Raw genomic sequence first — 70,916 nt, 5'->3', positions numbered from 1 at the left:
CATAACTGTTGAATGAAATCTGTAGTTTAAACACTGTAAAGGAGGAAATTGTTAATCTAATAGCACGTTAATGGATTTTAAAAGCCATGTAAACTAAAACTGAACCAACAATTCCAATAGATTCACTGTTTCTTAATGTTTCAGAAAATTGCTAGCATTAGTGTTGATTTGATTTATTTACTGGAGTTTACTGGATTTTTATTTGTCCACTGTTATGGATCTGAGGTAGCTGACTTAAAGTGTTTTTCTGGTTCATTCATTGAATTAAGAAGTAACAATGGCAACATTTAAATAAGCAATGCTACAGATCTCAACAACAAATCAATAATTCAGATAAAAAATCTATGAAGCACTCAGCTTAGTATAGTGAGAGAGAAAAAAGTGCTTGGTTGATAAGAGCTGATCATAACCCACTGCAAATGAGAGTGCAGGAGAGAGTCTGAGAAAATTAAAGGGACAAAATAGACAAAGATATTTGTCATATGGGTCATGTGTTGTTTGTCAAGTCATGCTTTGTTCTTTGCCCGTCTGGCCTGTCAGCTAACCCCAGATGATCATGTGTTGACCTCTGCAACCTCCAATCAAATCATGTGATGGCTGCATTTGCTCCAGAACCACAGTCAGCTGGACACGCTCATCTTCCAACACAAGATAACTTTATATAAAACAGCTGTGCTCACATCAGAGCAAACCTCTGATAGGAGACACTTCAGGTCACAGTCTTATCAAGAGACAGTAACTAATTGAAAGAAAATGTAAATGATATCGGGTTTTACACTCAGCTCTATCATTTTTCGGCTACTTCAGAGCCACATAGATTTTTGCGAAGGCAAACACTGCCATGAGTATGCACTACAAAGTTTTGCCTTACGCTGTGATCCATATTAAGTTTCACACGCCCAATTTCCAAATGAGTCACGTTTGGTCTTAAGTCATCTTCCATCAATGTGACCTGAACAATGTCGATATTTATAGAAAGTTCCTTTAAGGCAACATTTACAGGCTCTGATATTTTGGACAGGAAGTATTTGCTGTCCATCAAAAGGGTAATACAGTTCAGATACAGTAAGATCTAAACATTTACATCAGCTTCACTTCCTGTTAGTTTTTTCTAGGGATGCACCCTACGTAAGAGGCAACATCAGGCTTGACTCAAACATTGCTTTCCTAACTTTGTAAAACAAAATGTAACAAATATATACATAGACAAAACATTACTGAATTGTTATTTATTATTAAAATGATAAATCGTGCACCAGCAACTAAATAATCTTACAATTCAAGTGTAAACCTTTCAAATGCAGGAACAAATTGAAACAGGAATTACAATTTCAGTATATAATATATGAACATAGAATTGAATTGAATAGATCAGCCCCATTGTCGCAGATACCCAATCCAGCTATTTGAGTTAATTTACAATGGGTCTGTATTTTCAACCTGAATCCCAGAACAGGAGGAATGTAGATTTGCCTAATTTTGAGGAATAAAAGGCTATTGTTGTTCGACGCTGCTGGGAACAGGACTGCAGCCAGGATCTTAGAAAGGCAGATGTTTCATATCTATGCCCCCCAAAATGAACATTGAAATAGAATAATAGTAAAAAATATATTGAGCCTGTTGTACATTTCATTTTTGTTGACCTACAAGTAGCTAAGTTTAAGTATGCAATTTAAAAATACTTGAATCAACAAAATACCCACTGTGTGTTTTTTTTGTAAAATGTCATGTACAGGACACTAAATCCCTCAAATTCCCAGTAGGAAAATAGAGGACATGACCTCAGTGTTCTTAATGGGAGCTACGAGCATTTCTGGTCACAGTAAGCGGCGCGCTAGTGTGGCTTTATTTTATGTTGAAAAAGCTAGGTAAAACTGCAACCCACCATTGAATCAAAATAAAACTTTCCTCTTATTTGTGAAATAATGTGACACGTTTCAACTCCACCCCTCAAAGAATCGGAATCGAGAATCGATAAGAACTGGAATCGAAAGGAAGAATTGCAATTGGAATCAGAATCGTTAAAATCCAAAAGATGCCCAACCCTAAGTATAAAGTCACTGCAGACCAGCATTTGTTAATAACAAGTGTGTTGTCTTCAGTTTCTTTAGATGCCTGTAAATTAATTTCCTAGCTGCCCTGCGGAACTGTGGGAGTTGCTTTATTTTTTTGTTATGATTCATATAGCATCAGACTTTTACTAAATACAATTCGGAATTACAAATTAGTATGGAAATGTAGCTTTTGTCTTACAGCTGCACTGAGCTACCATGACTTCTCAGGGTGGCTTGTTGGAGCAACAAACAATACTGAAATAGTGTATTCCTTTCCTCCAACATCACATTTGATCTAATCTCACATGAGGTTATGTGTGTCTGAGTGATTACAAGCCAACTGCTACTGATACAGCAAACACTGTACATGACAAAGTCTGCAGGGGGAATGGAGCGAATTACTTGCTGGAGGGAAATATATTTGATTTGTAGTAGAGAGGACCAACACAGGAAATCGCCAATAACAACATGTAATGACCAGAAAACACAAGACACAACAGTGCACTTCTGTGTCTGGATCCAGAGTCAACCTTTCTTGACTGACTTATCTAACATTTCAAAGCTCCTGTGAATATGGCAGAGAAAATGTAGCTTTCTTATAAATGGATTTGGAGGACACAATCAGTAAATCATTTGCGGCCCTCAGTATCCCATAATCCACAGTGTACCACTCAGTCGCTTCCCCTGGATGAAGAGTGGAATAAAACTGGGAAATATCTATCAACATGGACTACCAAATGTGCTTGAAAATAAGAGATGCAGACGGCTGATAGATATCTCCTACATACCAGAATGAGCCACCTTTCTCTAAAGCCAAGTAATGTGACTGCTTGTCCATTTTGTTGTTTTTCTTCACTTTACAAGCTATCTTGTTTTAGAGCATGATACATCACCTACCTGGATTGCCACAATAAAATCATTGTTATTCTGGAATAGCATCCTGATGGAGCAACTAAAATTGTCAGACCACCAGTCAGTTGTTTAATGGAGCGTCCAGGCGATCCCCATCAACTCATTAAGTTGGTAAATATGAAATGAGCAAGTCAAACAGCTCCGATGGGCATTGATCACTGGTATTAGTATCACATGAAATAATGAAAAAGCAACCTTTGGCTTTTGTTGGCAGCCTAAATATATTGTTTATCACAGGGCTTATCAGGGAAATATAAGTTATTTGCATATATTGTATTTAACCGACACACCATTCGCCCCTCATCCCTCATGTGTTCTGGTAAATATGGTATTGCTGAACTTGATCTATAGGTTACTTTAAGATCTCCAGGACTCAGGTGCTTTATGTGCTGTTTGAGATATAAAAAAAATTCTGTTCTTGAAATTAGAAAAAAAAAAACTAGTGCTTTTTCTGGTCCACTGAACAATATGAGCGCAGTGTGTGTGTGTGTGTGTGTGTGTGTGTGTGTGTGTGTGTGTGTGTGTGTGTGTGTGTGTGTGAGAGAGAGAGATGACGCACTGGCAGATTGCAACACAGAATTTGACCTATGTAATGCCCTTTTTAATCAGAGGTAATTGACACAGATAGACCTTCATCATAACTGCATATGCCCTTGCCAACCATGCCAGAGCCCTGCTCTGCCTCTAGGCTATGACTTCCTCGACTTACAGTAGTATGATTTTGGCAGAAGAAATATCACTCTCTCAGGAATAAACTGTCCAGGTTATGTTCTTTTAAACATGACAGTAATCCGACAGAACTGCTCAGTAAACTTCTGTAACTCATCTGTTATTTTCCTGCATGTAAAAATGTACTTTGTTAGCCTTGCACAGTTATGTGAGAACTTTGTGCCACTGGATGGTTCAATTAATATACAATAACCAGTTTCTCCTTTTACCCTCCATTCTCCTCCCGCCCCTGCTGAGGGGAAAAATGTGTCTCATTCCAATTTAATGCATGGCCAATTCCCACCTCGACAGAGCAGTAATTAAAATCCACACGCAAAGCCCCATTCATCAGCGGAGATGACAGAGAGAGAGAGAGAGAGAGAGAGAGAGAGAGAGAGAGAGAGAGAGAGAGAGAGAGAGAGGGGGGGGGGGGGGGACAAGGGGCTCTGCTGTACCCTTGGATTTAGGAATCCAAACTAGCTTGTGAAGAGTGAAAAACAGAGGAAGGAGAGTGGTGCATGTTGTTTTCAGTCAATCAGCTCTGTACCCAATCCTTAAACAATCACATGCCTAACATGTGTTTGCAAATGAATGTGTGCACACATTTAAACACATTATATATTATATTGCTTTGCGTATGCTTCCCTCTCTACTACCTGCAGTGTTGTCGTCTCATTAGGAAAGCACCCACCAGTCTAAGCTCCGCCGTCACATTAGTAATTTCCCCCCTCCCTTATTACAGATCCCCCACCTTTTGCACCCCATGGCAGATTTTCTGTTTTGACAGCAGTCCTGCTGTGCTCTCTTGGCTTCACTCACACACACACACACACACACACACACACACACACACACACACACACACACACACACACACACACACACACACACACACACACACACACATTGCATAACCATGACCATCAGAGAGCCCTGTGCATATCCACAAAGTCCTTCGGGGGCGTAGGGACACCAGAGGGGCTCTGGGAGGTTGACGGGTGTGTGTCATTGTTTGCAGTCTGTGATTGCGCGTGTTGCCACCCGGCAGCTGTTTGCATGTTTTATCCTGCTGTCCAGCTACACATGGATGGGGCCGTGTCTGGCGCCTTGGTGACATCACATCACTCTTGAGCTAACTTACATCTTTTAAAATAATGCCCCCCAAAAATATCCAGCTCATGATGCATGCTGTGCCTTTTTTAATAAAGAAGGAGGGCAATTAAATCATACAGTAGGCATGCAGTGTTTTAAGAGGTTTAAGGGGATTTTATCTGTGCACATTGTCTTTCTAATCTTCACCATTTTTGTTTTATTCTTAACTTCATACGTCATAACGTTTTAAAAGAAAGAAAAATAAATCATTTTAATATATAACAGCAGAGTGATGTCTTTCTCCATGCCGCCTCTCCAGTCCCAGTGGTGGTGGCATATGTCCAAGGCATCTCCCCCCCCAGTGGACTGCACTTGAGCTTGAATGGCCAGAGCAGGACAGGCAGCTGCCTGGGCCCTGTGCTCCAGAGCAGGAGAGGAGGGGAGAGGGGGGTGCACAGATTTTAATGAGATGCACAGTGTCAATGGCCACTCTCTCTGAAGAGGGCAAGAAGAAAAGGGTGCTCTCTCTTTCTCTCCCCTCCCCTCTCCTCTGTGCCCCTTCCTCCAGCTCCCTCTCTCTCTTTCCCCTGCCCTCCTCCCCAGCTGGCGAGGGGCTTTGTTAGGCGCCAGATGATACCCCAGATGCCCCGGCCCAGCCGCCCCTTTCAGCTACATTCACCAGCCTCCCCTCAGGTCAGAGGTCACCACCGGGCATCTGAATGGGTCTCCGTGGCAACAGTGGCCATGGCGGTTGAGAGTGGCAGAGGCTTTTTGTTGTTGCCTTGTTGCCATGGACAGTGCCCAATGAATCTGATTCAGCACAACGGGGAAAAGTGAAGTATGATTTAGGAAGAAAAACATACTTTTTTCAGCTTAATGTGGCCATAATGCAAAAACAAATCTTTAGTTGTAATTTACTGGGGAATTAGTCTAGATCATAGCTTTTAAAAGGACTGAGAAAGAAGGTAGGACTCGTAGCATGCAAGAAGTATTGCATATTTCATAAAGAGCTCTTCTATCCTGTTTGGGAGTTATTGTTTCTGTGCTGATGTTCCTGCAGCTTCAGCCCTCTGCTGGGCAAACACACAACTGCATGGTTTCACATCATCAGTCTGGCACCAGCCAATAAAACTGTGGGAAAACTTCAAAGCCTTGTTTTAACGTTTGGAGAAATGTTGTGTGATGCTGATTAATAGTTCTGCTCTCAGTTCATAGTTTCTTGTTGACAGATCTGATGAAAATATTAAATGTGCATTTCACACTGAAAGGTTCCAGCAAAATGGAGAAAAAGAGGGATAATGTATCATCAAGAAAACATAAATGTGTACATAACTATAATAAAGTGAATAATAAAATGCTTATCAAAGCACCAAATAAACGAATAAGCAACCAGATGACAAAAAATAGCATATGACATATAGCTGGGAAGTGTTTTCCATTTCAATTCAGAAATCAACTGTCCGTAGAATTCTGTTTTTAGGATTTAGCATGGCTGGTATGAATCTGGACGTTCAACCGTCAAGTAAATGCAGTGACAGAAAGTATGGGCTGTTACAGTAACTCAATAGAGAGAAGCGGAACCAGGCCAGGGTGACGTGCAGAGGAGGCAGCAGTGGTAAAAGGGTGGCGAGAGGATAGCAGGGAGCGAGGAACAACATAGAGTTTGGAGAACAAAGGCTGAATATATGATTTTTAATCTATACTGCACACCCAAGTGTACTGACTTTCTCTAAATGCAAATAAGCGGTGCCATGATGTTCCACAGAAAGGGAGCTTTAGGAGATTATTTTTTAGTTTTCTTGGTGTGGGAGTCAGGAGTAAGTTTGCATTCTGAGATCTCGCTGTGTGGGATGGGTAGTGCAGGTATGGCACATCTCTTATGTATGAAAGTACAAAACCACCCTGTGATTTATGAGTCATGGACTAATATTTTGAGGTCAATACAGAGTTTAGCAGTGACACAGTGAAACCCTGAAAGAGTATTACACATATGGTATATATCATATTATATTTTAATTGTATCCACATACATGTACACTTGATGCTTGTAACATGCCATAGATGCTTTTTTTTTTCATCTTTGCATTTCATTTAGTGCCATTACGATTGAATTGTGTCAGGTTTATTCTGCTCTGACTCGGGTGTCTCTTCTCCTTCTGCCTTCAGCCTCTGTTGGTCACGCTGTCCAAACAGATCAAAGGTCACACGATAAGGAGAGGGCAAACACTGGGGCCCATTCAGCAGCCCGGACCAAAAGCGTATAACACGTGGGCACAGAAAAACCACAGACCGAAAGAAAGGAAAAAAGAAGGAGTTTTGGCCCCAGTGTGTGTCTTGACAAGTTCTTTGAGAGTTCTGGGAAAGTCTTTTCATAGTGGAGCGTTATAAAACATAGATTTGTTATGCTAATACATGAAATTGTATTGAATACAATGAAATATATCATTGTGATGGAATTAGTCTTACTGTTGGGAGGAACAGTACTTTGCGTGTGGATACCCTTTACATGTTTAAATATACAGTTGCCAAGTGGCCTTTAGCTCACAGTTAAACAGTGTATGTTGGTTTAGCATATGGCTCCGACCCCTCCCTTAAGTCCTCACAACATCAGATAACACAAGTGAACAGTGGAAACAGGCAGAGTAGAGGTTGACCCTGTTATTGCCCTCCAGATTTATGCAAATTGCAGTAAACAACCACCAAACGGAAAATGGCCCAAGTGAAAGGGTTTAGTTTGGGGGGTATTTAATGGTTTCGCTTTCTTACTAGTTTAGAGTCAAACTAATTTACAGTCATTTACCAGTTTATTATGTACACCTACTTAATACTCTGCAGTCTAACACAACAGCCAATGCAATAAATCCTACTTTCATGATGGTTATAATGGTTATAATATAATTTGTTGAAACTGTTTTAGAGAGGTATTGATTCAGTAGTTTAGGTGCTGTTAAACTATATTGTGTTATACTGAAAAGTTTCTAATATTTTGTCCACCCCATTTATATCAATGAGGAGAGTCCATAAAAATGTCTTAGTCACATTAGAGATGGAGCTATTTTCCAAAATATGCATATTTATCCATCTTGTGTGCTGTGACTGTACGTATGTGATCAGAAAATGAATTGGAGGTTTGATATGAGCTTGTTCTTCATCAACATTGAAATTAGTGACTTAATAAATATGCAAATTACAGTATGTGCTTTCATTAGACCAGCCATCCATCTTTGGATAAGTCTTAAAAGTGACTTTTAAAACAAACTGCTACTTAAACTCATAAACATCCATGATATGGGCTTGGCTATGTTAACCATATGGTTGAACACTAGGACATAATTCCCACTGTGGACACCATGTCCCATGTCCCCCCCCCCCACACACACACACTTTTCAAAATCGCGTAGTTACTATGAATGTATGTTGAAATGCAGGAGATGGGCTTCAAATCGAAAAAAAAAAATGTTTTGGCGGAAGACCCCCGAGTTTTGTGTCAAAGTTACACCCTTGGTTGAACAGATTTTTAAACTGCACGCAGAGACAGATGAAAGGAATCCATGAGTTTGTCAGACTCTGGTTAAGGAGGGATAATAGTAAATGTTTCCCCTAAATTGAACAATCTCTGTAAAACCAAGTCAACATTATTCAATCTCCTTTGTTGTCATGGCTACATCATAAATGCCAGCACTTATGTGATGCAGGTCATCTCTTGAAGCTGAAAAAAACCCCTCCAACGATTAGACATTACAGTCAGGTCCCAGTTTTATTTGATGCCCCAATGATGTGAAAATAAAAAACGATGGCAGCGTTGACAAGGGGGACAGTCTGACTTTTGTGTGGCACTGGTTTCCCTTCTCCCGCAACAAAAACACATCAACGCTGCTATTCAGGGCACAGCAGCCACTATTCCTGATTAGCTCCAGCATCTCATCAATAGGCCTGACTGTCTGCAATGGCTGTTGGACAAATAGCCCTTTCTACTCAACCTCACTCCTTACAGCTTTAATGGCTGGAGCAGCTCAGAGAAGAGTTAATTATTGCATAGCACATGGCTGGCATACAGCACCATGGCTGCACCAGTTCAAGATGCATGAATGTGTCACAAGACGCCCCGCGGTTTAATGCATGTGATGAACAAGGATGTAAGGAGCTACAGCATATGTGTGTATAGAGAGAGAAAGACAAAACTAAAGAGAAGGAGAACATTTTTAGTTAATATGTTAGGTAGTTTTACTCAATTAAAGGACTCATGCATGACTTAATACGAATAAAAACACTTCAGTATTCACATGGTGGATAATCGCTCACATGTGCTGACTATCCAAATATCAATCCCTCCAACACCTCCACACATATACTAGCGTATACCACCCAAAGACAGACACACACACACACACACACACACACAGACACACACACACACACACACACACACACACACACACACACACACACACACACACACACACACACACACACTGCACCTCACACTCTCAGCATCAATATGTATTTGGATAAAGTGTGAAATCCAGTTCATTAATTACTTTTCCTTAAAGTTTTCAGCATCATTCCCTCATGGTTTGATTTTATAGACTATATTTTATATAGATATCTGAAATATCGGAGTCAGGTTCAACTCAGCGAGGCATTGGAAAACGTATCTCTTTGGTTATTCTCAACTCAACATCAAGCTGATTTTTATTTATGTCATTGTGTATGTACTGTTGTCACCTTGTTGTGTTGTTTGAGATCTAAGAAGTTTATTGTCTTTCTTGTTCTTGTTTTCTGTCCCTCAGTTGTGGAGTTGTATTGATATTGTTGTCATTCATTACTGTTCTTTTTTTTTGCCATTTGTCGACATGAAATAAACCTAAAACACAGAAAAGATTCCTTAAATTAATGACACAATACGAGGAACATATCAAAGATTTTAGGAGATATTTCATGACAAAAGTCCTACGGATACCTAACCCTGACAATATTACACAAGAATTTCAGTTAAAGATGGATGCCAACAAAACTGTGCCGAAGCAGTAACTCACGATATGTGAGCCAACCTAAGCTTTAAATGTACATGTCTCTCTTCAGTTTTAGTACTTGTTCAGACATCAAAGCAGTGCAAATGTCCATTCTGCTGTACACACACACACACACACACACACACACACACACACACACACACACACACACACACACACACACACACACACACACACACACACACACAAAACTACAGGGATTAGCTCAGTACACCTGCAAGACCACAGGGAATAGCAATGACAGTCAGTGATCTGATCTCATCAAAAATAATAAAATCAAGGTGTTTCCCCTCTGGACATCTGTATGCAATTAAATATTAACCAAATAGAGTATCGAGAATCCACCCATATAAACAACCATCAGCACGTTTTTCTTTAATTAAATCTGTACTCCACTCTGTAAAACCGCAGGTATATCAGCTGTGAAAACTAAAAGCAAGAGCAGCACGGTGTGCTGTCATGGGATCTCTACCCTTTTCTTCCATCTTTCTTTCACTCTCCCGATCTCATACTCGTTTGGCCTCCAGCTTGTTGACCTGAGCTGACACAGCCAGCAGCCCAGCCATACATCCCCCTAACACACAGACAAACCTATTTGAATGCCATACCTCTCTTTAGGAGCTGAATAAATAACTTACATATGATGGTAAGAGAGCAAAATAAGCCACAGCTGTCTCTTTTACGTTTTGATTCCCTCAACTGTTTTTCAAACTTTTACTTTGAATGCACTGAGCAGTTATTAAACAATGTTCTAAAGGTAAGATGAATGTCTCCAATCTCACTTCTTCACATACATGCCACTCCTAGGTGTTTCTGCACATAACCTGGAGGTGAAATCTTCTAATTTGTTAATACGTTTTTTAGGTTGGGCTGTTTTATTCCAGTCTATTTTCAGCATCAATGTGTTTAATATAACTTGTTTTGCAAGAATATACTAGTATAGTATTTCACACAAGACAAGTTTGGGTTTCACAGCAGCAGAAACGGGTAAGCACATGTTTGCCTCCAGAGAAATCCATGCTGTTGTCAAAGGGCAACATCTTCTTCAAAAGTAGTTGCTCATTGCATCTGTTAATGCTCCAAGGCCCACTTAAGGCCACTCTCATTATCTGAGAGGTAAACAGTTTGACAGCTGTAATGCCTGAGCTCTGTTTGACACGTTTTTTTTGGTATTACTTAAGTATTGTCTTATCAACAGTGAGAGACATCCTCAAAACAATACTGAATACAGTGGTAGCTGACTTGGTTTCCCACTAGTCATGACTGAGAACCATCGATCATAAGTGGCACCTGCAGGAACTTGGAAACACATTAAATATGTCATTATGCGCTGCCCTCTGGTGGGTCTAAGTTTAAAACACAGCCTGTAGTTTCTGAAGGGAAACATTACACATTGTCTGAGGTTGTAGCTGACCCATTATCTAACATTAACGAGGTATGTGCTACATAACAGAAGAGGGAATCATTTGGGCTGTGAATTAGGTGTCTCGCATCAGAGAGATCTCAAGACATCCCTAAATATAGGTCCCAGGAAAACCCCTCACTTCTTTTTAGGAATGATTATGCTCCGCTCCTACCTTTGTTTCAAGGAAGGACTTTTTTTTTTTTTAGCAACCAATAATTGATAGATCTTTTTTTCTAATTTGGTTTACTTCCCCTTTCTCATATTTTTTCTGTCCTTCTGTTTTGTTCTGTAAAATGAAAGCCCAATTAATTGATATTTAAAAACTCATCATCACAGATCTTTTAACTGATGATGATGCCTTCAACTTCAAAGTGTCATGCTTTATGATCCAGGCACCTGTTACAGCAAACACAATATAGTAAAATTAATGTGCTGCCACCCAACTGAGTTTAAGCAGTTCTACAAAAAAAAACGTCTCAGTTATTAAATGTTAATTAAAGGCTTTGTTTCTATCCTGGTCCACAAACAAAACCAACTTGATTTGTCTCTAACTGGCCATTGCCAATATATGGCAAACAAAAAAAACAGTAGTTTAAGTACAATATGTAACATTTCCGAATTAAAATGTCTAAAAACGACTACACTTATGTTATATATTTTGTTGAGTTGTGTACTTACATTATCCCATGTTTCCACCAATGTTCAAACTCAGAGAAATCTATCAAGGTAACGGTCATGATCCCACGCTACTTCACATCGTCACCCAACTCTGTCTTTTTCATAATTAATGAAACACCATCAGCAAGACAGTTTCTTTAAGTTAATAGATCTTTATTTGATTTCTTATCTTATGCATTATCATTCAAAAGGCATGAAGATAGAAAAGGAGACAGAAAATGGGCCATGGATATAAATATACAAAGTGGCAAAATCTTTACAATCAGTAACATTACATAAAGGCTTAAGCTATCCATATGGACAAGGGGCACAGCACTTTGGATTACTAAAGTTACTTTCACCACCAGAAGCCACATTGGACACAGGCTACATGGTGGTTAACCATGAAACTTCATGCAACTGCCCAACATTCAAACTGTGTCTTACCTTCATCCACAAACAATAGAAAAGTTACATTTATGTGCATTATCTTCCCTCCCCCTTTGGCAATGCTAAATATACAAAACTCAGCCCCAGTGTTTCTCTGAACTTGTGTTCATCGTTTCTCCCCTTGGTAACTGCAAATACTGAAACCCAAAAATACAGACGGTGTAACTCATGTATATACAGTCAGTCGTCACTGTTAAATACAAGACAAGTACCATGCCACAGATCAAAGAACTCAGACTGGTCCATTAAAAAGAGAAGCACAGTAGTACAGTCAAGTATGAGATGACAGAATAGGCCACATCGGTCAGAACTGAAACCGGTCTACTTCAGCTACTTCAAGTATCCAATTACATTTAAAACCCCATCTAAAATCAACAGCTCTAAGAACCCACATTCACAAACATTTTAAAATTGGCACAAACTCTGGTTAAGTATTTACTGAATGTGCAGATTACCAAGAGTTTTTTTCTCTAAGTGCACAGAAGCCAGTGCAATAATATAACAATTAATAACAACAACATTGATTTTAACATAACATAATAAATAAGGGAATAGACAACTGATATAAAGAAAATATGGTTTAAGAGGAAACAAGAAGCTAAAGCAAACACAAAAGACAACATCTAACAATCAGCAGAAACAATGAGCCACAATCTTCAATGTTGAACATTAACAAAGGCACATGCGCAAACGCACACACGCACACTATGTACCAGCCAATACATGCACATGCTTAGGCACAGACGTTTAGTATGGGATCTGGTTTTGGTAATACTGGATCATGTCGTAGGTTCTACTCCTGTGAGACAAAAAAAAAAAAGCAGTTGGACAAATGTGAATAATGCTTTCTGGAAACCAATATTAACAGGAAGAGAAGAAGAGTATGTGAACCGTTTCGGTTTTGTACTGACCTGTTGCTGAGGAAGCAGTTCTGGATGACTTTGATGATGAAGGAAGCTGCATCTTTCTCACTCAAACCAGGGTTGAACCGCTGCCTGGATGTGGGGAAAGAGAGTATGAGCAACAACAGCAAATGACATTCAAACTGCTTATTCTCATTCACATTGACACACACATGCAGACACATCAACACGCCTGACTCACTTGAGCAATTTGATGGTCTGTCCTCTGAAGCAGGGAAGGCCAGTGTCCAGCATGAGTGTAACCAAGGAGACCACTCCATCCATGTAGGGCCTGGTTTACCAGAGGAACTTGTCTTAATGTTACATGTCAGCCATCTTTATAGCACAATGAACACTCGCTTTTATCACTTCTGCATACTCACCTGACAGCCAAGTATCCCCTCACACACATCTCCATGAACCATTTGAAGGGTGTCGCCTCCATCTTCCCACCCATGATCATCACCATCTCATCGGTCAGCTTGATATCTGGCTCCCAGCCGAGGTTCCCACCAGGAGAGCTTTCAAAAATGAACCCGAAGTCTAGAAATACACAAACAAACTTTTTTTTTTTTTAATGCTCATGTATCATGTAACATGAAGATAATGTAGGGCACTATCAATACAAATACAATTACTCAAAACATTTGGTAAAGACTGCAGACAGAATGATTAGCTTAGGTTACAGAGGGTTATAATTCCATTATTGTCTCAACAATGGACTGACATTTTCAAAAAATAGTCAAAAGTTTGGATGCACTTTGAGAATCTTAAGACAATCTGTGCTACCAACCATTTTCACATTTTTGAATGTATCTTTCTACCTTCCAGGTAGCTATTTGTTTGTATCAGTATATAAGATAGTTAGGTCTAAAAGTCAGCTTAAAACCTTTTTAAGATTGGTAATCCATGACACAATACACACCGATGTGGATAAGGTGGCCCTGGCTATCCAGCATGATGTTGCCGTTGTGTCTGTCTTTTATCTGCAGCAGGAAGAGCAGCAAGCTGTAAGCTGCCATACTGCGGATGAAGTTGTACCGTGCCTGAAAAGAGAAGTGTTCGAAAGAATATCAGTTAAACTGTTAGTAAATACAATATGTGAGCACTGAGACATACTGTATGGTAGAGTATTACAGGTGTAAATGACCGACTGATGACTGGAAGAGCCTGCATTTACCTTCTGGAACGCTAATGTGGATTCATCTCCATACTGGTTCCTGAAATAGTCGTACATGCCGAAGTCAGTCTGTCGGCCCAGCTGGTCACGAGACTTGCAGTCTGGGATGCACTCGATCACTCCACACTGTGGTGGAACATCAGAAAATAGGAAGGATGAGAAGTACATAGATTTCAGGGGAGAGTTAGGAACAAATTTAAAAAGAAAACATTTGTTTTGGACATTTGCTCCTGTCAGGAAGTAATATAGAGTAACATAGTAAAGTTGTATATGAACTTACTCCAGGCGCTGTGGCCACCACCCTGTAAGGAAACACATAGAGATCCAGGCCGACCAGCTGGAAGATGTTCTTAAACAGGCTGATGATCTGAAGAGCCAGCATGTCCTGTGAACGCAAAGGATGTAATTGGTAAGGAAAGGAAAGTCAAGCAAAAAAAAAAAAAAATCAAGTCACTTCAAAAGGAAGATATCATGAAATAGAGGGAAGATAGCAGTGCAGTAAGTGAAGGGAGAGGAGTGTGAAACTGAGACCTGTCTGCAGTCGTCTCCCACTTTAAAGATTGCCGCCTGCCAGCAGATTCTCTTGGCCTCCTCTTCACTCTTCACCTCATCTCCAGAATCTGAGCAACACTTCAGACCTGAGGGGAAGATGTCATGACACGCTGTTTGTCTGTGCACAACATTTGAGAAATAAAATATCTACGGTAAGTTCATTTAACATTAGCAGTACCTTCTTTTTCCAGCTCACTTACTCCACACCTCCTAACTTTAAACTTGGCCAGGTAGGGAGCTTTGGCAGCACTGAATAGAGGGGGACAAAAAAGTGCTTTTGTAAGTTCAGTGAAGCTGTCATATTTCTTTGTGAATTCTGGTAATACTGGTTATGAGCACTATAGAAGATGGTTTTGAGGCCCACCTCTGCATGGGGGTCCCAGACTTGTAGTCTATATCCAAAACTATGGCCTCTGGGTTACTAGGAAGATAACATCCGGGTTGGACTTTGATCTGTGACATGGCTTCCAGGCAGGCCCTCTTCCTCTCCTCCCCTTTGGGAAAAGGTCTGATAAAGACAAACAAAAACAACTTGAACACACAGTTTCCACACTTCTATGACTCACTTTACTGAGAATAGCATGCATGGGTATCTCACTGAATGACTTCAGACCATAAGTGACAGTCGGGCTCTGCTGTTATTCACAGAGGGGAGTCACTGGGGAAGAGAGTGATAGAGAGTGGAAGCCAGGGGACAGTCCAAGTTTTTTCTCCAGATAGTTGCAATTAGTGCTGTAATGAGGGCTGAGGGGGATTTGTCTGCCGCTAGTGGGCTAACAAAACACCCTCTGTTAGAGCCAGCAATAATGGGGCCTGTCACAAAACTTCCAGACCGGTGCATAATCAGAGAGACAGTACAGCAGCCAATAGCTAAATAAATGAACAACAAAGGGATTTAGAGAGTAGACCACAGGTGGAACGAGGAAGGGAAATGAACAAAACATCTTGGCTCAGGGGAACACTTGTTATCACTTCATTAACACCTTGAAGATCACCTACAGGGTTTCGTTTAACAGTAAAGTTCAACTGTAGTATTACTTTGAGGCCTTCCTAAATGTTGCTAGTTTCTTTCAATGTCCCAGTCAGATTATGAGTGTATTATACTGCATTATTACTTGAGATGGCATTTAATTGAGGAAGATCGTATAAAATGATAGAGCCAAAACATGTGATGAAAAAGTGATAAAACGAGATGATGATGACGATGATAGGACAATGGGATATAAAATTAAGCGAAGCAGAGAGGAGAAGACAAATAACTCAAGGTTATGTCTTATAGTAAATGGATTGCAGATCTATGCAGGCCTCATTGCAGCCCAATAACAAAAGGAGCATTTCCTTTAGGGCAGTAGACAGCCCTTAATTTGTAAAATGGTTTTAAAAGCAGTCCCATTGCCCCCAAACAGTCCCGACTCTCACCTGCACTACTAAAACTTTCGAAAACACACATTTGAGTAAATGTTCACTGTGATGGAACCTCAACCAAATTCCAGATGTCTGAAAAACTGATACTTATACTGAAGTGAAACCAATGGATATCTGTGGGAAATCAATCAAAAATATTATGTTTTTGGAAAAAGTGCAGCAGTAATGCAAAGAATATGCTACTGTAACTAATGGCATTAAACATGCTAAATGCACAGTAATGTCCCTAGAGTCCCTAGAGAAGCCAGTTCACTTCCTGGGCACTGCCAAGGTGCTCTTGAGCAAGGCACCGAACCCCCCCCCATCCGCTCAGGGTGCCTGTTCAGCAGTCGCAGTCCACTCACTCTGACATCTCTCCATTAGTGCATGTATAGGACCTGAGCATGTGTGTGTGTATTTCAGGCCTGTGTATAGTGTAACAACAGAGTGTAAATTGCAATTCCCCCATTGGGGATCAATAAAGAGTATAAATTATTAATTAATACATAACAAAAAAAAGTGAAGTGTGTTCATACTTGATAATGGCTGACACATTGGTGATCTTGTTGAAGAAGTCAAACTCTCTCTGGTAGAAGTCTTTGGCCGGACCAGACAGAGAGCCGGTGATCTCCTCCACCATCTGCTCCAGCAGCTCACCTATGTCAGCTGCAGGGAGAGAGAAGGTTGTAGGTTCTTGTACGTTCACTTGTTGTGGTGTAGATGTGTTGAGTCAGTAAAGAGATAGTGAGAGTGAACATCTCACGGTCTTTCTGGTTTCCTTCCTCGTCCAGGTATATGTTGGTCTTCATGTTCCAGATGAACTGGTGAGCCAGCAGCTGAGACTTCTGAGCGGCCCACAGAATGTACTCTCTCACATAACCCATCTACACCAGGTTGTATAAGGAAAGCAAGACAGGGAGAGTTCTGAAAATGTCATAATCTGAAGATTTGTGGGCTTTAAATGCATTTGCGGACTCAAAAAAAGCTGATATTTACCTTGTCGTAACGAAGCGCTTGGACAATTTGAGGAATGTAAAACAAAATGGCATCCTAGAAACAGTGGGAAAAAATATTTTACAAGCAAGAAAGAAAAAAAAAAAGCCATAAATGTGTCACTGCATACATATGAAACACACAGTCCCCTAAAATAATGGGCTTATTAGTCACAGTTTTATCAAATTGTATCAGTGCTGTCTGAACACCATTAGGCAGAAATGGAAGAAGTACTCAGGTCGGTTATTTAAGTAAAAGCAGTTATACCACAGTGTAGAAATACTCTAACACATAAAAGTCCTGCATTCACAACTTTACTTAAATAAAAGTCCAAAAGTATAAGCATCAAATGGCCCATTATATATATTAAAGTGATGTACACATTAATGCATTGATAATTATAATCCAATAAAAATATAACTATATTATTATAACTAGGAACTAAGGTTATCAAATAAATGTAGTGGAGTAAAACACACAATATTTTTCTCTAAAATGTAGTGGAGTAGAAGAATAAAGAAGCTAAAAAGTACCTCAAAATAGTACTTAAGTACAGTACTTGAGTAAATGTACTTAGTTACTTTCCACCACCTGCCATTGGGCATATTAGCGTGAATTACAGACCCCTGAACATACTACTACCATCAACTCTTTCTCACACTTTTAGCAAAATCAGTTCTGATGGTGTTTAATACTATATGCTACTTGAGGAAATGACAGCAGCTGATTGTGTATGCGTTATGTATTTATGAACGTACAGGAGGAAAGGAGCGGAGTACTTTGACCCCGTACTGGGCTGTGAGGGGGTGAGGAGGGTACATAGAGGAGAAGTAGGACAGTCCAGTTGGGGGATCTGCAGGGGCCCAGCACAGGACATGACTTAGCTCTGGAGAGTCAGCATCAATTGTGTGCCACGTCACAAGGAACTGAAGAAAAACAAAAAAGAGAGAAAGTAAATTGAGAAATATATCAAAATTGTTTCATGTTCAATAATTTTTTCTGCTCCTCTTGCTTGATGAGTATCATCTACCGAGTCTTACTAGTATCATTAGTGTTATTTATTCTCCTTGCCATATTATGTTCTTTACAGTAACATTATAGTTTACTTTTCAATTCTACAATTGCCATAGACAATATTATTGTTGTTCTGTTACGTAGTTTTGTGCTATTTATATGTCCGTCAGATACATGTTGTTTACCAACAAAAATGAAAATGAAGTTAAATAAAAATAAAAAATAAATGATTCAGGTTCAAGGCAACATTTAAATCAATACTCTCATAGGTTCTACTATTATGTGCAGCATGCATCACAGGATCCATATTTCCGCATCAATCTGACGCAAGGTTACGACCCCGAGCCTGACGGTGGGCTAACTAGCCTCCAGAGGAAACTGTGTTTATTAGTTACTAAAGTGACTGGAATAAACAACTATGAGATGTCAAGGAGGATCAGCCTATAAATTATGGTGGCCTTTGGGGAAGGCCGTGCTCTGCCTCCCTTGCTTCTTCTTCAGACAGGTAGGAGGCTCATTAAGTGTTCAGTCAGGGAGACATAAATGAAGAGGACTAGAGGAAGCTAGGGAATGAGACTTAAACAACACCAACATGTCTTAAGGGGCATGATTATGGCCACTCGAAAGCAAAACACTGAGTAACAAAAACTACTTTTTTTCCATTTAAGTTTTGTTGTAACTTAACAGAAATGTAGTGGTGGTAAAAATTAAAAAGTCAGGTCAGAACATTTCAAATCCTTAAAGTCAATGGCTGCCAAAATTGGATGACTGAATCTATACCTATGGCTATAGATGATTGCAATGGCTCAATATAGTGTGTATTCCAATGCAAAATGAGGTCAAGAAAGGGTTTTAATCAGAACAGATCTTTAACTTACATAATCCAAATAAGAGAAGGAAAAGTAAGCGCAGAAAACATTAGGAATTTGTCATGGTATAGCTACAGCAAATAAACCTCACACCATGTGGCTATGTTAGTAAGCATGTAGGAAGTTATGCTGTCTATTTGCATAACGCCTTCTGTATCACACATGCACAAGCAGAGTTTGGCCACACAATATGTAGGGCTCATTGTGCTAGTTCCTATATATAGTGTTTCACTTTCTTTTCTTTTTTCAATGTTGTCCAGCTGCTTAAACCTTGAAACTCATCGACAGTTACAGAACTTAAACCCACTTTGTGTAAGCTTGTCCCAAGATTTTATGATTATCTGCTCTAAATACTTCAGAATAAAAGCACCATGAATGGAGCTAAAAAGATGGCAGACACAACCGCCATCCTGTTATCTGTAGTGCCAGGCGGGGGACCTCACCTTGACTGCTTCTGGAACATCACACACAGCAGCCGGATCCAGTCGCACTAGGCGAGTCACCTCTGAGACAATCGCCTCTGTGTTTTTAAATCTGAAAAACAAAACAAAATGTTATAGGTGCATCCCCAATACAGGACTTTATCTGATCAGATATTTTACACTTGTTATGTCATAAACGTGCATGTATGTGTGTATAAAGTACATTGTGTATGAATAAAGTTGGTGTTTTGTTTATTTCTTATCAACAAAAGGATCACTTAAATTACAGTCCTGTAACTAAGCCATAGTGTGTGTAGCAGCTATTTGTTGGTGAATATATTATGCACAATAAATGAAAAGGTAATATTTGCATTATCTGTTGAGGATACTTTCAATCAGCTAGAAATTGTAGCTGTTTGCACGCATTAACGGTGTAAGATGATTTCATACTGAATTGTCTGCCACCTTTGTGTTGTAGTTAATCATTCAAATACTTCTTGCTGCAGTAGAGGGCAATAAAGTGCAGATGGTTATGGGATTTCAACTTAAAAAACTGTTCAGTTTGGATGCTATTGTTAAAGGTTTTTTTGTGAGACAAAATCTATTACACTCTCGGTTTGACATTGATTGAAACTTGGGGATGTATTGCATTTTGTTTCTCTGTGTACCTGGCAGGCAGCTGCAGGGCAAGGTACGGTGCTATGCTCCAGGCCAGGTTGATATTGTCCTTCCACTGTTTCTCTGTCAGACTGATGTATTTGGACCTCCAGTTAGCAATGCTGGTTTCCACTGACTGTTCAGTAGCAATAGCAAGCTCCTGAGTGGATAACGGGTTGTACCATATTGTCAGCCGCTCAATCTCGCTGGCCTAAAGAGAGACATAGAGGGGATGGGATTCATAATAATTCGCCAATAGGATGTCAAGTATACAACTACATGTAGAAATGTTTGATGTAATTGTCTCTGTTACCACATATTTGTGATTATAGATAGTGGATGAGAAAATTTAATGTCGTACCAGTAAAGCCAGTAAAAGAGTCCGGCGTTTCATGTAGTACTTGTGCAGCTGTGTGCCTCTGTTGCTTTTTTTAGACAGTCCTGAAACAGGACAGGAGCAATACATTGTGACAGCGGAAATATTATATTATTGACCTATTTCATCTATAAATAAGAAGCAGATGTAGGTTAAGTTTCACTGTGACCATCTTTGCAACATATGGTGTGTTCCAGCACAGCTGTTGTAAGTTTATCCTGTGTAGGCCTGCACGATAAAAATATGAATCACGATTTTTTTAGCTTAGAAATGATGTCACGATTCTCTGCCACGATTTTTTTCTCACGAAGTGTAATGTTTATTGCACAGATGAACCATGACAAAACAAAACAAATTGGCAGTACCAAACAGATTTTTTTTTGCAACATTGCGCATCATCACAAGCCTGTAAACATAGAGGCTTCAATGAATAAAGAAAATAAAGTACATACTGGCCATTTAAGTACAGTAGGCTACCAAAAATAGTGACATATAACACATTGAACTAAATATGGCCCTGATACAGGCTCTATCTGAACTCCTTGAACATGTCTTTACATAATTAAAACATGTTAATGTCAATGTCAAATGCTTTCAATAAATTAATTGAAGGAGAGAAAAAAAATAAAAATAAAAAAACGAAGTCATTTAAAAATTAAATTGTGAACAGGGGTGAATCGAGATCGCGATTTTATAACGATTTATCGTGCAGGCCTAATCCTGTGTGTTTTACCTGATTTCTTGGATATGGTGGACATCCCAGAGGACAGAGGGTAGGTGTTGATCCATCCCTGAGTCACCTGCTGCCTCTGGCCCATAGTGGCATCAAGACTGTTCCTGCTATCTGCCCCTGCCACAACAGACAGGCTGTTCACAGACATGTCTTGAGGATCTACACAAAGGAAAATCAAATCCACGTATAAGGTGTGAATTCTCTGGCTATGTGTTAGTTTCTAATTCTGTTAATATTACTGATAAAATAAGACCACTGTTGTACTGTGTTGTACCTGGGGGAACCAGCTGGTTGGCAGCCAGATACTTTTTGTCAGACTGCAGGCTGGCATAGAACTTGATCATTATACTGATGTCTTCTCTCAGCCTCTTATCAGTCTGAGTGGGAAATTTGGGAGTGGCACTACACAAATACAGAGATGGCAAAGAAGTTAGTGGACAGAGAACTTGTACAGTTTTCTTTTTTGCCTACAAAACAGATTTGAACAATATTTTTTCCTACCTGAAGTAGTCAAAAGCTGATGAATAGATCTTCTCTCGCAGAACATTTCTGATGGTGGCATTTGTCACAACATCAGAATGTAGAAGAGTCAGGCCCAAAGTCAGCAGTCTGAAATAAAGCAAAGTGATGACACAATAGTCTTATCAAGTTTAGGATTTAGGATTTCTGGCAGCTGATTATTACAGCATTTAAGATTAAACCAATTTGCTGTTGTGATAATGAGACACGGTACCTAAATCTTGGTCCAATGGCAGCAACATGTCGGTTCAGGCTGCTTTTGGGCCCTCCGACACTCAGAGAAAGAGATCTCTGCAAAATGGAGGTGAAAATCTCCACCTGGTCAGCACTGCTGTACTTGGCTATCTCAAACCTCTGCACCAGAAACTGGAGGGAGAAAATAAAGAATGAATAAAGATGTGACAGTTTCCAACCCTTTTACCCTTAAAATAATAAAACTACATTTTGTAAAAAATGCATCAACATTACAGAGCCTTTATTGTAGCACCATACCAGTGAATTAGTGAACATGAGCATGCTGTGTGTATTACAGACATTTACTTTTGTTATCTCTCGATACTGAAGTTTGAAACGACTTTAACGGTAACAGTAAGTTGGCAATAGTGATGACAAAGAAATTAAATACAAAGCAGTAGTTTATGTCTGCCTGTCACTGACCTCTATCCAGAGGAAGTGAGGGATGACATCAGGTTCACAGGGCGCAGGTTGACTCTCCTCTGATACAGCCAGAGGGCCGGCCTCTACCTTAGCCTCCGAAAACAAGCCCATCTTCAGCTCTACTGTCATCTGCCAAGCTCCTGCCATCTCCCGCATAAACTAGGCAGATGGAGGGGGGGGGGGGAAGAATGAAGAAGAAGTTCTATTCTACAACATGTCTCAAATCAAGATACACATTCATGTAACAAATTATTCCTATGATTTTATGAAAAGTGATAAATATACTCACTGGCACTTCCACCCCGTTGTGTGCAGCCAGGAGCCATTCCCAGCAGGCGATAGCAGTTTCCATGCCATGTTCTGTAAACATCTTCAGAGGAGACCAACACAGATGGTGCAGGAGCTGAGGATTGCAGTCTGAAAGACAAAATATAGAAATGTCCATACTGAATTTATAAGAAAAAACCAGCACCATTGCAGAAAGACATTCAATACACAACTAAATGACGCAGAGCTGCTCACTTTTGGTAGTTATAAGCAAAGCGGCCATCTTGAACATGGCCTGGGTGAAGGCCTCTGGGTCATTTCTGTCCAGAGCACTGGTCATCTGATAGATCATCAGCTTGGTGAGGTCTGACTGGCTGTGAGTAGCCTGTGAGAACTGGATCATACCAGCCACCTGCACAGCACATAAACAGACAGGTATGGATAATACTGTCTGCAGAAAGCATAGGAAAGTCACATATTCTTAATTTTTATTATATTGAGACTTCACCTCTCCTGTGTAGCGGTTGCGCAGGTTGAGGGATGCCATGAAGTTGGAGTAGTCCTTCTTCACGCATGCAGGTCTCTCTGTCAGCTGGGTGGTCTAATGAAAAACACAGTTCAGGGTCCACTTAGGGCAACACAGACACAAGCTAGGAAAGCAGATTTGTAGCTGTACTGTAACACTTCTGGCTATACTGAAGCTATCATGCCTGAGCCCTGACTCTCTGTATTTAGAGATCTGACCAACCTGAGGGAAAGCAGCCTATGGTTGGCCACATGGTGGAGGACAGCACCAGCATAACCAGTTAGCCAAATGGGCAACCAGCCAACCAACCCACCCGTCCATTGCAGGTAAGTAACCAGGTAACCAGCAAATCCGCAAACCAGCCAAGCAACCAGGTAGGTAGTTCGGTGCAGTTTAACAAAGACAAAATACAACAAATGAAGCAAATGAAAAGACAGATATAGCAAAATGCAAGCCCGTGAAAATAAACGCACTGCATAGCAAGCAAAAAGATGTCACACAGACTAGTAAGCATGCACACATGGACATACAATGCTGTAAATAAGACTAGACTCCGAGTGTTTCCAGAACCATAGAATATAATAAAAGACATATATGTGCAAAAAGGATACAAGACACTTCTGGTCAGTGTTACCAAAACTGCAAAGGCTTTGACAAAGCAACTTAATGGCACATTTGTTAACCGAAAAAGCCAATTATGTTGGACAAATGTTAATAAGCATCCAATCAACAAGCCTGTAAGGCCAAAGCAGTCTGTTCCAATGATGTTACAAGTACTTCGTCCTTCTTGATGCCTCAGGAAGTGACAAGGCATTTCTTACTTCCTGAGCCATCCTCAATGCTCTAAAAAAAATGTAAATGTCCTTACAAAAATCTTTGGTAGGACTGTAAAAACGGATACTGTGCTTTTGTTGTTGTAATGTTCGATAATGTGTGTCTAAACAATGTTTTCAGTATTTTTTTACGTGACATACTGACATTTGTTCTGCAGTCTTTAAATATGATAAAATGTGACAGGTAGCTCGGATTTACCTCACCATTAATTTGGGCTGTGTAGTGTTTTCTAAATTCAAGACCGCCCTTAATCTGGGGAAAGGGCCCGTGTTCCCTGCATGTGTGTGTGAGACTCACGCCTAGTGTAGTACTCTGTCTGTTGTAGCCTGCAAAGTGCAGTATGCTCTCTGTGGCCATGGCCAGGCCAGTGTGCTGGGACAGTCCCGACACCCAGTTCTGATGCTTGTTCAAGTACTCCTGCACAACACACAAAATACAGGTAAGATATAGGAATGGAGAAAAAGAGAGATCAGGCTGAAAAATAGAAGCAGTAATAGAACAATGACAAATATCCTCTATAGTCAAAATATACAACGACTTCCCTAAATTATTATATAAGTTATTGTAGCCGAAGCAGTGTTGCTTAAACTATACAGACATGCAAAGTCAGCTGTGAAGTTCAGACTTTTAGTATTAACTTTCAAGACCATCAATGACTTTTCTTAGACTTACTTCCAGTATAGCCAGTATTTGTATAGTATTTTGCTTCGTTTGTTAGTTTTGCATAATCAAAAGGAATTAGTAGCTACAATTAATATAACCCCTCTAATTAAGTGTGTGCTGACCCTCTCTTAAACTCCCCAGCTCTGTTGATTTTTCTGATGCCATAGAAGAGATCTCCACTCTGAGGAAACATAAAAGTAAAGGAACTCACCTGTAAGTGGGACTTTGTGACTGAAGGGGCCCATTTCATTGCCTCTTTCAGGATCTCACCACAGCGAGCAGCAAAGTCCTTCACTATACTCTACAAGGAGATAATGAAACCAGAATGTGACCATTTAAGAAATACAAAAGGGCTGTTAGACAATCAATTTCAATAAAATGTATCCCTACACATGTTGAGATGAGGCAGACTCTTCCTTAGAGATTGCTATTGGTACATGAATTTAAGAAGCTTATGTCATGTCATAAAAACATCAAATTAAAATCCATCACAAAGGATAAAATAGCTGATGAACAGATTAAACAATCCAAAAAGAACAAAGACTGAGCAAGAAAGAGGCCACAACTGTCTTTAAAAGCAATACTGTGTTGTCCTCTAGTGGTCATAAGTGTAACAACAGTCCAAACTCACCTCTCTGGCCTCATATGTGTCAGGAACAGTGATCCTGTACGGGGTGTCTGGGATGTCATAGTACGGCTGATCCTTGTGGATGTCCTAAATAAACCGAGAAGGAATTTGTTGCAACTGAAGCTTATAGGTGCACCTATCTAAACACTTCCCATGCTCTTTAAGCAAAAATGATTCAAACTCTGCTTTTGTTCCACCACAGAACACTTTTATTCTTTGACTAATAATGTTGACAAAAAGCTGCACCAGAGGAGAATATTCCACAATGGCTCTGTGTTGTTCACACCTGCCCTCCACTCATACTTACAGCACTTAGTGATAGAGAGAGTGTCTGCAAAATGTCCAACATGGTCTTCAACACACGACCGCTCCAAAGCAGATGGGGGAATCTAGTAAAGGTAAAACACATGAGAAATAGGATTCATACGGTTTATAACATGATGGGAAAAAAAATTTAGGCAAACAAGGATCTCGGACACTCACGTCTCAGCCAATCCAGAAAGGTATTTGTCCGCCACTCTGCGAATCCTCTTGTGGGTGTGGTTAAAGTTGATCAATAAGAATTGGGCATGTCGCTCCAATTCCTCCTCGTGCTCTTTGGTCTTGGGCTAAAAACATGAGAAATATGATTTCATTGTTATTCAATGATACTGATAAAAAAATAAACATACAGTCAACAAGACGTCCAAGCCTTTCGAAATTGTTTACTATCACCCCAAATTTGAAGAGAAACCATACTATCTACCTTCTCAGCCATCATCTGGAGAAAGACATCAAACACCTTATCGCTAACACAAATAATGCACTGCATCATGCCTACGAAGAAAGAAAAAAAAACAAGGGAATTTGAGAAAATTAATTACACAGCATGAGGGGAAAAAAAAGGCCAGAGATGAACGGGTGTAAAGCCCTCACCAGATTTGTCTTTCTGGATGGCTTTGTCTTCAAAGTACCGAAACATGACCTGAAACCTGTCAGGATCATTGGATCGTAGCATCCTGCAAGAGTGCAAGAGAAAAGAGAGGTAATACAAAGTTTCATAATCTGACCTCACAATGAACAATGTGAACCGGATACAGAAGTGTAAAAGGAGCTGACCGCATGTATTCCAGTCTGTAGACTGAGAGCAGGTACGTGGACATGGCAAAGTCGAGCTTGTTAATGAGGGCAGATCCTTCAGGAGGTGGGTCAAGGAGATTGCTGATGGTTGCTCGCAAATCGCTCAACTCAGCCTGGTGGACAGAAACGGACGATTAAAAGATAAGTCCTGGTGTTTCTGTTTTCAAAGGTACTGGGGGGGGGGAGTCTGTTTATGTGCTGTACCGGCGTGACTGTATCATTTTTCAGGGCAGAGTTATATTGCAGTTCGGAGCGAAGAGGTTCTCCACTGGGAAAGGTGAGAAGAGGAGACGTGGTAGCAATCTCGCACACACCTTCATACCACTCCTCTGGCCAAAGCCCTGAAAAGACAAAATATATTCATCCAAAAAAAATACAGGAAGCCCATGGACTTCAATGACACTGATGTTGTATGCTAATATTTCAGATTTGATTAAGGTATTTAGAGCTGTGAAAAAACACTCTTCATATGTTTTTGGTTATATTTGGGTTGATACTGATGATAGAAAAAGCCAAACATCTGTCTTTATCTCAGAAAATCAGACCTCTCCTACTCATTTCGAGTGACATGGTGCAGAACTTCTGACTAAACATGTAGCATTCTGAAATCAGTTGCTCACCTGATCCTTCCACAGCAAAACCCATGACCACAGAGTACAACCAGAAGTCCCTGAACAGCTTCTGGAGACGGGGCTTGGCCTCTTTTATTGGCGGAAGCCGCCTGGTCAACTGTGAGTTAGAAAAATGAACACAGAAAATGGTGAAAAATGCAGAGCAATTAATGTTGCAGTACTCAATTCATCACATTCAGTTTAAAGTGAATCTTTAGGAGTGGCAAAATGGGAATTCCTACAAATAAAAATAGCTTAAATCTTTTTCGATATGCTGCACACTGAATAAAGATACACAAATAAAGTGAATAAACAACAGCAAAATATCTCTTACCAGACTACAAGTCCTTCAGTAGGTAATTAGTATTAAATCCTCTTAACAGATTAGCTGAATTGTGAAGAGTTAAATATTTTAGTCAGTCACAGCACTTTTTGGTCTGTTTGATCTGGTCTATTTGTTCAGGAGGAGCCCACATCAAAGTTCAGTTTTGTATTCAATTCTTTGCTCTTAGTCCTACAAACAGGAGCAACACAGCACTTCCCGCCAGCACAGTTAAGGTAAGACATTTTACAGAGTGAGATTGCTATTAAGAGAGTTTTTATGTAAATTTGTTTGTATTTTTAATTCAATTCAATTTATTTATAGTATCAAATCACAACAAGAGTTATCTCGAGACACTTTACAGATTGAGTAGGTCTAGACCACACTCTGTAATTTACAAAGCCCCAACTATTACAGTGATTGCCTCAAGAGCAAGCATTAGCAGTAGCTATTGCGACAGTGGCGAAGAAAAACTCCCTTTTAGGAAGAAACCTCGGACAGACCCAGACTCTTGGTAGGCGGTGTCTGACGGCACCGGTTGGGGGTGTGATGAACAGTGGCAATAATAGTCATAATAAAGATAGTGGAACAGTGACCACAATGGTAGTCGTAGTAGTTCATGACATAGTTGGGCACAGCAGGGCGTTATGGGGTGTAGTGTGGCGCAGCAGAGCATGGGTGGACGCGGCAGGACGCAAGTAAATACATGACTTTATTCCTACAGATTTATTAAAACATAATTTTATCGAAATCTTCTAAATGTTGATCAGATGATTATTAGGCCATACTAAATGTCTATTCTCTCTGCCTCAGCCTTCAGCATGTGGGTCATCACCGTCATGTCTGTGGCCTGTCTGCTGGTCAGTCCATCCCTGGCTGGGATTAAAGACCTCAGCTCTCACTTCACTGACCCTGAACTGGAACCCAGAGGCTTTGAGCCAGGGGGGGCAGTGGATATAGAGGCCATCCCCTTGGAGTTCCACAAAGAAAACACTGTTACTAATGACCTAGTTTTGGATGGCTTTGAGGATGAAGATTATATTGATTTTGATAAAATCCTGGCTTTGGGCAGTGACGACTACATGTGAGTATTAACTGTTGTTACTTCTGGTACATTATATCAAAAATAAAATGTTAAGAAAAGAAGTTGAGATGTGAAATAATTTAAAAGAAAAGAATTTAATATGGTAGGCCGAGACAACTCATTTACTTAGTGCCCACTTAGTTTTGAAGTTTTATACTTAGATTCTTAGAAGAATAATTATATGTATGAAAGTTTACATAAACATGTCTGAAATAAAAATGTTTATGCATCCAAAAACAGTTACTTATAAAGCAGCTACTGTATAAGTGCTTTTAGTCTTTCGGAACAAAATACCTAAACAAATTTAGAGTAATTCTACTTCTGAATAGCTGGATGCTGAGTTTACGATATGTTTCAGTGAAGGGGATGAGATAGATGAGATCGCCACACCAGCCCCGGACATTGACATCTTTGCCGAACCCTCTGACCCAAAGATCCGCCGTGCCAGACTCCTACGGCTGTTCCATAGTCGGTCTCGCCTCCAACGCCTCAACATTGTTAATGCCCATTTCGGTTTCAACCTCTATCGAAGTCTTCGTAACGACGTCAACCAGAGTGACAACATCCTGCTAGCACCTGCTGGAATCTCTGTCGCTATGGGGATGATGGCTCTAGGGACAGGACCTGAAACCCATGATCAGCTCTATAAAGTTCTGGGTTTCGCAGAGTTTGTTAATGCTAGCCATCACTACAACAACACAACAGTGCATAAGCTCTTCAGGAAGCTGACGCACAGGCTCTTCAGGAGGAACTTTGGTTACACACTACGCTCTGTAAACGATGTCTACATAAAAAAGGATGTCGCAGTGAAAGATACTTTCCGTGCAGAGACAAAGGCTTATTACTTTGCAGAGCCGCAGTCAGTGGACTTCCGGGACCCTGCCTTTCTGGACAAGGCCAACCGTCGCATCCTAAAGCAGACCAAAGGGCTGATTAAGGAACCACTCAAGAGTGTGGACCCAAATATGGTACTGATGCTGCTCAACTACCTGTACTTCAAAGGTGAGTGAAAATCGGGACACACTCTGTCCTCTACCTACTTTCAAATGATGTGTATGTTGAAGAACTGTGAGGAAAGTAAAATGACAGCACATCTGTCTGCTGAAGTAAACATATGACTCTTACTTGTTTGAATAAACAGGTACATGGGAACAAAAATTCCCCAAAGAATTGACTCATTATCGCAACTTTCGAGTTAACGAAAAGACAAATGTACGCGTGCCAATGATGACCAACAAGGGGAACTATCTGGCTGCTGCCGACCACGAACTAGAGTGTGACATCCTACAGGTCGGTGGCCTCACAACAGTTTAACTTGGCATCTGAAGGGTGGCAATTTCCTGACAAACATGCATACTGGGATACATAATAATGATGTAAATGTTCTTATTTTTAGCTCCCTTACACAGGAAAAATCAGCATGCTTATTGCCTTGCCTAGGAAGATCACTGGCATGAGGACCCTGGAGCAGGAGATCTCTCCCACTGTTGTCAACAAGTGGCTCAAAAACATGACAAACAGGTCAGCAGCCTTCTCCCAAACAAAACTAATGAATAGCTGAGAAAGCACACTGTAAATAATAATATGCAATAAACGAGCACCTTAATAATTAAAGGCTTGGGTGAACATCCTACAAATGTTTAGACCTAGTGGCGATTTAAAAGCTATACCATGACAAAACTTTTCTATGGCTCCTTTCAGGACTCGAGAGGTGGTGTTACCTCGGTTTAAACTGGAGCAGAACTATGACTTGATTGCAAATTTGAAAGAGATGGGCCTCACTGACTTATTCCAGGAGAGTGGAGATTTCTCTGGAATGACCTCTGAAAGGGTTTCCATGAACTGGGTGAGTAAGACTAAATCAGTCATGAGGCAAACATCAAAACTAAATAAAAGTGTGTCGGTCATTCAGTCACCTGGACACCTTATCAACTGCAATCAATAACAAACTATTTCAAAATAATGGAAGCCTTCTAATCTCCTTCCCCAGCTGAAGCACCAGGGGACCATCACGGTGAATGAAGAGGGCACTGAGGCTGCTGCTCTGACCCAGGTCGGCTTCATGCCCCTCTCCTCTCAGATCCGCTTCACTGTGGACCATCCCTTCCTCTTCCTGATCTATGAGCACCGCACAGACTGCCTCGTGTTCATGGGCCGGGTGGTCAATCCTTCACAGAACTAAACTAAACAGCTAAAATATACCCTTACAAATTCCATGTTTGGTTATAATATCCAACTAAGACATTTCTGACTTTAATAGCTGGGTTATTGTTTTTAATAATAAATTACTGCTATTAGTACAATATGTATATGTACCATCAAGTAATGAGTGTGAGTGTAATGAATGTGTATGCAGTCTCTTACCTCACATTTAAACTTCATAATTCTCGTAATGTGAGTCTGTCGGAGTGACTCAATGATTATCTGTCTGTTAATGTTTTATCTCGTGCAATGAACCCAGTGAAGAAATGTGCTCAAAACTGCATTATATACATTCATACAGTCATTAACCTAATGTTGTACTGTAATAACACCAGAAAGACTATGAGAATACATGAATAACACAAGAAAGGGGATAATAAAATATAATACTACTAGCCAAGAATTTCTGTGAAAATTATAAGAAGAGAGCTTTAATGAAAACATGCTATCAATACATAATTTATTTTCTTATCATTATTAAATACATCTAATATATTTTAAAGAAAAACAAGGTTGTGCAGTGTAACAAAATTCAGCAGTGAACTGGTGACAGATGTTTGTACTGCAGCTAACAGGGTAAATATTTGTCGATTGTTCCCAAAAAAGGGCAGCAGTTTGTACAGACATCACATACTCACCACAGCAATCACCGGAATGAGGACTCCAAGATTTCCAGCACTACTTGATGCCTACGGGAGATAAAGAGCCATTACCAATTTAGCAACATTGCAACAATTTCCTGTTGTGTTCAGATGTTAATGCATTTAAGCACGTACCTTCAGCGCTGGCCCCTTGTCTGAGGCCCTCTCACTGGCTCTCTTTCCTTCCAGGCCCAGTTGGACAAACAGCTCTAAAAGGTTCACCATCAGCTCATCCACGAGTTGCTCCCCCTGCAGGTTGGCTGCAATGTTGGCCAGAGCATTTATCACTGCCAGAGAGCAGTGCCTAGTGGAGGAAAAACGGAGGGAACATTTAAACACAGTTCCAAAGAGACATAAATGTAAATAAGATCAACAAGACAACAACAAATATGTGATCAGGGTAAGAGCAGATGCTGACCTGTAGCCATGATCTCTGTAGTCTTTGGTAGCTGAGTAGACCACTGAGCTGGCCTTCACACTGATCTGCTGGAACAGGTTCCACCCCTCCTGGTACATGTATTGCTACAGGACAGAGAGGCAGACAGGAGTAAGACTGTGCATGCACCAGTAGGTTAAGTGTAAGTGATCTGTATCTGCTGTATAATTTCAGATTCTTTTCCAGTCCTTTGTTAATTGTAGTCTATCGCACTCTGGGTACACTGGCTGTCAAAACCCCCCGTTACACTCCAAGGGGTTGTCAACTAGAATACTTGAACCTATTCTTAATGCACATTGTACTGAGCAAGTAAACAGCAGCCAGCAGGTTTCTAGTAATTACAGCGTGTCAGCCCCTCTGGGTTAAGAAAAAAAGGGTTACATTACTTCTATTTAAGCAACAGTAATACAAAGTTCAGTCTAATATAACATAGTTACTATGAAATAAATCTGCATTCCCTCACCAATGGTTTACACATTTGAATGATCCCCTGGCGCTAATGTAATGGCCCTTCTCAACCATAAATGTATCAAAATAATGGAGGCAAGATGCCCTAAAAATGTGTTATCATTGTATCTTTGAACTCACATTTCCTGTAATGACCATGCAGCCAAGCTGGTCGATGATGAGGACATCCAGCTGTGATGGAGGCTGGCAGAACTTTTGTTGAAGGATTTGTAGGATGTGCTCCATGACTTTAGGAGTGTCTCTCAGAGCCACTGCAATGTGGCCCAGTGCTCGAATGGTGTGGTCTGGGATCAGATGGGCATCCCTGGCAGAAAGACACATTTTATTTTTAGAGTAGCTGTTCATCAAGGACTTGAAAATGAATACAAGGCACAGTGTTGCTTTTCTTCAACCGGAAATGTTGCTTACTTGTCATTCTCCTGTGAAATGTATAAACGGTTGGACAGACTAGCCAGAAAGGCCTCCACTATCACATTGTCCATGGTCAGACCAGCTTTCAGACATCTGAGAGATAAGAAATACACTCAAAGATGAACAATGAAAGTTAAAAAAAAAACAAAAAAAAACGTTAGAATCTTATCTTCAAGTCTGTGGCTGTGCCAGGTGTGTCTGACCTGCATATGTTGTCAATGGAAATGTCTCTGAGCTGCTCGTACATGGACGGCTGGTCTTTCCTGTTGGACAGGAGGTTGAAGGTGGACTGAGAGTGCTCATTGGTCACATTTATCCTAATTTCTCCTGTGCCTTAAATAAAGAGTGACAAGAGCACAAAGACAAAAACATCAACAGAAAGAGCATTAAAAACAAGCAGTTTTAAATCTATTAGAATTTAAAACATTGTACCCTGCACAGAAAAGAAAAAAAGGCTGATTGTACTCTCAAATGTAAAGCGCATGTTATCTTTTAGAATCTAACAAATTGGCAGCTAATCTATGAAAAAACAGTACACTGTGAAGAACCAGTAACCCGAATTGCTTTCCAAATCTCTGTACTGTATTTGCAGCAGCTAATCAATGAACACTCTGTTCAGATCAATAGTGGATTAGCGCTGAATGTAACATAGATGTATATCTGTCACTGTATCATCTGCTACAGCACTTTTGTCCCATTTACTTTTGGCTCTGATCATTTGTGCTGTATTTGGGATAAGAATGTTCCTTAAATAATAAATAAATGAATGAATTTACCTGTGTTGCACTGGCTGTGATACTTATAGAGTTTAATAAGAACAGGGGAAGGAACCACCAGGAAATCCCTAAGAGAGGTAGTGGCAGAGTGAGCAACTACTGGAAACCTCTCACACAGACGACCAAGGCCCTGAAACAGAGGGGGAGACAATAAGAGAAATTGCCCAATAAATAATAGAAATGTATGACCTTGCAACACAGTTTTGGGTCAGCTTCAAAACCAGGATCACCAGGATGCTCACTTATTGTCCAATTTTAGACCAGTCTCTCATCTGCCTTTTCTTTCAAAGGTCTTGGAAAAAGTTGTTTTTATACAGTTACAAGCCTTTTTGCAACAGAACTCTGTGTTTAAAAAACTTCTATCTGATTTCAGATCACGTCACAGCACTGAGTCTGCACTGCTTAGAGTGCACAATGATATTGCCTTGTCTGTAGATGCCGGGAATCCTGCTGTTTTAGTGCTTTTGGACCTCACAGCGGCGTTTGATACAGTGGACCATGCATTCCTCCTATCTCGCCTTGATCAGTGTGTAGGCATCCGAGGCTCGGCACTTCAATGGTTTAGCTCCTATCTGGCAAATACGAGCTTCTCTGTCATGATTGGTGACTTCTCTTCGTCAACTGCTCCTCTCTCCTGTGGGGTACCCCAGGGTTCAATTTTTGGTCCCATCCTGTTTTCCGTATATATGTTGCCTTTAGGGGCTATTATAGGAAAGCACAACCTGTCTTTTCATTGTTATGCAGAGGATTTGCAAATTTATTTGCCTATGAAACCGAATGACAGTGTCGCACTAGACTCCCTGCTTAGCTGTATTAATGATAATAAGTTGTGGGTTTCACAAAACTTTCTTCATTTGAATGAAGCTAAAACTGAGTGTATCATCTTTAGTACTTCAGGCACGCCAAACGGTCCAGCTTTGAGTTTGGGAGCCCTGGCCTCATACCTTAAGCCACCTGTCAAAAATCTGGGGGTTAGTTTTGATTGCAACATGAAATTTGATAAGCAAATCAGCAATGTTGTTAAAATTAGCTTTTTACAGCTTTGTCTCCTGGCTAAAGTTAAGCCTTTTCTTAACAGGCATGAACTAGAAAAGGCGATTCATGTTTTCATTAGTTCAAGGTTGGATTATTGTAATGCTCTTCACGTTGGTTTGAATCAAACCTCCATCTCACGACTTCAACTTGTACAAAATGCTGCTGCTCGCTTTTTGACAAATGCATCTAGGTGTGCACACATCACTCCCGTTTGCTACACCCTACATTGGCTAACTGTGCGTTTTAGAATCGATTTTAAGATTTTATTGTTTGTTTTCAAGGCCTTAAATGGCCTGGAGAACAGGTATTTGTCCAAGGTCCTCAAATCAACTGGTTTTAGAAGTCCCAAGGTCAAGGTATAAACGGAGGGGTGATCAGGCTTTTGTGGTTGCTGCCCCGAGACACTGGAACAAGTTACCCCCTGATATTCGGACGATTACAGATGTAGCTCTTTTTAGGTCTAAACTCAAAACCATCTGTTTAGAATGGCTTTTAATACGTAGTAGTGGTGTGACAATTTCCCTCTCCTATTTCTATGTAACCTTTTCTGATTTTACTGTTTTCTATGTTTCATTCTTTTTATTGTATGATATGTTCTATGATATGTGTTTTATTCTTGGTTTCTGATGTGAAGCACTTTGGATACCTGCTGGTTACTGTAAAGTGCTATGTAAATAAATGTTGATTGATTGATTATTTTTAGTTAAGTCATTTTCTGCAACATTTCTCTTCTATTTGAGCAAATATGTTAGCGCTCTGGCTACATTGCAGTATAATACCTGTAAGCAACAGATGAGCAGGGGCATATGAGCAATGATGACTTTACTGGAGGTTTTCGACTGCAGCTTCTCTGACAGTTTGGTGCACAAATTCTCAGCTCCTGAAAAAAAAAAAAAGACACCAGGAAAGAAATGTAATGCAACCATAAAAAATAAACATATCCAGTATATGACTACTGAACACAATGCTCTGCTCTTCTACAATTGACTACCTTGCTCATCTTTGACAGCCCACACCATGAGGTCCACGCAGGCAGCGTTGGCTTGGCAACGAAGCTTGAGGGGGCTCTGTTCCACCGGCAACCCTCCCGTGTCATAAAGTACCCGCTGCAGCTCTGATTGACTGCTGCTAAACTGTTCTAGTACAAAGTCATGCACTTGCCGTACAAATGCTGGCTGCAAGGCTGAGAAACATGGAGAAAGTATGAACATTTGACAAAATATTCTACTTGATAGACCACAATAAACAACAATAATCGCAGGACAGTGGGGATTTAATGCATAATAAATAAGCTATCTATGATGCTTTACCTTTCATGTAGTATAGTGTGTCCCGCAGCATTTTGAACACACACACATAGAGAGTGTCACTGAAGGTTTTGTAATAGAAGTTGATTCCAGGATTAGACTAAACAACAAACAGAAGAGACAATGACAGAGAAGATTATTTAACTGATAATGGCATAAATTTAACTTTGAATTTACCATTTACAATTTTTTTGTACAGACAGTGGTTACATAGTTACCTCTGTAACCTCCATCATAGTAGTGTCCAGAGCTTTCAAAAACGAGTCGGAAACAAACTTCTTCACCTGTAAATTGCCGATACGCACAACCACTGGTAAAGATGCAATATACGTGAACGGGATGGGAGACAACAGATGCAGTATCTTGGTAAACAGGAAGTGGGCTACTGTACCATGCCCAGGAGCTGTCGGAGCAGATCAACGGGCACCTCCACCTCGTTTTCAGTCCCCATGAAGAGAGGAGACACTGAGAAACTCGAGCTGACTGTAGAGAAATAGTAGTCAGGATCTACTGTGCTGCTGTCTGGGAGGTAGGCACCTAAAATGAAAGAGCCCAAAGGACATTAAAAACACCCTGGATCCATAGTATGTGGTATCAAGCAACAAAAGATTCACCCAAATTAAAAAAAACTTTAACTGTATGCATGACTGTATCATTACAGCATGTGCGATATGTCTGCAGTGTACCCTAATACATATCATCCATTTTGGATACATACAAGTGCAGATACGTAATATGCAAGTAACTAGTTGTTACATAATGCTGATGACTCAAAATGATATGACATAATCCAGGTTTACATTGGCAAACACAAATCTAATCAAAGCTGCTTGAGTTCCTTGAGTTTTACCTTCAAAGTAATGCGGGCCAGGGGCTGTAGGAGAGCAGGGAGAGTGGCCTCCTGGATCTGTACAGACCTATGAGACACCACATTACAGAACATTTATTTAACAACTAAACATAAAGTCATTGAAAATGACTCTCTAAAGTATGTGAGAATATTATGACTCTGCAGTCACCTCTAATTGTCTTGAACACACAAAACATCTGAATCCAATCAGCTTCATCACAACATATACACACCTGCGCAGAAGCATCCAGGTTGGTCCCAGTGGATCTGCGCAGAGTTTCACTCTGGCACACTGTAAGCAGCGAGGATGGCATGATAGAACGAAATTCATTGAAGGATCTGCGCCTCACACCCTCCGTTTCCTCTGTGACGCAGCGGGCCGGGGGCGAATCTTTGGGGAACAGCTTGGACAACAGGGCTTCGTCTGTGTAGCTGTAGCGTCCAAATGCTCGAGTCATGCCGAGCAGGCTGGGGACAGTATACCTGCACAAGTAGACTGGAGGCAAGACAGCATCTGTGAAGCTTTCTTGTGTTTTGAAGTACTGATGTTATGCACCTTGTTGCCTTTGTGTGTGTGTGTGTGTGTGTGTGTGTGTGTGTGTGTGTGTGTGTGTGTGTGTGTGTGTGTACCTTTGTCATGATTATCAGGTGTTTGGCACATGTCCTGCAATGACTGCATGACCTCCATTATAGCGTTCAAGATCTGGAGGGGAAACAATAACTTAGCACTTCACTGCAATGCAGCCTAACCTAGAAATTATATATTATGACCACTTTCTAAACTGACCTCTTGTCGGGAGTCTGGGTCCCTCTGAGCCACATCTGCTAAAAGAGTCACTAGACAGTAGCTGAAGTTTTCTGCGACTGGGAGATATTCTGAGGAGCAGAAAATGACAAGACAAAAATACCTACAGTTGAATGTCACATACGTGTGCAGCAAGAAGTGGCATTTTATGGATGGATATTAACACTATCTCAATATGTCTTGAGATAGTATTGAAAATGAGTAAGAATATTACTAAGTGCACAGTTACAGCAAGTAAATAGAGGCCATTGTAAAACAAAGGGCCCCACTATAAGAGGATTGTTCTCACCCTTTCCTTTCTTTCCCGAGCTTTCTTCGATCCATTGGACCCGAGGTAGCCCTCTCAATAGGCTCAGCAAGTAGGAAACAAGTATGTCTTTGTGCTGCCAGAGTGAAGAAAATGATTACATACCACAAACAACTGCACTGGTTGGCACAGAGCAGCACGTTTATTTGCCTAACAAGCACTGATAAATCAAAAATATGAAGTTTTAATTATTTATTCCAACAATCAATCAAATCTGGATCAAAGAAAATATATCAAACATTACTTGAAAAGTGAAGCTACCATCTCTACATAATCAGATGGCAGTTAAGCTTTCCACCCTGTGTGTAAGTGTGATGAGGTTAGAGGCTTACATGGCTAGCTGCATGTCTAATCGCCGGTTTAATCAGATTATGGGAGTAAGCTTATCATGGTGATATATGTGATATACTGTATACGTCCTGCTGAGAGGCTGGTACCAAAAGCAGACTAAAACTACTGATATAATAAAACTAATAACGTTTTAATATGTCATGCTACTGCATCCCTTTGTAATAAACTCTGTAAATTGAGCAATGTTTGGATCATATTATCCATTAACTGCCAGGACAACCTAAATATCAAGTGATGATGAAATGCACCCACTGTGTTAAAAAGGCTCAACAGCTCGATTTCTTACTGACGACCACCCACCTGTAAGCCAGATTCCACCAAAAACACAGCCAACGCAATAACAGCATCTCTGCGACGCACATCTAGAGTGAACACACCGCGGACTTCCACTGGACACATACATTGTAGCTTCTGGACCTGAAAGAGCACAAAGTGATCATTCATTTATGATCTTGAAATAAACTTATGATAGACATCAGACAGATATGCATTGAAAGACCTGCTTGAGAGTGATTGCATGTTCCAGTATTGCATTTTGATCTTTCTAGAGCTATACCAGGAATATTAGGAAACTGCACTATTAGTTTTGTACATATATTACATTTATGCACACTGGTCTTGGGTTACACATACTTTATATATATCTTTCTAACTCTGTATTATTTTTACCCCTTACTCCCTTCTGTGGATCAATAAAGTTTACTGTTGCTATCAAGAAGGCAACCATAATCTACTATGTTGCTGCCCACTGTAACTATGTTATCATGATACAGGTATTTATGATATTCAAGACAGTCACCTCACTATGCCTTAAAAAAAACTCCCACACACCTAAAAACTGGACATTAGATAACCCATACACTCCATAAAACAGCAAAACTCTGTGTATTGATGATTGCCTATATGTTTTGTTTGATAGCACCAAATTTAAATATTACTTTACCCAACACAGCTCTTTTTCACTATACTCTGTATTGGACAAAGAGCCCGTTTTGATTTTGACCTGAAGATCCCTGCAACAGGTATATACCTACATATCATGCTTAACAGATCGCACTGTGTGAGCATTTCTCTATCAACCTGTTTGACTGTTTGCAGTGCTGATCAAGCCTGATGCTCTGCATGTCTGATGTAGTATTAGGCAACACACAAGCAGCGACGCCACTTTCTTCTGCATTGCTCTCTTCTTCTATTACAGGGAAAAGACCCAGCTACAGTAATGTTAGCTTGGCTGTAACGTCAGTGATCAAAATAAGCCACCGCCTGTGCGGAAGCGGAGCTACATCCTGAACAATTCGGTTGTTAAACGGTCCTAACGTTGGCTTATTAATACACACGTGTTTTGAGCTCACTCGGTTTTCTCCTTTCTCACCTTTTCGACCGGTGCGGGACTGTGGGCAGCTAAAGAGCGGGCCAGCGACAGGACTGTGTTGAAGTAAAACCCTCTCGTACCGCCTCCCATTACAGACATGTTTACCACTAACGCTACATCAAACTAGCGAGGAAACAGACAAGCAACTGCAACTGGCTCTGGCAGAGCCGCAGTACGGCAACTCAGCGCGGACAATCTTAACGAGGGGCTTGCAGCAGGTACATAAGGGGTATTGCATTTGATTTGACCATACAAACAACACTAACATGAGAGTGACATGTAAACAATACACACTTCTGCCTAGTTTCATGTTTAATAATTTTATTTTATAAGTGCTTACGTTTTTCTTCTTTTAATTAAACATTGTAAACATTCAGCAGGTCATGGACATGCTTATTCTACAATAAAAGATTCGGTGTGTAAAAAACCTATCAATAAAATGATAAATGAAAAAGTAAATTAAATATAAAACAAGGTATCTTAACAAATAAAAAAAAATCTTTAAAATATAACAGTGTGCGTTTAATTTTTAGTTTGTCATCAGGCTTAATGTATCGATGTAAAAATGTAATTCAACCAGAAAAATGTTAAGATTTGGGAAGGACTTTCGTTGCGTTTATATTGCGCAGCATTCGCCGTTAGGAGAGCACGCAGCAACGTCATCAAACGTGACAGGAAGGGTTCTGTTGCAGCAGTCAGCTGATAAAGCATCAACAACGGTCAAAGGTTTGTCTGTTAAGTTGACCATACCTATGATCTATACAGTTTTATTTTAGCTATCGTCTAGTCTACGAGAAGAAAACGTCAACATGTTGACACCGCGTTCTGTATGTTTAGTTAGCTTGCAATCCTCGTAAATTAATTTTAGCTAACGTTACCAGTTGACTAACGTTAGCCAACCAACACCCCTTAGCTAACGTTAGCTTTAACACTTGAAACATTGTTAATGTAGCAATAGTGTTAATTACTTTTCGTTAATATGACCCATTAGGTGTTTTAGCAAATTATTAATGTAAAACAGTTTGACAGATTCTCTCTCCATTGCTCAAAACTCGTTTGATTATGTTGTTGTAGTTGTGGCTAGTTGAAATTAACAATCTAAAGATGGCGTTAACTTATTTCTCTCAAAGTTTGGATAACATTTGTCAAATCAACATGTCGACTGAATCTCATATTATTCTTAAAATTAGGGATACAACTAAGCTAAGCATTATTTTCAGAATTGATACATGTATTCTTAATCTATCAATTGAGTAGCTAACCAGAGTTTGTGAAATGTCAAAAGCTGATAAATGCAAGCCACCAGAGCCCAAAAACATAGCTAGTAAATGGGATAAGTTCTTACCTGACGAATCTGACCAGCGCCCCAAATGTCATTCTTTTTTTTATTTGTAATTATATTAAATAAAGATAAGCAACTCTTGGCATTTGCAAGGCTGTATTCGGAATTTAAATGTTTTTTTATTAATATATTAGTAAAGTTAATTGATTTATCAAGCTGAAATCTATTAGTTAATCTTCTGTTAGCCAATTAAAAGTTTAATTGGGTTCCAGCTCTTCACAGTAACAAAACTCTCTGAGTGTGTAAGTTTATTCTTGACCTCAGAAAAAGTTGCTTCGATGAAGATGATATCTGGTCAAAAGCTCTGGAAAAGGCTAGTAGACCTTGGGCTAAGATTATTTTGTCGAAAAACTCTGTGTCTTCTCCATAGATGGCCTACCCTAAATCCCACAACCCGTTTGCAGATGATGACGATGAGACAGATTTTAGGCCTAAAAGTCGGGGGTTCGATGATGACACCAGTGACAGTGGGATGAGTGATGCAGAGAGGAGACAGAGGTACCTCCAGCATGAAGTGATGCGTACAGCTAAGTCTGCTGTGGACAGCAGTCACCGTTCCCTCGGCCTCATCTATGAATCAGAGAAGATGGGTGTGGAAACTGCAGAGGTATGTCAAACTAATCAGCTTTATCCTGGCAGAGGCAAATAATTGTATTATCTCTGAAAGGGTGACAATCAACAAAAAGATTATTGTAGTGTCTGTATCTATCTATCTATCTGTCTAATCTTATCAATCTATGTCTCTATAGGAGCTGATGCGACAGGGTGAGGTTTTGAAGAGGGCTGACAAGATGATGGACAACATGGATCAGGACCTGAAGACCAGTCAGAAGCACATTAACAGTATCAAGAGTGTGTGGGGTGGCCTTGTCAATTACTTCAAGGCCAAGCCAGAGACAAAACCACCACCTGAGGAGCCAAAGGCCCGCCAGGTCAACGACAGGTAAGATTCAGTCCTATATTTTCAGAAACCTTTTTGCATAATATGGTAAACATTCAAGCTGGACAAATTGTAAAGTTATACTAAGCAGCAATTTAAGTTCATTGGCCTCCATGTTTACTTCATTACGACAGCGTGCTGCTACGTCTTTGTTATTGTTCATTTGCGCATGTGGGTCAGTTTAAGACTGTGACCGGTTCACACTGGAATCTGATATGGTCACATTTAAAATAATGTAACAGCCAAACAAGAAAAATCAGATCTGAGCAATAAATCTGAATTGAGCACTAAGCCTTGCAGTGTGAAACTAGCCAGTATGTTGAATCAACTCCGATGTAGTAGTTCTTCACCCATCTGAGTTTAGATGAAGAAGCAGGGTTACAACCCTAACCTTGTTTACCAGTCAGTTATGTATTAGGTAGATACTTTGTAGTCTTTATTGCTTTAGTATACCCATGATATTGGTATATTTTGAGACAATGATATGTTTAATGTGTCCGTGTAATGTATGATTCATTACCTCATCAGTAGGTAAATGTCTACCCACCACATACAGATCACTTCTATGTATTTGAGTTTTCTGGAGCCAAGTTGGAGATCACATTTTACAACATAGCCATCATAACAGTGACTCAGAATGCTTGACTAATGCTACCGTAAAATTTGTGCTTTTGCCATTTCCAGCTTCTCGTCATTGACTGTCCTTCACTAAATGGCTCAACAATGCTTATCTGACTTTCTCAGATTACAGAATGCCATGTCCAGCAGCAGAGAATGTGAAGATAAATACCAAGCCAGCCACCCCAATCTAAGAAAGTTGGATACAGAAGGTAAGAGTTTGCACAAGAACCTTAGCATGGCATAACCATACCACAAACTGGCTGCCACCATTCCAGATTTCTATGTTCCAGGATTTGGAGCTTCTGCATCAATAGGTGACAACTCATCTGGACAGAATGGATACACTGTGAACAGACACCTTAGGGAGGCTCACCAGACTCTCGACAACAATTTAGGTAAAAAAAACTATTTGATAATAAGATACAATGTTATACAATGCAGTCACAGGAGAGGCACAAGGAGCTTTTTGTAATGTTTGAATTATAATTCTTTTAATTTTGCTAGGTATTATAATTCCATTTTTTGTAATTCTGAAATTGGAAATGCATTTAATTTACCACAATTTGCCTTGCAACATTATCAAATCCTTTTTAATTAGTTTCTGCCAATCCACAGTTAACTAATGTTAGGTGTCCCTTGTGAATTACCCAGATGAGATGTGCAGTGGCTTGAGTAGACTGAAGAACCTAGGCCTTGGTCTCCAGTCTGAAATTGAAGACCAGGACGACTCCATTGATTCTCTGATGAATAAAGTGGACAAGATGGATCTCAAGATCCACAACACGAACCAACAGATTAAAAACCTCAAGTAAAACAAACATTTGGACTCACCTTACAGAGAAAAAATACTGCAACCGGTCATCCTCTCACTTTGCTCTCCATCCTGTCTTCTGTTGTATAAACTGTTCTTTTACTGCTGGTTTTAGACATTTTTATCTATATTATTTTCTGCTTGTATGGCTGAAAGGAAATTTCCCTTCATTTCTATTTTGTATTTGTTCATAAATACATACTGCTATTCAGTTGCATGTTGATATAATGATTTCTTCCACCTCAAAATAACTGATTTGTTAACTTGTGTGCTTTGCAGGAAATATTCTATTCAAGGTATGAATTAGATGTGTGTAACTATCCAGGAGATAGATAGATAGATAGATAGATAGATAGATAGATAGATAGATATATATATATATATATATATATATATATATATTTTTTAATCAGGCTCCACTGGGTAGGTGGGTGATTAGAGTTTGGTCAGTTTAATCAGCTTTTCTTGATCTCCAAAGACATACAATGGACTACTGTCATAAATGTATGAATAACTTAGTGAATAGACAAGAGCACGGCATCTGTCTAAAACTGGAATGTTTGGTGTGTATGGTTCATATGTCAGTGCTAACTTCCTGGACCTGCCTCCACATATGTACTTTGGGAGTTCAAGTCACTTTTGCCTTACACATTATTTGTATGTACAGTAGGCTAGCTTTTGGTTCTGTGCCATGATTTTGTCTCCACTGACTGGTACATCTCACCATGAATTTTTTTAAGTACATTCATGTTCTTTAGTGCTTTCACTAGCTTTATATACATTGCTTATATTGATAGATATTGCATTTTGCATAATGTGATTGAGTGAATTATTGTACAGCGTACATAATGTGAACAAACTAGCTCTGAATATTAACTCAAAACTGAAGGAACACCCCCCCCCCCCCATTTATTATCTGAAGATATCTTCCCTAGGATACATTTATGAGTAGATGAACCACTTTAAAGTTTTTCTTTAAGAAATGTAAACACAATGTTACTCTAATTAAAACAATGATAAATAAGAAAACAAATGAGGATTCATGGTTATCCATTTTTTTCAGTTTAATTTTTGCCATGTATATCATGTAATCTAATCAAAACCACAAACCCAATAAAAACATTTATAAGGGGAGTCTCAGGTGTTTTATAAATTGTTTCTGTTGGTGTTCAGTGGAGCAGGAAGTCAAAAGCACCACAAGGTGACGCCACATTCCCAGGGCTGAATTTTCATGAGCTTCTGCAGAAAAATACCACTGTTCATCATTCATTTGATGGTGTATGTTGGCAAAGTATCTGACTGTTTACATTTTTGATGCATTATGATATAGCAACAGGGTTACATTTTATGATGAACGTTGAATACAGTAGGTGCCATTTTATAATCCAAGTACACTTACTACAGTTGGGGCGTGTGTGTGTGTGTGTGTGTGTGTGTGTGTGTGTGTGTGTGTGTGTGTGTGTGTGTGTGTGTGTGTGTGTGTGTGTGTGTGTGTGTGTGACTGCCTCTGTTGTGTACCAGCTGTGGTGGTCCCTATGTGGATCCGTCTATTCATTATCATTCCTCTGTGTTGGACCAGCTGCTCCTACAGTGGCAACAAGCCCTCATTAGGATGACTTGCTAATTACAGTGCACACTTCCCAAAAACACATATACATAACACTGGGGTGACACATAGGGGAATATGGGGGTACCAACTACCCAGGACCACAAGCTGAGGGAGGCCCCTGCATGTCTGAACTAGAACGTTTTTTTTGTGAGTTCTCAAACACCTCAAGCATGTATTTGTAGATGTTTATTTCATATTATTTCACTTCTTTATTTGTATTTGAAGCAAGGCTTGGTTGAATGTTGAAGAACAGCCAACCAAATAGGCTACTGGTTAGGACATGATCCAATTAGCACTATGAACAGTGTCCAAAACATATTTCATGTGAGTCCATTAATTGATCAGTAAATTAATGATTTGGTTATGTTTAAGTTGTGGATGGGTGAGTTGATAGTAATGGTGGTGAAGGGGTGTATAGGGCAGCTACTTCCTAGCTACAACCCTGCACTGTAACACACAAAATGTGACTTCTCCCATTGCACGTGTAGTGTACACACACAAACAAACGAGTAAACAAGGAAGATACAGTACCAGGTAATTGCACCGTCATTTACAAATTAGGATATGAAGGAAGAAGTCAAGGATGTTCCAGTAGACAAAGCAATGCAGTCATGCAGTCTTGAGCAGTTTTCATTTTAGTTTGGGTCAAGGAAAGATGCACCTGGTTGGAGGGAATATTTTTGTAGCTGCAGGATAGAAAAGTCTTAAGTTTGATCAGTGACACCCATTGCTTTTGTCACTCAAATGTAAGCATGAAAAAACAATAGGATTATATGAGATGCACAAACTTCTACAGATAGATAGGTGCTGAAGCGACCTCAGGTGGAGGTGATACAGCACATTCAACGACACACCAATAAACGGAAGTCACCCCTGGGTTCTTTCCCTTAACGCCGTCCATGGGGGCCGTGAGGGCTTTGAACAGCTGTCTTGTCAAAAGCAAACAGTGGCCGTGCTGTGACAAAGGCCGCCGGTGCTGGAATGCCCCCCTTTTCAGCGGGTGTAATCCCAGAACACACTGCTGTCGGAGCCCATCAGGCACTGGGCCAGAGATGGGCCTTCCTGCCCTTTGGAAAGCGGGTTAGCAGCAGAGACAGGGCAGCCAGGGGGGTAAAGCCTGCTTCAGAGGGGATGGACTGTCAGGCTGACAGCACTCTATTGCCACTGTTGTAGTAAGAGAAAATAAAGAGTTGTGCTGACGGAGGGGAGTTTGGTAGGGATCTGGGGAGAGGGAGGAGGGAGGACTGCAGAGAAAGGGGGGAGTGTGGCTGGAGAGATTAATGGAGGAGGTAAAGTTCAAGTGTCCCTGAGATGGAACACATGAAAGTAACCAGGAGTATGAATCTATCTAATCCCCAAACTAACGTGGGAATTGTTGATTTGTTAGATCTTGGGTTGTCTCGTTTTCCACAAAGGTCAAGTCTTTCTATATTCATTTTCCAGACAAAAAAATATCTTTATCCATAAAGAGAATGAGCCTTTAAAATTATTCAACTTAAAGTCTAAATACGTGGCATATGTAATTTTTACATCCTCAAATCCATCTATTGTGCTTTACCTCACATTTACTCCTCTAAGTCTCATTGCCTTTTTGCTTACATACCTGCTTATGATGAAGGGCTGTATTATACAGTGAATATCCTGACTAATAAGCAATACAATTGATGCATTAGTGGGTTTTGCACAAGGCAAAACAATATGGAAGAAATATCAGGCTCTTATATTGTGGTTTAATTTCGTTTTTGCGTGACATGTGGTTGGCAAATGTTTAAAATGTCAGCAAGGACAAGGAGCAATGGCTTTATCAACAACTTCCAGTGTCATAGTCAAGGTTTAGACATCTCCTCCTCCATGTTCAGTTTACTAGTCCATATATCACATGAAGGAGGAGGCAAACTGGCTTTCAAATTGGGCATCTTGGTATTCTCTGTCCAGAGCTGCTATGAAAACATGAAAACAACAGATGTATTTCCAGATGATGTACGTTGTCCAGTATCTAAGGCCTCATGTGTAGCCTGTCCACACGTCATCTCTGCCAGTTACATTACATAAATAAACCCCAAACTGGGGGAGTATGTGGAGCAAAAACATGATTATACACATTAGCTTCCATCTTGCTTGTCGTCATCCTGTTTACACCACAGTAAAAAAAAAAAAAAAAGCCAAGAATGCAACAAAAATATGTTGATGGGTACATGTTAAGTTACACATGTTCAACTGCAGTCTTCTTTTAACTGCGAAGTGCTGCATGTAAACACTGGTCAAACTGAGGGAGATACTTAGCATTGCTGGGTTCATACGTAGTAGTAATTGCAGAGAAGAGAGGAAAGAAATGCTAATGGTGGTCTGTAACATCTGAATGCAATATATAGATATATGACAAGAGGGGGAGAAATGTCAGTATAGTTGTTTATTTTCACTAATGGACAGTGTACAGAGTATGCTGTGCTGCACTAATAACATCATCATTTGTTTTATAATAAATAAACACACAGACACAGACATGGGAGAGAGAAAGTCACAGCTTTCCAGAGAGAAAAGCCCTTTACTGGGAGTACACTTCTCTTCTTAAAGCAGAAGTACAAGAGATGCAGGAAGGCGTACTGAGCAAGTTGACTGACTCCTGGTTTTTAAGAATACACCAAGTCAGTAGAGGGCAGAGTGGGGAGTGCTGGGAGGAGATTCTGTTAATGAATAAAATGGGAGTAACATGGCTGTATGCGATAGATATATTAGATGACACTTTGCTAATAAAAACTCCCTTGTGACGGTAATAGGATTTCTGAGCAGGGCAGGGAGTAAGAGAAAACATGGTTATGAAGCAATTGTTTTCAGTCTTGGACACAGAGGACAGAGAGAACCACAGTACAATACTTTTTAATGGCTCTTTTTCCTCTCCAACAATATAAGGTCTAAACAGATGGGACTGATTTCATCTATGAGTCACTCTAAACTCCTAAACACATCAGTCATTGACCATCAGAGGTGGTAGACATGAAAGAGGAAGCTTGATGGGAGACAAAGACACAAATCTCAGCACCTGAGAATCAATACCTGATATTCAACTTGACTTGCTGGTATAAATGTTTTTGTTGAAAAGAAATAATAGCAGGGACAAAACTGTAAAACACAGATATATTGACTCAAGGATTCTAGCAATGAATACAATTTGGATGAACGAGTTTTCAGCTTCTCCAACCTGCAGGTGATTTAGGGACCCTGGCTAGGGCTTACACTGGGTGCAGCAACTGCTGTTTGGCATTTGTTGAATACACATAAGTGTAGCTATATAGACACATATACATAACATATAAACAATCAAAAGTAGAAAATGTATAAAGCAAAATAATATATTTATATATTTATACATTATGCATTAACAAATGCACTTGCATTGATGGAGGTAGATAGCAAAGATTCAGAGGTAAAAAGGCATATAGATGTTGCTGTGCTTTGGGGGAGAATAAGTACATAACGTGGCTGTAAGATCTGAAGATAAATGCGAGAATTTCTGTGTGCTTAGTAATAGTGTATACAGTACAGAGTATGAGGTGATAGGAAAAAGTGGCAGGATGCTGCTGATCTCCTTGAGTTACCCATCCAGTAATCTGGATCAGAGGGGTCTGGCTTAGCTGGCAGGGCTCTCCACAGTTTGCAGGAGGTGCTGAGGGAAATCGTATCCCTGCATATGGATGTCTTGGGTTTGCGTGTCCGCTCACACGAAGAGCACAGAGTAGGGAGGACAGCGGCAGCCCACAGAGGACGACTCTTTCACCCAGGAACCATGACAACCCGGGACTGAAGCTGCTGCCCAGAACGTTCTAGGAAGAAAAAGATTGTATCCCGTGTGAAACAGTTGGTTACAATATAGGGAAAGTATTAAGAGTTTATGAGTATTAACATTTTCATTTTTCATTCTACAGTCTAGGTGAAATTTGATGCAAAAGTTTCTTTCAGCCCAAAATTTGACACATTTAACGTTGTCAAAATATTTTTATATTAATACCCAGAAAGATGTGGTTAGGTTAAAAGGCCACTTCAATTTTGGGGGGAACTATTTTTTCAAATGATCCAATGTTAGACAAACTAATGGATGTTTTAACACTCACAGATTGACACCCTTTCAAAAATAATACTTGCTGTAATTTGTTGTTAATTTCATAACTAATGAAAAAATTATATTATAAAAAAAATAGATTCCACTTGCGTTTTACACAGCAAATGAATATGCATATGCTTGGCTAACGAGTACAAAGTATTACACCATCTGTGTTGGGGAAAGTGTTTGCCTTCTTTCAGAAGCAGCTGCTAATTGATCCCATAGACCATTCAGATCCATTAATTGAGCTAAACTAAGCTCATCATTCAACGTACTGTACATTTAATTGCATACGAAGACATAAAACATTGTATTTATTAATTTCTTTGAGTGACTTGCTCCTTGGCTTTTCACCTAGTAGTTGCTAAAGAGGAAAATAAATTGTTCCCTTTCTAGTTTTCTTCAGCCAGTCTGAAGATGGCTAAGCCAGTGGTTTTCAAAGTGGGGTCCAAGGACCCCCAGGGGTCCTTGAGGGGGGTTCCAAGGGGTCCCCAGCAAAAAGCGGAATCATTTATTTTCACTTTCATTATTCCATCCATAAGTAGCACAGTGACAGAATGTATGACTATTTTGGTCATGGGTTTCATACACTTTCTTTAATAAAACATCTAAAAGCAAAAATCCTATCAGAGGGGGGACCCTGGGATAAAATCTTATCAAATGGGGGTCCGTGGTCTAATTTGTGTCAGTTGAGGGGTTCTTGATGTGAAAATGTTTGGGAACCACTGGGCTAAGCTACTTTAAAAGCTACACAGGCCCTAAGCTGGAAACGGTGAGCAGTGATTGATTGATTGATTGATTGATTGATTGATTGATTGATTGATTGATTGATTGATTTTATTTGACCTTTTTGTTATAAGATATGATACAGCTTTGCACCATATATAAAAAAAAAGTCAGGATAACACAATAAAGCCCTGGGGCTTATTTCCATTGTGGTCCCTTGTAATGGATGAACATGTCTTTAGTTTACTTTTGGTTGTTTGGTTTACCTGATACTTTCTAGGCCGTCTCCTCCACAGCGGTCTGACTTTGACATGGCATCACTCTGACACTCTGCACAGACCAGCCTCTCTTTCACCAGCTGAGCACTCCACAGTTTAAGTTTACATGCTGCACTGGCCTGTTTCACCCGTAAATAGACACAGTAACTGCAAGCACAGAGTAAAGAGAGGGAGAGAAAGGAAAAGTGACAAACATAATTGACCCAATTTTAATTATATTTGATTCTTATATCTGGCAAAAACACTGGGGTCAAAAGGTGAAATCACACATTTCTGGGCTGAGAAACACATAACCCTGTGAGAACTAAGCAAGGTGCTGCTCACACAGCTGTGTGTGTCACTCCCATGCCAATTGCAAATTCAACATGAACAACAAAACATGAAAATGTTCAGATGAAGACACAGACACAAGCTAGGTTTAAACACTTTTAAAAAAAATGGAATCTCCTCTTTCCTATCCTTCACGTAGTTCAAAATGAAAAATCAATCCAACGTGGCTTGATTGCTGGAAGCCAGGTGGTGATCCAACACAGCAAGCTGAGCTTGATCACAGCCATAGCCAGACAAAAGACAAATCCAACTTCCCGATAACAGATTTGTTCCATTTGAAGGTGATCCAGCAGTGTCACGGTCACCTGCAGTATCCTAATATCAATACAGCACAGTCTGTGCACTGAAAAAAATAATACAGTCTTGTTTTTCTACACACTGTGTTCTCTGGCAGGCACTTTAAACGTCTGCACTATTTGTTTTGTCTCTGATTTAGTCAGCTGCGACAAAACATCATCCCCAGTGGGGTGGTTTATCAAAGAAAACATGAAGCTGCAGCTTTTTTCTCATTGTGAAGACTTTGTCCAACAGTAACATTAGAAAATATCTTCTTCTTTTTTAAACTCATGCAATATTAATATTCAGCTCTGATTTGTAGTGTTCATTCTTGCATTTTGAGGAATATTTACAAGTTAAACAAGCAAATGTAAATAAAAAGGAGCGAATAAGTAAGGTAGTGAGAGAAAATGAAAATAATCACTTATGCTTGATGGATTCCATCAGCAATTTTCATTAGCATTTCCCTTTGGGATAATTAAAAAAAATATATATGCTGAAATAACCAGTGTAATGACATTCTAGCACATTCAGTACATGTGCACATCCAACTGTTGAAAGGTGATTTTCTCACTTTTTTCCCTCCCCTAATTAGGCTTGAACTTGTTCATGCTGCAGAATAACTTCAAATAATTCAAATTCCTCATACCACTACAAATGCTGTCCTTAAAAACACACACACTACCTTTATGTCTTTATTCAGGAAAGATATTACCACACGTCTGTGTTAACCCCCACAAGTAAAGTAAAAACTACATAACAGCCTACTGGCAATTCTTAACCTCAACATCATGAAATATTACTCATTCAGCTAATTTTACAGCTATAACTAGAGATCCAAAGACAGCTACTGATCATCATTTCATGTTGTTTTATCCCATGTTTCCTAGGTCAATTACCATGACAACAGGGACCTTTTAGGGCACCAGATGTCTGTGTGAAATCACCCTAGCTCACATTTATGAGTAATGTGCTTTCAATCCCCTGATGCTTTGTCAAAACAAAGGTATCCAATGTCCATTTTAATCTGTGTGAAAAGCTGTGGGCTGTCAGCAAATCAGCAGTGATTGTATTCCCTAGTTTCGGATTTTCTCCAGCTCTGAGAACATCTGCAATCAGCTCAGATCAAGGATGACATCTATGCAGAGAGGGTTTGCCAATTACATGGATTACGGTTGCCTTATCAGTAAAGATCATCTCATGATGCAAATATTCAATAATGACGTTCATGTTACACAGTCAAAGCAATTTCAAGGATCTGCGTGTTATGGCAACCTTGGACTTGGTCTGTATTCTCTAATCTTTTGGAGCACAAAGTTGATCTTAGAAAGTCACCTTTGAAACTAAGGCAAAACTAAGGAAAAACTGATATGAACCTGAAGTAAAACTCCAGCTGTATCAGGCAGCCTTGAAGCTTGGAACTGGAACAAAAGTGGTTTATGCCAAAATTGTCTTATATAAAATGATTGCTGGCACAAAAGCAAAGCATATTGTTGGTTATAATTATAGTCACGAGTAAGAGTTGTGCTTTTAAAGATGCTTTTGAAATATTAAGCTAGTAAATTTCATGCAAAATGCATCAACAGCATGTTTTAAATGGATTTCTTCAGTTGCTAAATCTCAATCTCTGTGTGGGATGTATGAACGCTCCACACATTTCAGCTATAATTAATCCCTCTCTGCATCAGTTGCACATGAAAGCCAGTACTGGTAAACCAAGTGGGCTGGCTGGGTCAGTAGGGAGCAGTCTCTGTGTTTGTTTGCAGTCTGATAATGGAGGACTTACCTGGCCTTCTCCTCCCTCATCAGCATGTGTGGTCGCCTCCAAGGGTCCTTGAAGTTCCTCTTGAAAGAATCAGGCAGGATCTTTGCCACTTCTGCAGGTCAGGTGGGGATGAAAAGGTGAAAATGAAAAAGGCAACACTCATGTCAGATAAGCTCTTGTTTCCACTGAAGAGCATCTTTTTTTATTGTTATTACAACAACATTACACATCCCACATTTCATCTGTAGCATCTCATCCCATGACTCAAAATGACCAGCGTATCAAATGACTCAAAGTGGTGTTCTATGTTCCATGTTTTATTACTGGCAAAGTGATTCAACAGTGAAGAGCATAACTGAGGCGTTTGAAATAGTGCAGCTGGTGAAAAGGCCTGCTACTTACAGTAAAATTGATAACAAGTGGTACCCCAGAGAATACTAAAACACCAAATTAATATGTAATAGAGTTCAGAGCAGTGCATAAACACACGCATGTGGGGGCATGTAGAAAAGGTCACATTCTCACCTTTCGCAGTGCTGCATATGGCGTTGTTTCCAAAGCATCCCCGGCGCTGTTTGAGGTCAGGACAGGGCGTGCCGCCATTTCTAGGGGGAATAGATACTTGGCGACTCCTCTCTGTGCTGCCAACTCCACATGGAGATGTGCATGATGACCAGGGACCCCATGATCCCACCACACAGTCAATGGCTGCTAGGGAAGCAGGGAAACAGAGAGATCAGCTGAGGGTTTTAAATAAAAGTCAGGAGAAAAACCCAAAGATGGGAAAAAAGTCATAAAATATGAGTGAGGAAAAATACAAAAGGAAGAGAATCTGAAGCCTCTAGGTGTTTTATGTTGCTTTAGGTTTTTTCAGAGCTACATACAGAGAAGGTCAAGTACATTTTGGAAAGGTGAGATGAGTTTCAGTTCAGGAAGATTTAAAGGCATGCAGGGCAGAAGAGAAAGAAAAATATATTTTTGAGAGACTCAGACAAGCTTTCTTCAGCTATTAACAAATGTTGAAAAAAAAATGTCAGATCAGCCAAACCCCAGACTCAGGAAGTCTGGGACCCAGGTCATATGTGTGGGACCATTTAAATAAGGGGCTAATTTTGCATCCTGTTCTCTCTGGTTTCCCTCTAGCACCCACTTAAACAAACACAAATACAGCACACCACATAAACACAGCAGCAGCAGCAATCAGGCTTCCCGTTCAGTAGGCTGATTTAGCCAATTACATCAGGCTAAGAGGAAGCTGTATTAGTTAGATGGCTGCTCTGATCAAAGCCAAGAGTCTCCAGCCCTCATCAAGGTTTGTCCAACACAGAGATTTAATAGCGGCAGACATTTAACAGCCTTGTTTTAGGGAGGAAGTGCCCACTTCATAAACCCATAGACGAATAAGTAGAGAGGCACACAAACAAACACAACAAATAATAAATGCAAACATACACCAGAACACTTTATTCTTTTTAAATTGAAGATTATATATATATATATATATATATATAATACAATGAGAGCAGGTGCACACAGCTTGAAGCTGTTAGAAGTTATTGGGGAAATTATAGGGAGGGAGAGGATAAATATACCATAACTGAATCTAATCCTCTCTCGCCATCTAATCTACCTCACCCTGTCTTTATAATACACACTCACCCCACAGTACAATGCTGAAGTGAATAAGTGTGTGTGTGTTTGTGTGTGTGTGTGTGTGTGTGTGTGTGTGTGTGTGTGTGTGTGTGTGTGTGTGTGTGTGTGTGTGTGTGTCTGTGTGTGTGAACAGGAGAAAGAGAGAGAGAGAGAGAGCTTTCAAGGTGCCGCCTGTTCGGTTTATTCCCATGGTCCTGTTGGGGTTTTGAAGGGGGGGTGCGGCTGTCTCAGTGTCATAGCCGATCCACAAAGCCACTGTGGAATCTCTGCATTCCTCTGCACATTAGTGCTGCCCACCTGACACTCGCCTTTCCCAGATCATCACACACACATACACACATACATCGAAAACAATTTCTGTCAGATAAACCCACCCACTTGGGCTTGTTCCACCCTCAGTCATCACCCTAAAACACACAGACATACACATTACACTGTGTAGACTTGTAAAGTGACATGAACTTGAAAGAATACTGAGGGGCGTGATTGAATCAGACACCACAACCATATCAACTTCCTACTCTTGCCTCCTCCACCTCTTCTTATCCTTACTCCTTGCCTTTCCTTCCCTCTTCTACATCCTCTGACGTTCACAGGGGCAGTTCTGATGTTCCTGTTGCTCTTTCTCATAGTGGGAAAAATACGAGCAAGCAGGGCAGTTAAGGTCTTTACTGCAGAGGGTGTGCAGTGAAACCTATAGGGTCAGCGAGTTCCCGCACCCGAGGGGAGGGATGATCGACACCCACACACACACTAACAGGACTAAGGCCCTGTCTGAAAGTCTCAGCCTGTTGGCCCCAAGCCACCAGAGGTCAGAAGGCAATTACCAAACTGTGGTGGTCCTCCGCTCTGTTTCTGGTACCACCAGTGCGACAGTCCCACCACCCACATGATAAACCTGCTTACCCACAGAGCTTACAGCCACTGTTGTCTCCTGTCCCCATTGTTGACGAGAAAGTCCCCAGTTGGAAAGCACGCCACCACCTCTGACCTCTGACCCCAATACAGGAAACAAATGGTACTCGTCAGCATGTTCAGCTTTTGTCTTTTCGATCAGCTGTTTTCAAGTACTAAACTTTTAAGTTTACCTCAAAGAAGATTTCTGTAATTTCTGTAAGACAGTGACACTGACTTTAGATCTGTATTCTCTAATATTTTGCAGCACAAGGTAAATCGTATAGTAACCTTTGAAACACTAAACAACTCATATTAGCTACAGAATCTGCTAAACTTAACAGCCAAAATTTAAATATTTTTTATAGGAGATTCTAAGCGCTGTTTTCACTGCTTGGGCTCAGTTTGAATAGGGCATTGTTGAATACTGTACACTAATCAGGATTTAGCAACATTTGAATTAGATCACTGTCAATTAAATCTGATCGTTTATTTGAAAGGAAATTATAGCATATAGTAATTTTACTGGCAGTTGGCAGAAGTTCAGATAAATACCATTAAATGACTCAAACCACTGAATGTGTATCCAACATCAGCACTTTTATCTCCTCACTTGTCAGCCGATCTCCAGTCACACTTGTTACAGTGAGATAATGGCGTATTGGCATTCCTTTGCTTTCTCTTTCCCTCTCCCTGAATTCTGCTTCCATTTTAGTGGTTCATAACAAAAGACTTATCAGACCTGCCCGCCCAATTTGCTTTATCTTCTTCTCCCTTTATCACTTTGTCTCCCTTGTTCTTTCTCCCCATCTGTCTCCTTGTTTTTGGTCCTCTTTTACCCTCCCACCCCCTCTCTTTTCCCTCCATCTCCTCTCTGATGGGACCCAGATGTCCAGCTCCTCTAAAGGACAAGTGAATCTCAAAACCTCCACAGCCAACCTTCCTCCCATGTAGAGAGCTGGGCCTTGGTCCCATCAGACAAGCCTTATAATGTTCGGCAACACAAGAAAGAAGCCTGTTAAAAGGGGTGAAGGACACAGGACTGAGCCCTAATTACATGTTAGCACATAAATGTTTCCTGTAGACACCTTGAAAAGTGGAGCCAAGCAAACCAACTAATTAAAAGGATTCATTACAAACACAGCTGACACAGATTTCTGTTATAATTGCACAACCTAAAAAGTATATTATTGCATGGCCTCCCAACACTTTATTATAGCATAATAATAATAATAATAATAATTAAGTTCATGATGCACACACACATAAGAAAAAGCAATTCTGAATACTGACTCCTAACAACAATAAAAACAACAAAAACAAGGAAGCTCTTGTCGATGGAAGGTTCCTCTGCTTTTCTTCGAAAAACATTATTTAAAGACAAAGTGAACTTTACTTCGGAGTAATGCACAGAGCTGTTGAAAGCAACAACAAATGTGGGTACTCTACAGTGGAAGCTTGCACTTCTATACTGCCTCAGTTTCCAGATAATAACAAATTGATTTATTTTTAATATACAACCATTCTGGGTTTAAATTGTATCCAATCAACTCGTTTGTTGCAAAAAATGTATTTGAAAATTGTGGACAGATGTAATTTGTCCAGGTTTTGAGATATCCATCTCTGATGTTTCTACCACAGCATGAAGACACTGAAAAAACACATTTAAATGTTCCTGTACTATGGAATACAACATTTGAGTTTTTTGGTCATGAAGAGGCCAGATGAAGGGCATCAAATTAGCAACCAGGAGCATCTATGGCAGTGCGTGCAGTATGTGAGTACCAGGAGAAACTGGGCGGCACAATGTTGGTCCCAACAACTACAACAGCTGGCCCGTTTCAGCCAAGATGAGGAAAAACATTTACTACTCACAGAGGTTAAAGAAAGAATGTGGGGGTAGTCAGGAAGAAAAAGAGGGAGTGAATGTACAGTAGGTGGAAAGAAGCAAACATCATGGCATGACAGAATACTGTTCCCTAAAGGAAAGGAAGAGAAGCAGAAGTGTCTGCAGGAGAGACAGATGACGCAAACCTCTGGTGTATCTTAGGTAGATGCAACAATATGTCTTCCTGCTGAAGTGAGCACTACCAGACGCCACAGTAGGAGAGGAGAGGACAGGAGCTGCCTCTTCCATCCTCCTGTGGGCCAGTTTCATCTGTCTATGAAGAGGAATGAGCAATTACTGTAGGGCTGACATAAAACTGAAATAACCAAAGATACTCCTGCAACAGGAGACAACTCCCCCCATGGATTTCCAATCCAATTTTATCCAATTCACCTTAAGTTACCTCCTCCTCTTGTGCTATATACAGTAATATCCTATATTTCTGTTAACAACCCTTTCTTCCCTGTAGTAATCACACAGCAAAGTGAAGAAAGCTAAAGCATATCACACCAAAAAAAGATCTCATATGCCTTACTGAAGAGGCAACAATTGGGGCTGTATTGAACTATGATGTTTTGAATCCTCCGTCAGTGCAGATATACGCATCTTCTCTGACCCTTTCATGATGCATTTCTCTCTCTGTGTTTTCAGATAACACTGATGGATGCTGGTTATTGCTTATGTGAAGTTTCAATTTCTACTTTTGTCAATTTATTTGCAAAAAAAGAGAAAAGTTCACAAACAGCTAGCATTGCCAAGCCAGCCAAAAATACTTAGTAAGCTTAGTGCTGAAACGACCTGCAGCTAGAAGCCTAACTAATGACTAAATGATGCTGAGTGGTTTAGATGACAATCTGTGTCAACTTGTTGTGTATCAACTCCCCAACTTCAAGAACTTCTTAAACTAACTTGTGGATCTAAAACTAAGCATGACTCTGTAACTTCACATCCAAGTAATTGCTCCTTCTGCCAGTCTGGTGCAGAAAGACTTTAAACTTGCCATATATGAGTGAATCAAAATGGGCCGAGAAATGCATGGTACTTCACTTTGTATTGTTATACTGTGTGTTGTGGGGAGGATTTTGTTTTTCCTTAAAACATTCCACCACTGACTTGTTTTAAAATAATACCTTACAGCGCCTAAGTTCACAGCAACATTCTCCACACTGTTTACAACCAACACAAATTCCTGCCAAATACTTCATTTGAACGACATCTCTGCAGAGAACCAACTCAAAAGAGCTTTAAGTGTTTGTGTCCAAGTGGTGCAAACCATCTGCCAGTTTTTTTTCTGTCTCTCTTCAGATGTCACCCACTCCAAGCTCTTTGCTCGTCACAGCTGACACGACTAAATTACAGACTGTGAGAGACAGTACACAGACAGACTCCTTGATGCGTTGCAGAGCTGCAGGATCAGATAAAGTCTGAGTGTATTGTGGGTGAGGGCGCTTTGATGGATCTGAGCCAAGCCACATGATGCATGTTGTGTTTATACGGGTAAGATGCTCAGGTTGCAGAGGGAGGAAGTCAAGGTGCTTTTCACAGCATCACTCAGTGCTCACTGATCCATACAACAGTTACAGGCCATGACCAAGTTGACATCATTTTCATTTTCAGATTCAAACAAATCAAAGACTGTTTACAACCATTAACAACACAATCCCAATTTTTTTCATTTACAGAATGAATCTTTCCAGTTTGGAGATGATTGTTAGGCTTGTCACATGTCTTAATTTACAGATATACTGTTCAGTGACTACATTATTTTGGGAAACGTCCTCCACCTTTTAACACCTGCATCACATCACTGTGTGATTTTTTTTTCTCTGTACAGTGTCACATCTGGATTGACCTGTCTGAGCCACAGACAAGCACCACAGTGATAAAAAAAAAAAATCCCCGTCTGACACGTAAGTGAACTGATGCACATGGTGGCTGTTAGCTGACCTGTGACGGACCAGCTGCTGTTACACAGTACAGTGATGACTCAACACTGACCTGAGGTGCTCTCCTCTGCTTAGTCTGTTAAGTTTCAGCTTGGCAGACACATGGGATGGATCAAGTGATGCCTGGACTCCACTCAACTGGCTGCTGGATGATAAAGGTTGTCTCTACATGCCTCTGACTAATTGGTGGATCAAAAGCACAAATTGAGATTGGAGTCTGCAATATTTCCTCCTATGTGTAGTAATTTGTAGTTGCTAGTAACTACACCTCTGCTGTTAGCAACAATGAAGAGTGTTATCATGCATTCATGCTGTACTGGTGTTTTTGAATGTTTTACATTACAGCCAAACATGTCCACCATTTAATATAATTCAGTTGAAATTGTAGATTGATTATATTTAAGTTTTGAAGTAAAACTTGAAGAAAGTTGTTGTTGTCTTAACAGAACACTAAACATGTTTATAAAAACATACACTATTTGGTTTCATTGATGACCCAACAGAAATGTAAATATGACATTGTTACTGGGTCAAAATAACCACATATTGGTGTGACTGAATAACTCAATAAAAATAATATAAATAAGTAAAAGTGGATCAAAAATAACGTTGATTGTTGGTGACTCAGTGGTTTTTATGCTCATGGGTACTGGGTCCGTGCAAGATTGACCCAAAATAATAATAAACAGTTTCCTTCACTGTACTTGTACACACTTTTAAGTAATTGACCCAACTCTGGACAAGACAGCTTGTTTACATCACAGCACAGATACAATACTCAATGGTTCACTATGTATGTTGCTAAATAGAGGGATTCCTGCAGCATTTTAAGTGCTCTTTGACTTGTAGGCCTGATCCTGCAGGTGCTTGTTAGTGTGCACATAAGATGAGGGTCACACTCTGAGTGTATCTATACACAGACACTCCTCATAATACACTCCGCGTAAACTTGAGCTGTTTCAACATAGTGTAACTAAGAGCTGCCTCAGTTACAGGTCGGAGTGTTTCCTCTCTGTCATATCTCAGACACAAATCTACTGTAATCCTGGCCATCTTTGGCAGTCTGTTCCCATGGTGTCCATTCCCTCATTTGTCCATATATAGCAGCAGCAGCAGCCAGGATGATGAGGGAAACGGTAACATACTCACATTTTACGGGTTCTGTGAACAATTAACCTTGTACTCGTGATTCAAAGTGCAGTCTTTGTTATGATCACTCACTCCAGTTTCCAACCACTTCATGGTCAGGTTTTAGGGTCAAGGGTCAACCCTACAAACTTAAAAACACATACTCACAACCTGCTGTTGGAATATACACCATGGAGACAGGAGATACCCCCCTACAATACACCTATGGCTCGTCACTTAAAACAAACAGCCATAATGGGCGCACTACAGACAGCTATGTGTAGTATCTCTCACTGTCTCCATGTCACCTCAATGCCAGTCATCTCTGGCTCAAACTGGACAACAATAAACAACAGGCTTACTAGACAGGACACAGTTTGAATCCACGCACGATCTGTACAGTGCAGGTGTTAATTTCCCCCAAACATTTAGCTTTCAAACCTTAAAGGCTTCAACAGTTTTTAAAGTTATTTGTTATTAAATGTTAGTGAGCAGGATAGAGTGAGCAACTCACCAGATATTTGACACACACGCTGGTAGTCCTCGCAACAGTCTCCGGTTTTCTGACAGTAGGTGTCACAGTAGCACACTGTTTTTCTCTTGCTGTACTCAAAACATTCGTTGTTCCGGCCGGTGCAACAGTTTGGGCTCTCTCTCTCCCTGCAGCCCGCTTCAGCCCGTAGAACAATTTCCCCGCAGAAAAACGCAAAATATCCACAAACGACAAACCCAAGACGCGCTGAGCTCCATCTATGCGCTCCCATGACGGAGACTTTTCTGGGTCCACTGGTCCACACTTACACACACACACTGCGCTGGTGTATGCTTCACTCTGGATGATGCTTAAAACTGAGTTTTGTTATAAAGACAATGGTGGTGTTTTTTCATATAAAATGCAAATCCAAAGTAAGTTCGGCATTGACACCTTAACACGAACAACTGATGCATAAAAGTGGAGCCTGTGCACACCAGCTCTCCTCTATTCGTGTGTTGGACACCGCCCCTTACAGCTACCGTTAGTTATTAGGAGAGGCATACAGTACCAGCCTCTCTCTCTCTCTCTCTCTCTCTCTCTCTCTCTCTCTCTCTCTCTCTCTCTCTCTCTCTCTCTCTCTCTCTCTCTCTCTCTCTCTCTCTCTCTCTCTCTCTCTCTCTCTCTCTCTCTCTCTCTCTCTCTCTCTCTCACACACACACACACACACACACACACACTTGATTGCGCAATGTGTTAGGCCTACTCAACAAACGAGTGGTATTACAACATGTCTTATTATTTTTCCCAAAGTGTGTTGGACCGCCTACCACAAGGGAGATAGATGCAAATCATTTTGGAGAAAAACACACAAATTAATCCTCAATGGAGGCATTTATGGTGACTTGCACCGTTGCACCAAAATTGGAACCAAAAACATTTCAAGGAATAAAAAACATTAGCTTCACGCGAGTGAAAAGATCACTGTGAAAAGTGCCTAAATCCGTCGAAATCAGCTAGACTTCCAATCAGAAAATCGCATTCAGCACCACGGACAGCGGTGCAGTCACTTTATATCATATTCATATCATTTATAATTGAAATCAGTAAATACAAATGAAGTTTACATTAAAATAAGATTCAGTCAACTGCTGCGGAAAGTGACGAGGTCCTTTTTGAGCTGCAGCAACACAATGATCCTCCACTCATCCCGTAGAACTAAGAGCATCCACCCTTTGGAGAGAAAGACTGGAGAACAATAACATTACTTTTCCTTCACTGGTTTTGAGTGAATGGAGGCTCTCGGGCAGAAACTGAGCGATGGGGGAAACTGTAAAAGCGCATCAGGACGAGGAAGACACAAGACATTCGTCATTATTGTCAGAGATAGGGAAATTATTCAAATCCCCTACTTTAGTTTAAGAAGCAATACCACGTCAGTGGGAAAATAGAATACAAGTTCTGTAAATGTTCTGATTCATATTGTATTGAATAAGCAATTATTAGTATTACACTTCCATGTTGTGTTTGATGCATTCAATTCTATCCTAATTGCTGTTCTGAGACTTGTAGGTTATTTCAAGTTTAACATATGAGCTTGTAGGAGGTTGAACCTTATACAACAGCCACGAGATAATGGGATAAAATATAAATCTGTGGTTCCCAAAGTGGGGGTCCGGACCCCACATGGGGTCCCAAACTAAATCTAAGGGGTCATAAAAAAAAATACAGGTATGAAAAAAGAAAAACAATTTTGTGTTTTTTTAAGACTTTTCTCTACTGTTTTGCTTTTTACTTGTGAAATTCTGGACATTTCAACCTCTTTTTAACTTCTTTTAACTCATGTCCTCATTGAGGCCATAATGTGTGATGTGAGTTCACAAAGGGGACACAAGCCCAAACTGCTGGGAACCACTGATATAGATTAGTGTTAATGAAATGTTTCCATCTATGAAATGCAATGGAGAAAAAGTATGAACTGTTTTTTTCCCCCTTAAATGTACCTTTGTTAATGTCAACCTCTGAGTATTTGTAGTGTTGGGCAAAATAAAGAAGTGCAGCTATAAAGCCACTTCTCTCAGAAAAGGAGGGAAACTTAACTTTTCATCTCTGGAGTACAAAGATGATCTGTGATCTACTAATGTCTGTGAAGATGATGAGAGATGTTTAGGCAATTTTGGCCCAATCCTCTCTCCAGCAGCAGAGAGGAGAAGAAACAGGAGAAGGAGGAGGGAGTAATGATGTTAAGATGAAGGGAGGTTGGTAGATTCTTTGACCCTTCTCATAAAAGCCCTATTGTACAGATATGACGAGAGAGCAGGCCTCTCTCACCACTGGTGTGTGTGTGTGTGTGTGTGTGTGTGTGTGTGTGTGTGTGTGTGTGTGTGTGTGTGTGTGTGTGTGTGTGTGTGTGTGCGTGTGTGCGTGTGTGTCATAGCATTATAGGGAGGGAGAGCCTTACAGATGGGTTTGAGGCCCTGGCAACAGCTCCACCTACTGTTTAAGAAGAACCTTTTGGCATGTACTTTGCTCTTGCCTCAATATTGTCACTGTGTTCACACTTCATGCTGCCGTCCCAGGTCCTCTCCTGTTTAACTGATACGTATTAACTTGTTACAGACCCTTATATTCTGTGCTGCATGGTACACTGTGACTGACTGTCCACTGTCCTAAACCTTCACACACACCAGTGGTGGAAAGTAACTCAGTACTTTAATTTTTATGAAACTTCTGTTATTTTATATTTCTACTCCATTACATTGAACTTTTTACACTACATTACTTTAAGTCTTTAGTCACCAGTTATTTTGCAGATTCAGATCATTTCTACAAAAAATAATCAACAACTAAACGATGTATTATACACTGTGTTCCAAATTATTATGCAAATTATATTTTACACTGTTCCAAATTATTATGCACAACAAAGTTTCAAAGCATTTTATAGGTTGTAAAGAAATGAAAATGGTCATTTGCTGAATTTGCAGCATTAGGAGGTCATATTTACTGAAATCAAAAGCTATTTCAATCAAACACATCTTAACAGAGCAAGTTACATGTTAACATAGGACCCCTTCTTTGATATCACCTTCACAATTCTTGTATCCATTGAACTTGTGAGTTTAGGGAGAGTTTCTGTTTGGATTTCTTTGCAGGATGTCAGAATAGCCTCCCAGAGCTGCTGTTTTGATGCAAACTGCCTCCCACCCTCATAGATCTTTAGCTTGAGGATGCTCCAAAGGTTCTCAATAGGGTGAGGTCAGGGGTGGATGGGGGCCACACCATGAGTTTCTCTCCTTTTATGCCCATAGCAGCCAATAACACAGAAATATTATTTGCAGCATGAGATGGTACATTGTCATGCATGAAGATGATTTTGCTACAGAAGGTAGGTTATTCTTTTTGTACCATGGAAGAAATTGGTCAGTCAGACACTCTACATACTTTGCCGAGGTCATTTTCAGACCTTCGGGGACCCTAAAGGGGCTTACCAGCTCTCTCCCCATGATTCCGGACCAAAGCATGACCCCGCCACCTCCTTGCTGACGTCGCAGCCTTATTGGGACATGGTGGCCATCCACCAACCATCCACTACTCCATCCATCTGGACCATCCAGGGTTGCACGGCACTCATCAGTAAACAAGACTGTTTGAAAATGAGTCTTCATGTATTTCTGGGCCCAATGCAACCATTTCTGCTTGTGAGCATTGGTTAGGGGTGGCAGAATAGTAGGTTAATGCACAACTGCAAGCCTCTGGAGGATCCTACACCTTGAGGTTTGCGGGACTCCAGAGGCACCAGCAGCTTTAAATACCTGTTTGCTGCTTTGTAATGGCATTTTAGCAGCTGCTCTCTTAATCCGATGAATTGGTCTGGCAGAAACCTTCCTCATTATGCCTTTATCTGCACAAACCCGTGTGTGCTCTGAATCAGCCACAAATCTTTTCATGTAACTTGCTCTGTTAAGATGTGTTTGATTGAAATAGCTTTTGATTTCAGTAAATATGACCTCCTAATGCTGCAAATTCAGCAAATGGCCATTTTCAGTTCTTTACAACCTATAAAATGCTTTGAAACTCTGTTGTGCATAATCATTTGGAACAGTGCATTTTGAGTTTTTTTATTTTTGAAAAAAATACTGTTTTCATTGGGTGGTTTGTTCAATGAAATTCGACTTACACCCTAACGGTTGGTGACTTGAAAATTATATTATATATAAATTATAATCATTTGCATCGACTATTTAGGAAAATCAGTGTAAAATATAATTTGCATAATAATTTGGAACACAGTGTATAATTAGCACAGTACCAGCTGCAACTTTACACATTAAAGTGACACCTCACATCAATAATTATATTATAATATATATATGATCCCCTGAAATGGGCAGGTCTGCATTACGAGTATTTTCACTTTCGGTAATGTAGATTGTGATGCTAAAACTTTTTACTCAAGAACATTTTGAATACTTAACTTTTACTTAAGAGAGTATTTCTACGCTGTGGCATAACTACTTTTACTTAAGTACAGTAAGTTTTACATGAGTACTTTTCAGTATACTTTCCCCGCTTCCTTATTCAGGCCAAAATGTCTACTACATGCTGTCCTCACTCCCATCTTCTGCAGAGAGCTGTGCATTCCTTCTCACAACACTGCGGCACCAGGGATTGTGTGTGTGTGTGTGTGTGTGTGTGTGTGTGTGTGTGTGTGTGTGTGTGTGTGTGTGCGTGTGTGTGTGTGTGTAAGACACTAAAGAGGGAAAGATGAATAGTTGAACCACTCTACATGAACATCAGCCAAAACTGGAACAATGAGTTCCCTGTTTGATTCCTCCCCTACCTGCCCCCCATGGTTTGTCCCAACCTGATCTGTTTTAAAACCAACGAACGAGAGAGGATGGATTATAAAAAAAAACAGTCTGCGTGCTTTCAAGTTTTCAGATGCTTGTTTTAATGAGATCTGAAATCCCCCTACAACAAAAGACTTGACATTAAGCACAGACAAATGGAGGGAATGGTATTTATTGCACAAGCTTCACTATACAGAACCACATAGCCTACACACACATCCTTGGAATATATTGATTTGCTGTGACAATAAAAAAAATATCTTGGCTATTTGACAGTAAGGAACACAAGCATTTGTCTGGTCAAACAGAAAAATTCAACAAAAAAAGATGAACATTATTTCAGAAATAGGGAAATATAATCCATCATCACCCCATCAGTATTTTAATACAATTATTACAGTAATAGATTATGACTGTTTTCAAAATCATACAGTTCTTGTAATATTTGTTATGAAAACAACATGACTGGACTACAAAAATCTCAAATTGCCAGTAAGATGATTAGAGTTTAATCGATCGATAATAGATGAGGATATTTCATAAGTAGCATTCACCAACAAACACCAAAAGGCACAGGAGTGAGAAGTAAAAACAAACCCTGAATGAAACACTGAAACATAACCGCACTGGAAATGGATTTGAACAGACTGTGATTCCCAATCTTTTTAGCAGGTGACCCCCTTACAGTAAATAAAGCAGTGCCTACTTGCACAGGTGTTTCGTGTTTTTAGCCCCCAACGTCGCCTTCCAGGCAGCGCGGCAATAGTTATGTTTAGGGTTAAGGTTAGGGTTAGCTGCCTGGAAGGCTATGTTGGAGGCTTAAAACACCATTGAGCCCTTGCACATCACAGGTTACATAACATGTCTTACAAATTGTGAGAAGTTTTCACACCAGAGTGATTTTCTGAAAAAAATAAATGTGTATAGCAGAAAAATATTTATTTTCTTTCCTTTCCAATTAATTACCCCCTTGACCAGAGTGATTTTCTGAAAAAAATAAATGTGTATAGCAGAAAAATATTTATTTTCTTTCCTTTCCAATTAATTACCCCCTTGACCTAAGACAAAAAAGCATCCAGTGATATGACCTGATGAACAGCAGTGCTTCCATTGAAGGGAAAGAGGTCTGAGGTTACTTGATCTGTATGACTGTATGATCTGTATTTTAACATGTTAAAAACACCCAACACCCTGACCTGTTCACAGAAAAAACAAGTGGCACAAGTTAACAGTGAATATTTTCCCAACCATCTAGATATTCAACATTCAACTTTCAGTAAATACATTTATAAAGTATGTCACAATAAGTTATAATATTTGCTCTTCTCTTGTTAAGATCATTATGCTACTTTTGCATCTTCTTACTTTGAAAACACTTTCATGGTATAACAGGTTTGGCATTTGGCACAGGAAAGAAATATATCGTACTTTACAATAAAACTATAATGCTGGTAATAAACTAAATTATAATCTACCCTGTATAAAAATAACTGCAAATTCATTTTTATTAAAGGCTTAGTTATGGAAGTTACTGCAGTTTATGTGAGTGTAAAAGAAGAGTCAGAGAACACAAACTCAAGAAAATCCAGTACGTTCATACTCGCAGTAAACATCTGTAAAACAGCTGTGAATGACTAGAAGTAATGTTTTTCACTAAAGGAGGGTATTTTACAAAGCAGGTTTACAATAATGTGAACCAGATAACTTGAAAAAAGGTTGACATTTCTGCAAAAATGTTGTTTTCAAGAATGGTGTTGTTGACTCTAATACTCAGGTTTTGTTTCACATTTAGAAATGATGTATCTCTACAACTAAAGGCTGATTTATGGTTCTGCGGAGCCTCCACGCAGAGCTTTCGCCGTAGCCTACGTAGTGGCCTGAAGTTTTTACTTTTGCGTTGGTGTGAGCGACGATCTCTTTAAGAGAGCAGGGCCGGCATATGTGTGTGTGAGTGTGTGTGTGTGTGTGTGTGTGTGTGTGTGTGTGTGTGTGTGTGTGTGTGTGTGTGTGTGTGTGTGCGTGTGTGTGTGCGTGTGTGTGTGTGTGTGTGTGTGTGGTAGAGCGAGTGAGAGAGGGACGGTGATTAGCTTCGGAGCGAGTAGCGACTCTAGAGTCATAATGAGAGAAACAAAGTGTCTCCCCTGTGCCTTCTGACCATGGTGGGAAATCTGTAGCAGCAGAAGTTAACCCTCTCCTTGGTTTCATGTTGTTTATAGAGAAGGAGAACCAGGAAATGAGTCGTGGGAAATGCAACACTACCAAGCCACGGCAGAGCGGCATGTGTCGCCGCGATGTGTAGTTACATTTTACGAGAGGTGCCCGTCAGGCCACGGCGTAGGGTCCTGCGTAGGTTTGTGTCTCCACGTAGCCACGGCGTAGATTTTACGCAGAAGCATAAATCAAGCTTAAGCATCTTTTTTTACCTAGTTATTTGGCTAACCTTACTGTATAATCCCACTTCTGAAAATGACCCCTGGTCTGGTCACTGCATACACTGCAGCTGTCCAGATATGGGCGACACAGGCTTTATTCTTGTCTGCAGCCCCTATCTATGGGCTCTTTAACTTCCTGGTTAGCATATGACACCGATCTAAGTTCAGCTTTCTGTTTCACCCCTTGGCAGCTGCTTTTATGATGCGTAAGAGGTCTGCGATACTCAGATCTGTGTCTGATGCCTGGAAAGCAGGAAGCCATCACCCTATACTTACAGTAGCTCAGTCCGTCTTCCAGACTGTATTCAGCACCTTCACCACCTCCTCATAGATGATGAAAACTATGGCCACATCCAGACACACACGGCCCAGCCGAGGAACTGTTCCTTTATAGAAACTACAGATGGACACAAGAAGAGGGGGGGGGGGTTACATCAATATATAGCCATGAAATTCTAAACAAATTTTGGCTCATAGGATTTTATTGTTTAATTTTATGTTAAATGTTTCATGTCTAACATGTTTTCACTTGGATTGGTGTGCTTTGTAGATAAATAAATAACATTTTAAAAATCCTAATTCACTAGGTTTCTGAGGGTAAATATTTGCAGATTTAGTTTCTGTAGACTTATTGTATTATATATGATTAATATTAGTGTTTAAGTAAAGCCAATAGGTGTTTCCCATGTACTGTTAACAACATAACTTGTAAGATGAAAAAGCTGAAGAGGCTGGGTATGACAAAAAGGGATGAAAGCCTGCTGTAAAACTAAGCTAAATTCAAACAAACTAAACAAAGTAGAGGCATACTCACGCTGCCAAGCCCTCATATTTCATGATCTTTAAAGCACAGTCCAGTGTGCTTTTATATTTATGTGCTTCCAGACCCTTTGTGAAGAAAAGAAAGGCACTGTTATGTATAAGCATTGACAAGTTTGTATTAAAACACAAGCAAGAAATACAAAAACCCGTGCTTTATAATGGCTTCATATTACAATATACAGTACCTGCATCCTTGTCTTGATGACATCTAGTGGTGTGTTTCCAAAGACACTGGCTGCTCCTGCTATGGCTCCAAATACTCCAGTCACCAAGGGATTAATAGCTTTAGTGTTGTCATCACCTGGTAAAAGGACATAACAGAGGAGTCGGTAACAGTGAATGCTTGAATGCAAATTCAGTCCTGGTACTGAACAACTGATCAGGGTGTGTAGCTGATGAATGCCTGCAAGCAGTTTGCCAACTCTTTGGACCTCAGACAATCAGTCCATATGAACACTATACTGTATTACTATTCATAGTATACTGTGTCACACTTCAGTATATACCCATATCAGTCTGCACGCTTTCGTTTTTGCCGCAAGACTTCTGCTTCCAGAAGAAAAGAAGCCCATTAGACATGAGCCACTTCTAACAATCATCTCAACTGATTTTTCTAGGCCATAAGCATTGTTGGTCTCTTGTTAAAATATCTCTTATACGGATAGACAGACAAACACATACAGTCTTATGTACACTGACCTTTGTACCAGTTCTTGAGAGAGGTCATCACATAGAATCGAATAGCTTGGTTGGAGCCTTGTTTAAGGACCGTGGCGGTGAGACCCTGGTATGTCCCTTTTATTCCTGGTAAGGCATGATAAGTACAGTAGATACATTTGTTATGCTCTTCATACATTTCGTAAACAACATCATGTCTGGATGCTACACTTTTTAATTATGCTACGTTTTCAGTTGCATTACCCTGTCCGAACAGTAGATGTCAGGTGAATTACATGCATTGAAGCTGGTCGTTACCTTGTGCCCTGATGATTTCTCTAACTCCGTGGAAGAAGCCCTTGTATTTGGGGTTGGCTGAAGTCTGGTCATGAATGAATTTAACCTTGGTAGATAAAAAAAGGAAAACAGGAAATGTTGCTTTGCTATTACAGAGAAGGGAGACACACAAGGTAGTGAAAACTGCACAAATGTTTAGTCTGACCCTCTTCAGTGAATGCGCAGACACACAATATTAAACAAACTGAAAATATAATTAGCTGAGAAGAGTGCTTATTATACAAAAATTACAAATTCACAAAGTACATGGGACAGAATCGTTTTAGGTGTATTCGGTTCGCTGGGCATTGACTGTGCATGACACAAAAAATCTGACCACAGATCAGTTGCTAACATACCTTGACAGTTTCCATGGGACAGACCACCAAAACAGCCTCCATGACCCCGGCTCCAAGCCCACACAGCAGGCCTTTGGTGCTGTCCAGTCGACCGGACTCGTCCCTTGCACGGTTGCTGAGGAACTCAAACACCCCAAACCTTAGAAACAGAACAGAGACAGCAGGGAATAATGGAAGAAGTTAACACAAAACTGCTGCAAGACAAGTTAATAATCATTATTTTTGTGAGAGAAAAAAAACATTATGTAGGGTCTTGTATTGCTAAAAGTGGATGACCTTCACAGTACATCTGACATGTTAAGTACTTTTTATTCAACTGCCTACTTTTGTTTAAAACCCTGCAAGTTATAAAAACACCTCCTACACACAACTTAGAATATACACGTTTAACATGGCAGGCTGAAAGTTATAAGTTTCTTTTGTGGTTGAGCCTTTGCTCTTGTTTGTTGGATCTCCATTTTTTACGTCTTTGAGGCCAACGTATTAAACCATTCTGCAATCTGATTAATTCAGCTTAATCACCTAAGATCATCTTCCAGTTATTGTAAAATTATTAAGTAAATGAATGAAATAAAAAAACAAATAGATGACATAATTGCAGTCAAACATAATGATATTTCTTGCATTAAGTCATTACCACTACACCTACAGCATATGAAGAAGGCCACAGATAGAAAGATAATTATGCTGTCCCTCATCAGCAGAAATCAGTAGTAGTAGTAGTACAGGAGGATGTGTCCACTCAATGACTCATGAGTACAAATTAAATCAGAACCACAGATGCAACTTCCCTCCACCACAATTTTTTTGTGGAAACAAACTGCTTAAGATGCAGAATGTGCTTACGGCTTTTATTTTACTGTCCTTCCTGCATCCTCATTAAGGATGCAACAATAAACTGTAGTGGCTCAGAAACCGAGTGACCAGCAACAGCTGCCATGGAAGCCAGCCCAGAGAGAGAGAGAGAGAGAGAGAGAGAGAGAGAGAGAGAGAGAGAGAGAGAGAGAGAGAGCGAGAGAGGTGTGGTTTATCTGCAATCAGAAATTGTTGTGCCAGTGAGTCCTTTACAAGAAAG

At 40.1% G+C, this 70,916-nt stretch overlaps 5 protein-coding genes across 11 annotated transcripts in view; 2 read left to right on the top strand and 3 right to left on the bottom strand.

Moving 5' to 3' along the window:
* Positions 1-12,014: 12,014 nt before the first annotated feature.
* pi4kab (phosphatidylinositol 4-kinase, catalytic, alpha b) lies at positions 12,015-39,748 on the bottom strand. 5 transcript variants are annotated; one of them, XM_078251146.1, is made up of 55 exons: positions 39,605-39,748; positions 38,533-38,649; positions 37,864-37,957; positions 37,557-37,645; positions 37,400-37,472; positions 37,003-37,265; positions 36,770-36,836; positions 36,311-36,456; positions 36,138-36,203; positions 35,923-36,019; positions 35,604-35,795; positions 35,392-35,492; positions 33,578-33,707; positions 33,005-33,134; positions 32,799-32,894; positions 32,511-32,694; positions 31,905-32,008; positions 31,622-31,790; positions 31,484-31,534; positions 27,247-27,355; positions 26,831-26,967; positions 26,606-26,739; positions 26,423-26,505; positions 26,253-26,323; positions 25,991-26,115; positions 25,815-25,896; positions 25,511-25,594; positions 25,091-25,180; positions 24,514-24,633; positions 23,605-23,619; positions 23,365-23,457; positions 23,112-23,268; positions 22,879-23,006; positions 22,590-22,748; positions 22,147-22,298; positions 21,915-22,022; positions 21,688-21,815; positions 21,414-21,572; positions 20,666-20,745; positions 20,316-20,515; positions 19,669-19,759; positions 18,101-18,268; positions 17,346-17,399; positions 17,113-17,233; positions 16,886-17,015; positions 15,310-15,453; positions 15,124-15,194; positions 14,925-15,031; positions 14,674-14,778; positions 14,394-14,519; positions 14,139-14,259; positions 13,597-13,756; positions 13,416-13,505; positions 13,223-13,306; positions 12,015-13,110 (listed from the first exon to the last, which is right to left on the bottom strand). In XM_078251146.1, the coding sequence occupies exons 1-55, from the start codon at positions 39,701-39,703 to the stop codon at positions 13,059-13,061; spliced, it is 6,306 nt and encodes a 2,101-aa protein (XP_078107272.1). In that variant the 5' UTR covers positions 39,704-39,748; the 3' UTR covers positions 12,015-13,058. The 5 variants fall into 5 exon arrangements, with proteins under 5 accessions (XP_078107272.1, XP_078107275.1, XP_078107276.1 ...); XM_078251149.1 differs by having other exon boundaries at positions 21,414-21,530; XM_078251150.1 differs by having other exon boundaries at positions 21,414-21,524.
* Positions 28,313-31,027, top strand: serpind1 (serpin peptidase inhibitor, clade D (heparin cofactor), member 1). Its single transcript, XM_078251151.1, has 6 exons — positions 28,313-28,643; positions 29,002-29,645; positions 29,785-29,933; positions 30,040-30,164; positions 30,345-30,489; positions 30,634-31,027. The coding sequence occupies exons 1-6, from the start codon at positions 28,351-28,353 to the stop codon at positions 30,823-30,825; spliced, it is 1,548 nt and encodes a 515-aa protein (XP_078107277.1). The 5' UTR covers positions 28,313-28,350; the 3' UTR covers positions 30,826-31,027.
* A 493-nt stretch (positions 39,749-40,241) lies between the features above and the next one.
* On the top strand, positions 40,242-44,452 carry snap29 (synaptosome associated protein 29). The gene is made up of 6 exons (XM_078251145.1): positions 40,242-40,330; positions 41,317-41,553; positions 41,696-41,889; positions 42,631-42,716; positions 42,798-42,902; positions 43,159-44,452. Exons 2-6 carry the CDS (start codon positions 41,317-41,319, stop codon positions 43,317-43,319), a joined length of 783 nt encoding a protein of 260 aa, XP_078107271.1. The 5' UTR covers positions 40,242-40,330; the 3' UTR covers positions 43,320-44,452.
* A 2,870-nt stretch (positions 44,453-47,322) lies between these two features.
* Positions 47,323-60,918, bottom strand: LOC144518447 (somatomedin-B and thrombospondin type-1 domain-containing protein). 2 transcript variants are annotated; one of them, XM_078251143.1, is made up of 5 exons: positions 60,425-60,918; positions 52,927-53,112; positions 52,423-52,513; positions 50,019-50,177; positions 47,323-48,748 (listed from the first exon to the last, which is right to left on the bottom strand). In XM_078251143.1, exons 1-5 carry the CDS (start codon positions 60,672-60,674, stop codon positions 48,643-48,645), a joined length of 792 nt encoding a protein of 263 aa, XP_078107269.1. In that variant the 5' UTR covers positions 60,675-60,918; the 3' UTR covers positions 47,323-48,642. The 2 variants fall into 2 exon arrangements, with proteins under 2 accessions (XP_078107269.1, XP_078107270.1); XM_078251144.1 differs by having other exon boundaries at positions 52,927-53,109.
* Positions 60,919-65,391: 4,473 nt separating this feature from the next.
* LOC144518446 (tricarboxylate transport protein B, mitochondrial) overlaps positions 65,392-70,916 on the bottom strand; it is a 19,227-nt gene continuing 13,702 nt past the window's right edge. Inside the window, exons 4-10 of one of the 2 annotated variants that reach the window (XM_078251142.1) lie at positions 69,842-69,980; positions 69,465-69,549; positions 69,189-69,293; positions 68,675-68,790; positions 68,482-68,555; positions 67,944-68,064; positions 65,392-66,431 (exon numbers count right to left, since the gene is read on the bottom strand). In XM_078251142.1, the coding sequence (XP_078107268.1) occupies positions 67,950-68,064; positions 68,482-68,555; positions 68,675-68,790; positions 69,189-69,293; positions 69,465-69,549; positions 69,842-69,980 (634 nt within the window). In that variant the 3' untranslated portion in view covers positions 65,392-66,431; positions 67,944-67,949. Of the gene's footprint in view, positions 68,065-68,481; positions 68,556-68,674; positions 68,791-69,188; positions 69,294-69,464; positions 69,550-69,841; positions 69,981-70,916 lie in introns of both variants that reach the window. The other variant, XM_078251141.1, reaches the window with a different exon arrangement.

This window comes from Sander vitreus, chromosome 5 (genome assembly GCF_031162955.1).
Source record: "Sander vitreus isolate 19-12246 chromosome 5, sanVit1, whole genome shotgun sequence".
Lineage (NCBI taxonomy): Eukaryota > Metazoa > Chordata > Actinopteri > Perciformes > Percidae > Sander > Sander vitreus.
The sequence above is the reverse complement of the archived record's forward strand: the minus strand, read 5'-3'. Positions and strand labels throughout refer to the sequence as shown.

Excerpts from the sequence above, each read along its gene's own strand:
- serpind1 (XM_078251151.1), top strand. The coding sequence starts at position 28,351 with ATGTCTATTCTCTCTGCCTCAGCCTTCAGCATGTGGGTCATCACCGTC. Across the intron at positions 28,644-29,001 it reads TTGGGCAGTGACGACTACAT|TGAAGGGGATGAGATAGATG; the intron begins GTGAGTATTAAC and ends GATATGTTTCAG. Across the intron at positions 29,934-30,039 it reads TAGAGTGTGACATCCTACAG|CTCCCTTACACAGGAAAAAT; the intron begins GTCGGTGGCCTC and ends TCTTATTTTTAG.
- pi4kab (XM_078251146.1), bottom strand. The coding sequence starts at position 39,703 with ATGTCTGTAATGGGAGGCGGTACGAGAGGGTTTTACTTCAACACAGTC. Across the intron at positions 27,356-31,483 it reads TCATTCCGGTGATTGCTGTG|TTGACCAGGCGGCTTCCGCC; the intron begins GTGAGTATGTGA and ends TCTAACTCACAG. Across the intron at positions 26,506-26,605 it reads TACAGACTGGAATACATGCG|GATGCTACGATCCAATGATC; the intron begins GTCAGCTCCTTT and ends GCACTCTTGCAG.
- snap29 (XM_078251145.1), top strand. The coding sequence starts at position 41,317 with ATGGCCTACCCTAAATCCCACAACCCGTTTGCAGATGATGACGATGAG. Across the intron at positions 41,554-41,695 it reads TGGGTGTGGAAACTGCAGAG|GAGCTGATGCGACAGGGTGA; the intron begins GTATGTCAAACT and ends ATGTCTCTATAG. Across the intron at positions 42,717-42,797 it reads AAGAAAGTTGGATACAGAAG|GATTTGGAGCTTCTGCATCA; the intron begins GTAAGAGTTTGC and ends TCTATGTTCCAG.
- LOC144518447 (XM_078251143.1), bottom strand. The coding sequence starts at position 60,674 with ATGGGAGCGCATAGATGGAGCTCAGCGCGTCTTGGGTTTGTCGTTTGT. Across the intron at positions 50,178-52,422 it reads ATGAGGGAGGAGAAGGCCAG|TTACTGTGTCTATTTACGGG; the intron begins GTAAGTCCTCCA and ends CTGTGCTTGCAG. Across the intron at positions 48,749-50,018 it reads GACGGCCTAGAAAGTATCAG|AACGTTCTGGGCAGCAGCTT; the intron begins GTAAACCAAACA and ends TTTTCTTCCTAG.